The 70,383-nt window shown below is 50.4% G+C and overlaps 1 protein-coding gene and 1 long non-coding RNA gene across 6 annotated transcripts; one reads left to right on the top strand and one right to left on the bottom strand.

The window, feature by feature from the left end:
• The first annotated feature begins 31,502 nt into the window (after positions 1-31,502).
• TRIM62 (tripartite motif containing 62) lies at positions 31,503-60,429 on the top strand. Of its 4 annotated transcripts, none has more exons than XM_059377168.1 (6): positions 31,503-31,605; positions 32,147-32,580; positions 43,728-43,823; positions 48,156-48,412; positions 49,195-49,310; positions 58,206-60,429. In XM_059377168.1, the coding sequence occupies exons 2-6, from the start codon at positions 32,173-32,175 to the stop codon at positions 58,754-58,756; spliced, it is 1,428 nt and encodes a 475-aa protein (XP_059233151.1). In that variant the 5' UTR covers positions 31,503-31,605; positions 32,147-32,172; the 3' UTR covers positions 58,757-60,429. The 4 variants fall into 4 exon arrangements, with proteins under 4 accessions (XP_059233151.1, XP_059233153.1, XP_059233152.1 ...); XM_059377170.1 differs by having other exon boundaries at positions 31,504-31,605; positions 32,169-32,580; XM_059377169.1 differs by having other exon boundaries at positions 31,504-31,605; positions 32,112-32,580.
• Positions 40,237-66,982, bottom strand: LOC132002152 (uncharacterized). 2 transcript variants are annotated; one of them, XR_009399758.1, is made up of 7 exons: positions 66,901-66,982; positions 56,173-56,298; positions 55,617-55,839; positions 53,934-53,996; positions 53,745-53,822; positions 40,536-40,639; positions 40,237-40,365 (listed from the first exon to the last, which is right to left on the bottom strand). It is a non-coding gene; the product is annotated as an uncharacterized LOC132002152 (long non-coding RNA). The 2 variants fall into 2 exon arrangements; XR_009399759.1 differs by lacking the exon at positions 40,536-40,639.
• Positions 66,983-70,383: the final 3,401 nt, after the last annotated feature.

Raw genomic sequence — 70,383 nt, 5'->3', positions numbered from 1 at the left:
GTCTCTCGGGAAGACAGACATGAATCCAGGCAATAAAGTGTGAAAGGGCACGGGTAAGGGAAGTGCAGGGCACTGAAGGTGTGCAGCGGAAGGGTGAGCCAGCTTTAGTGATCAAGAAAGCCTCTGGGAGAATGTGACAGCCAGCCCAGTGCTTAAGGAGTGACAAGTCAGGCCAAAGGGAAATAGGTCCCGGGCAGATGGGCACAGCAGGGAGACTGAAGGAAGTTCAGTCTGACTAGAGCTTGGAGTCTGGTGGGGAGGAAGAGGGTAGAAGGACCAAGGATCCTGAAGGGCACTGAACGCTGCAACAATAAGTTTAGGTTTTATCCAATGGGCAATGGAAGCCAAGGTGCATAGCCTTGGACAAGTCACTTTACCTGACTGCACTTCAGTTTCCCTAGCCATAAACTGCGAGTAAAATAACCTACTAGAAGAGATGAAACAATGCATTTGTAGTAGGTACCTCACAAATGTTAGTTTCCAGTCTCTACCAACCCTCAAGTTAGGAGCCAAAATGTGGATTTGCAGCTGAACAACTAGACAAATGCCATGGGAGCCAGAGGCTCCCTGTATGCCAATCAGCAAGGAACAGAAACTCCAACTAAATATGATTTAATCCATAAAGGGTCAATTTTCAAACTTAACAATAGAGAGAAGTTCTACAGTTTGGAAATTCAGTGGCTCAATGATGTCTTCAAAGAGGTGTCAGCCTCCTTCCTGCATTGACAATGCCTTGCCTCGTAGTCACAATATGGATGCAGCAGGGCCTGCCATCATGCATAGACATGATAATATTTACTGAAGAAGGCATTTCCTCCTATGCACCTTTAATGATTTTATTTATTTATTTGTCAGAGAGAGAGAGAGAGAGAGAGCACTTGTGAGTGCACAAGCAAGCAGAGCGGTAGGCAGAAGCAGAGTGAGAAGTAAGCTCCCTGCCGAGCAAGGAGCCCAATGCGGGACTCTATCCCAGGACGCTGGGATCACGACCTGAGCTAAAGGAAGCAGCTTGACGGACTGAGCCACCCAGGCGTCCCACATCCTATGCATCTTCAAAGATCGAAAACTTTTAGTGAAAGCCTCCCTGTCAGACTTCCCCTCAGGTCCCATTGGCCAGGATTAAATCACATACTTTTCACTAAACCAATCCTGGCAAAGGGAATGTAATCATCCTGATTGGCTTAAGCCAGGGCTGAGAAGGGGCTTTTTCCGAATACTTGGCCTCAGTATGACAGGACCCAAATAAAATAACCCTTTCCAGCAAGGAAGAAAAGGAAAGAGACTTGGCCAGACCATTAGCATTATTTGTGACTCCAAGGATCTGGGCCCTAGCTCTGGGCAATAAGGATAATCTCATTTCCCTATCTGCTTGGATTCAGGTCCTAAGATTGTTCTATGACCCCTGAGATCAGGACAGACTGAGCCCAATGCCCTGTGCCTTAGAAACCGCCTCAGTAGGGCTGGGGGAACTGGGCTACATCCTGTGTCCCCTGGGTCCAGCTCAGTGCCTCCAGCAGGATCCATCGTTCACTTATCGATCCATGAATATTAATTGGTCACCGACTTTGTAGTGGGGACAAACAATGGGACTTGACATGGACCCTGCCGTCACAGAGCTTACCCCCTAACTGCAGAGCCAATGGGATAACCAGACAGGTGTGTGTGCACAGCAATACCCGTGATCGGTCGCAGACGGACTGGCATTGATGCCATGAGAGGACATAGCAGGGAAACTTGACCCAGGCAGGGAGGTGAAGGGCTTTGGACTTGGGTAGTGTCATTTTGAGCCCAGGCTCAGCCATTTACTGGCTGTGTGACTCTTCAAAGGCAATTTGCTTGACATCTCTATGCCCTGCTCTCATTGGAAACCAGCAAAAACAATGGTACCTGTCCCCTGGGATTGGTAGGATGACAAAATGAGAGAAGGTGGCCTTTTGGACCATCCTACAGTAGTTGAGAAACCTCTAGCTCTCCACAATCCAGCACAGCACAGCCGCTGAGGTTTCTGGCTGGAGCCAGAGTTCACTTGCTGGGAACCGGCTCCAGCTCCTTCTGGCTGTGGGACAATGAGCAATGGCATCCTCTCTTTGTGCCTTGGTTTCCCCATCTGCAAAATGGGGCCAATAACAAATAGAGTCGTGGTAAAGCTTAACTGCAAAGCTCTCAGCACAGGCCTGCCACAAATGTAAGCCCCAGAAATGTGAGTGAGCGCTGTTATTATTATCGGCTTGTTGTTTTGAAATGAAACATAAACACACACATGAAAATGTGGCTCGGGATCTTCAGGCTGGCGACTGCAGAGCCGTTCTTCTCTATGCTATTTCAATAATAAAGGTGTTTGTCATCGCAATACGTGTATGGCCAGGAATGTTAAAAGTCCCTGAGAGCCCCCGAGCTTGATGGCACCTAGATTTTCCTCCGGAGTACCAGCCTTCCCATTTCTATCCGTAACACACCTTGAGGAGCGACCATTGTTAGGATAAACAAAGCAAGACCCAGCCAGCCGCTGCAGCCTCCGCTTCCAGGCTGCTTTCTCCTTGCAGGACTGTCTAACCAATCGCAAGCAGCAGGATGCAAATTGCGTTGCCTAATTGATCCATCAAGCTCTGCACCGAGCTGGTTCTGAAAACCCGCGCTGTGGGAGGAATGCCTGCGCGTGCAAACACTTAGCACCGGGCCCAACGGACAGTAAGGGCTTGGGGAGCACTAGCGACTCTTTTTAATATCACGTATCCCCCTAGATGGCGGGAGCATGGGACTGTAAGTGGAGGGAGCCAACCCCCCTTCCCCCCGCTCTGCTTTCCCTTCCCTTTGTAAAACCACCGAGGCTTCTTTAGCTCGCGGTGCTAAGTTAGAACCACACCTACCTCCGGGGGAGGTGGGGAGGATTCCAGGAGTTAGCGCATGTGACACGCGCGGCTTGGCGTCTCCGTCTTCGGAGTGGTGCCTGGAAAGGCAGAAGCACTCCGCAGCCAATGTAGCACCCGCAAGAGGGGCGGCTAACGCTGAGCATCTAGCAGATTCACTTTCTAGATTTAATCCTGGCCACCTACCAGCCAGGGAGGCATTGATATCATTCCCATTTTACAGGTGGGGCACCTAAGGGCGTAGGTTAAACCTGATGCTTTCAGTTAGCCAGCAAATTTGAACCTTAGCTGCTCTGCTTGTCGGTTTTTTCCAAAGTCGGTGTTCATCTGGAGAGTCCGCAGAAGCACGGCTATCTGTAAACAAACAAACAAACAAACAAACAAACAAACAAAATAGCTAGTGCACAGGGCACCTGGGTGGCTCAGTCATTAAGCATCTGCCCTCCAGCTCAGGTTATGATCCCAGGGTTCTGGGATCGAGCCCTGCATCTGGCTCCCTTCTTAGCGGGAAGCCCGCTTCTTCCTCTCTCCCACTCCCCTTGCTTGTGTTCCCTCTCTTGCTGTCTCACTCTCTGTCAAATAAATAAATTAATAAATAATCTTTTAAACATTAAAAGAAAAAAAAAAAAAAGCTAGTGCACAGGAGAAAAGGCCAGCGGGAAAACACATTCTCTAGATGGGAGGAATATGAGTGGGGATTTTTTCCCCCCTGCTTTTTCATTGATCTGTGTCTTCTAAGTTTTCCATTGGCAACATGTATTACCTTGGCATTGGGGGAAAATAAACCAAATTAATGTTTTAAATAACTGTGGCAAGTGCCTAGATGGATGAGAAGCTGCACCAGGGATGCAGGTCAGCTCAGTAAACAGTTGCAGTGGTCAAGGGGGGAGAAGGTGAGGTCTGAATTAGGGTGTTGATGGGGTGGGGAGGGGGGAGCGGTATGGACAAGCACAGAAATGACTTTGTGACTGATTGACTGTGTGCGAAGGAGGATCCGTTCACTCCTTCATTCCACACATGACTGTTAAGGTACGGACCCATGTTGCTGGAGCTGTTCTGGGAACCAAGGTCAGTCCCCAACCTTGGAGAGCTTCCTTTCCACTGGGAAGAGACTGGATGATAAACTCACCAATGCCTGATGAGTTAGGTGTTAAGCGTTGGACAGAAAAGCAGAGCCAGATGAGGGGATAGAGAGCACCAGAGTTGGGTGGAGGGCGACTACAGAAGACCCCGTCCTTTGGAATCAGTAGAGCAGAGTTGGAAGGAAACGAGAGAAGCGAGCAAAACCACTCCTCGCACAGGAAAGAGCCGTCACAAAGACTTTGTGACAAGACATCCTGGGTGTCAAAGAAGAGCAAGGAGGCCAGGGGGGCTGCAGAGAGGGAGGGAGGGGAACCAGCAGTGGATGGGATTAGGGAGGCAAGGGGGCCAAAGAAAGTCGGCCACTGTCAGGACTTGGACTGTTGTTCTGAGTGAGATGGGAAGCCGCCAGAGGTTTCAAGCAACTGACAGGCTTGACCTTCATTTTAAAGGGATCGCTGAGGCTGCTGTGTGAGAGATAGATACAGGCAAAGTTGAAAGCAGGGGACCAGTTAGGAGGCCTTTGCAATAATCCGGCAGAGAGATGACAGTGGTTTCGGAGTAGAGTCACACTGAGCAGGATTCTGAATGTACTTTGAAAGGAGGAGTCAGCAAGAGGAGTCAAGAGTGAGTCCAAAATCTGTGGCCTGTGCCAGCAGAACAGAGTCGACGTTTACTGAGAAGGCGAAGGCCTCCTGGGAACCAGATTCGTGGAAGGCAACCAGGAGTGGAAGTGGGTCATGTTGGGTTCAAGATACCTTTCAGATGCCCATGTGGGTGTCCAGTAGGCAGGTAGGACATACTGGAAAGAAGTTCAGAGAAGAGGTCAGGGCCAAAGACAAAAATTAGGAGTCATCAGAATCCAGATGGTATTTTAAACCTAAGAAATGGATGAGAAGATCCAGGCGTGAGTACAGGAAGAAAAGAATGATACCTAGGTTTCTGGCTCTGGTTACTGGAAGGATGGTTTTCCTTCTTTGGCAATGGAGGACATGGGAGGAGGAGCTGGTTTCAAAGGGAAGGAGAAGTGTTTGCTTGTGGACACCAGATTTCAAGGTACTTTAGGACGTCACAGAGTGGCAGGGAGTGGCTTGGCAGGATGTTTGGTCTAGAGACCATAAGTTCAGAGAGAGGTCTGGGCAAGAGAGGGAGAGAAAGAAGACAGAGGGTAACTGAGCTTCCAGCAAATGTATGTAAAAGAAATGCAAATCTACACAAAGCTGAGCCCTTTTTCCAATTCCCAGAGTCGGGGCAAACAGGTGTCAATGCAGGTGTTCCAGGGATTAAACTAGGAATTTGAACCTGCAGGTGAAATCTTCAACCGTGTGTAATGTGAGGGAAACACCCTCAGAGAAGAATGGGGTGAAGGGGAAAAGAAAGTCAGCCTTCCCCAGTTCTGAGAACCATCTGTCTCTCCAGGGCACCTGGATGAAGGACTCCTACAACACCTGGGAGTACAGATGGAACAGAGATATTGGTTGTACAACTGGGGGTAGGAAGGTGACTCTGCTTATCTGTTTCTGCACAACAAGCCACTCCTAACTGGTAATATAAAACAACATTTTTATTATGCTAATGTCTTCTGGGGGCCAGGAATTTGGACAGGGCACAAAGAAGTGGTTTGTATCTGCTCTACGATGTCTGAGGCCTTAAGAAGGGAGACTATGAGCTGGAGACTGGAATCATCTGGAGGCTCCTTTTCTCACATTTCTGGCTCCTGGTCTTGAATGGCTGAAGGCCAGGTTTAACTGCAAGTGTCCCCTGTCCCACTTCTATGTGGCCTTTCGGTATGACTTGGCCTTCTTAACAGCACTGAGTGAGAACACAGTCCTGAGAACAGACCCAAGAACCTGTGTCTAGAGAAAGCCAGGCAGAAGCTGCTAAAAAGCCCAGACTCAGAAGTCACATATTGTCACATACTGTCTCTTCCAACATACACTGTTGGTCAAAGCGGTCAAAGCAATTCAGATTCAAGGGCTGGGGACCTAGACCCAGCTTTCCATAGTAGCACTTTTAAAATCATTTGCAGCCATTTTTAAGTAAGTTTTAGTAATATATAGTTTACATATCACCTGATTCACTCATTTAAAATATATAATTGAATACTTTTTAGTATTTTCACGAAATTGTGCAACCTGTCACCATACTCAATTTTAGAACATTTTCATCATCCTGAAAAGAAATGCTGTATCCTTATTTATTTATTTATTTATTTATCTAAAAAATTTTATTTTTTATTTATTTGACAGAGATCACAAGTAGGCAGAGAGGCAGGCACAGAGAGGAAGAAGCAGGCTCTTTGCAAAGCAGAGAGTCTGATGCGGGGCTCGATCCCAGGACCTTGGGATCATGACACGAGCTGAAGGCAGAGACTTTAACCCACTGAGCCACCCAGGCACCCCATCCTGTATCCTTTTTAAAAAAGATTTTATTCATTTATTTATTTAACAGAGAGCGAGAGATCACAAGCAGGCAGAGAGGCAGACAGAGAGAGAGAGGGAAGCAGGCTCCCCACTGAGCAGAGAGCCCGATGTGGAGCTTGATCCCGGGACCCAAAGATCATGACCTCAGCCAAAGGCAGAGTCTTAACCCACTGAGCAACCCAGGCACCCCAAAACCCCTAGCTGTCACTGTCCCCGCCCCTCCATCCAGCCCCTGAAAAATACCCATCTACTTTCAGTCTCCATAGATTTGATTTCTCTGCACGTTTCATATAAATGCAATCATGTATGTAGTCTTTTGTGATTAGTTTCTTTTACTTAGCATCATGTTCTCCAGGTTCATCCATGCCGAAGCCCGTGTCAGAACTTCATTTCTTTTTATGACCAAATCATAATTAAATTACATGGATGTGCCGTATTTTGTTTATTCATTCACCAGTGGATGGACCTTTAGGTTGTTTCTACCTTTTAACTCTTGAGTGTAATGCTGCTGTGAACATTCACGGACAAGCTTTGCAGCTGATTTTTTAAACCACCATTGATCCACGGACAGGACACCCAGGGATAGTGGGCCCCCAACGGGATCTTAACATGTCCTAGCTCTACTACCTTCAGGATATTACCCAACATTGCTGAGCTTCCTCTGCAAAATAGAATGATAAAATACTCCTGAATACGTAAGGTCACATGAGCTCAAGGAGGTGAAGTGACTTTCAGAATGATATCTGACAGATGCTATGTAAAAGGGACTTCGGGTCGGCCACCCAACCATGCCCCTTTTCTCAGGAACAGAACCCTAATTTTGGTCAAGCATGAAGAAACCATCTGTCTCATGGGTCTGGACCCCTTCCACAATACCAGACAAATCAGTCTAAGCTAAGCCAATCACGGTAATCCATCGTCCTCTCCTATAAATGTTCTTGAAATGGCCTAGTGACACAGTCCTGGTGAATGAGACAGGAAGGAGGTCTGCTGGGAGTACTGCAGAAAGTGAGTTTCTTCGCCCTTAAACAAGAGATGCAGAAAAAGCAGCTCTCCCTCTTTAGCAACATATTGTCACGTCTTCTTGTGAAAATGTACAGCAATCAGCCTGCAGAGTGTGATAAATGTGAAAATGGAAAGCAAATAGATGTCAGCGGTGAGCTACCACTGGAGATGCCCTCACTCTGGATGACTCCTTATGTGAGATAATAAATATCCTTATTCTTTAAGTCACTTGTGGTTGGGTTTCCTGTAACTTGCAGCTGAAAACATCCATACTTAAACATATATCAGATTCTATCTATCTACCTCCCATCTACTTTCAGAGAGAATTAGACTATTTTTAAAAGAAAAGACAGAGGAAAAAATGAGAATGAGGTTAAACAAGGGAATTGATGAATGAAGGGGGACTTCTGTCTCTGACATCATGGGGTATTAAGTACCCTTAATAGCCTTCCTGGTAAAAACAGCTAGAGTTGGGCACCTTGGTGGCTTGGTCAATTGGGCAACTGCCTTCAGCTCAAGTCATAATTCTGGAGTCCCGGGATTGAGTCCCACTCAACGGGGAGTCTGCTTCTCTCTCTAAACCTCCCCCTTCTCATACTCTATCTCTCTCTCTAAAATAAATAAAATCTTCTTTTAAAAAAAAAAAAAACGAGCTAGCGTTAGTTTAAATAAGTAGTCTTAATTGAATCAATCTGCTTAAATTTATGTAAGTTAAGGGAGACCAAAAAAATTTTAAAACACAATCATAAATAAATAAAGGATATGATATGTTAGAAGGTAGCAATGTATAATGAAAAATAATTTGGGAAAGGAGTACTTGGGTGACTCAGTCAGCTAAGCAACTGACTGCTGATTTCAGCTCAGGTCATGACCTCAGGGTCATGAGATCAAGCCATGCATAGGACTTTGTGCAGGGCATGGGGCCTGCTTAAGATTTCTCTCCCCCCTCCCTCTGTCCATACCGCCCCCCACCACTTCCACTTGCTCTCTCTCTTGAAAAATAAAATTAATTAATAAATTAATTAAAAGCTTTGTAAAAAAATAATTTAGGGAAGAGAGCTCAAAAGTGAATACAATTTGGGACACCTGGGTGGCTCAGTGGTTTAAAGCCTCTGCCTTTGGCTCAGGTCATGATCCCAGGGTCCTGGGATCGAGCCCCACATTGGGCTCTCTGCTCAGCAGGGAGCCTGCTTCCCCCTCTCTCTCTGCCTGCCTCTCTGCTTATTTGTGATCTCTGTCTGTCAAATAAATAAATAAAATATATTTTTTTTAAGAAATGGATACAATTTTAAATAGGATGTTCAAGGTAGGCCTCACTGAAATGGTGACATTTGAGAAAAGACTTGAAAGCGATGAGGGAAATAGCTATATGAATATTTAAGAGAAAAATGAATCAAGTATAGGAAACAGCCAGTGCAAGGAGTCAGTATGTCTGGAATGTATAAGGAATGACAGAGCAGATGACTGGAACTAAATAAGTGAAGGGAAGAGTAGAGGATGAGGTAAAGGATACAGTAAAAGATACAAAATTCTAGATTGGCAGTTTTTTCTTTCAGCGATTTGAGATTATCGTTCATCCCATTGTCTTCTAGTCTCCATGGTTTCTGTGTAGAAGTTGCTCCCAGCCCTACTGTATATTTTATGAAGATAAAATATCTTTACCCCACAACCCTGCCACCACTGGCTGCTTTTAAGATTTTCTCTCTGTCTTTCATTTTCAGAAGTTTAGCTATTATATATCCGAGTCTGGTTTTCTTTGTATTCACTCTGTCTAAGGTTCATAGTGCTTCAGACATCCATGACTTGATGTCTTTCTTTGGTTTTGGAAATTCTCAACTGTCTTCTTTTTGAGTATTGCATCTGTCCTACTTTCTCTTTCCTTTCACCCTGAGATTCTCATTACATTTAATTTGGACATTTTCACCTTGTTTCATTTGTCTCTTATATTCTTTTTTGTATTTTTTCATCCTTTAGTTTCCCCTAACTTTGGTATGGATGTTTTCTTTTGGCTTATTTCCAGTCCACTAAGTCTCTCTTCAATTGCATCTAATCTGCTATCAAACTCATCTACTGAGTTCTTAATTTTAAGTCTCGTGTTTTTAATTTATAGAATTACTTTTTGATAATTTCTTAGTTTCCAGTTCTCTGCCAAAATTCTTGATGTTTTCATTTAATTTGTTGATCATGTTGATCACTACTATTGAAAACTCTGCTAATGCCGATAGAAGGGTCCCTGTGGGTCTCTTTCTACTGTCTATGTTTTCTCTTATTTATTTATTTTTGGGGCACCAGTTCTTGTCTCTGTGCATGTTTGCTAACTTTTGATTAAATTTTGATATTGTGTAAGAGAAATTAGAGAAAATTTGAGGCTCTGGCTCATGTTCTCTCCCTCAAGAAAAGATATACTTTTACTTTTGATGGATAGTAGAAACCAATCACTTTAATGCAGTCAGAGATTGAGCTGGTTTTCTGTGTTTAAGATGGCTAGACTATTTACGATTCACTCAAAATTACAAACAATGAAAAGTTCTGTGAAGGGGGTAAACAGAATGAGAGAAGAAGAAAGAATACTTCAGGTTGGAAATGAGCGGTGGATGCTCTCTGGGGTAGAGTGTTCAAGGAAGACCTCTGTGCGAGATGACACTTGAGACCTGACATGAATGATGAGAAACAAAGAGCCATGGGAAGGTATAGTTTCTTCCAGACAGAGCAAGCAGTAAATGCCAGTGCCCTAAGGGAGAAATGAGCTTGGCAGCTTTGTGGAATAGAAAGAGGACAGAATGACATTACAAGGTTGCTAAGAGTCAGGTCTTATAAGCCCTGGTAAGGGTATAAATTTCATTGCAAGTGCAGCAGAAAATTATTGAAGAATTTTACATAAGAGAGTGACATGGTCTGGTTCAGATTTTTGAAAAATTATTCTGGCTGCTATGAGAGTAAATATTTAAGGGGGGGGCAAGAATCAAACTACAGAGACCATTGGTAAGACTATATGTAGAAATCCAGGTGAGCAATGGTAATGGCCTGGACCAAGGTGGCAGGTGAAAATGAGGAAAAATCGATGGATATGAGATATATTTTGGAGGTAAGACTGACAGGACTTTTTGCTGGCTACGTATGGGGTGAGGAGGGCTTGAACAATTGGGTGGACGGTGGAGCTATGTATCAAGATGGAGAATATAGAAAGGCATAGGTTTGAGAGATAAAAATTGAGTTCTACTTTGAAGCCATTTATATACTATGCAAGTGGCATTGATTTTGTCTTTTGGTTGCAAATATCAAACTGGCTTAAGCAAAAATGGGAAACTATTGGTAGGCTCTCTTCAGAAATACAGGTTCAGGGACAGCTGGATCCAGGTACTCTGTCATCAGAACATACACACTTCACTACCTCTCTCTCTCTCTCTCTCTTCCTTCGCCTCTTCCTTCTCCTTCTTTGCTGGATGACTTAAGCCTGGTATGACTGCAGCCATGACCTCCTTACCAAGAAATTGTCTACCACAGGAAGAAAGGCAGCAATCATCATACAGCCACTGCTCCTACCACTACCGTTTTGTTCTTGCTCTCATGCTGGGTGAGATTATCTACTTACCTTTTTACCCCTCTAGAACAGCCCAGACACCCCTGAAGGGTAAGCTTCAGATCTTACCCCCTCTAGACCCCTAGTTTAGTGAAATGAAGAATGAATTAACTTTGGAGTCACAATCCCAGACGGACTTTGGGATTCCACCAGTCTCTGACCTTTGGAAGCAGTGTGGCATTGGGCAAATCACTTAACTACTCTGAGACTGATTTTTCCTCATCTAGAAACTAGTGATTAAAAATATATCATTGGGTGGGTTCTGAGGATTAAATAAGATCTTGAAGAGACATACTTGGTATAGCTTTGGTACTCCATGTTTTGATAAATGAAGCTATTCTGAAGACTATAGCACCCCCCCCCATTAGATCTCGAAGAAACGGGTGGGGAGGTGTGAAGCTGGAGAGCAGCCTGACAGTAGGGTGGCAGGGGGCAGCCCTGCCTGACACGTGCTGTAGGGCTTCCTTGACCAGCCCCACCCCAAACCTGGCCTCAGCCCAAGCCTGCCGGGGTGGGGGGCCCTGCCCAGTGTTCCCACCCACAGCCAGGACGGGCCCTGGCCTGTACCCCACTCCTCTGCCTGCGGCTGGGGTTTACCAAAGCCACATACATTCCTGAGGGATTGATAATATTCTGCAAGCCGCGCCCACCACCCACTGCCTGCTTCAGACTGGATAAGATAAGGGGGGGCCCGGGCCTTCGCCTTCCACACAGTAGGGGCTGGCTGCCGCAAACCCACCCCCTCAAATATGCATGCCCCTGTCCCTTTCTCACAGAACCCTATAGCAACAGAGCTTTAAGGAACCCCAAAGAGTTCCCAGCACGTGGGGACTTCAGCTGACCCTGGCTCTGCCACTTTGGTGGGGTCCCTACCCCATTCCCACCAAGCACCCACCGGCTTCATTCCTTTCCTCCCCGTAAGACCCACAAATTTTAAACCATGCTCAGAATCCTCTGGCATTAGGGAAACCATGCCTAGGGTGACCTAGCGGTAGATGAACATCCCTGTCACCCTTCTTCACCTTGGTTAGAACTCCCAGGCCTCTGGGTGCCTGGGATGCTGGGTGGAAACCCACTGGTCTTGCTGGGTGCAGGACACAGGACATGGTCCAACCATGACCGGGGGTGGGGCATGGAGAAGAGGGAGGGGAGTTCTTCGCCTCTGGGGGGCAAGCACAGGACTCCCTGACTCCTCAGTGCGACCTGGGATGAGTGGTGTAACTTCTCTGAGCTTCTTATGACCTCAGCTGTAAGATGGAGATGGACAATAGGGGAGTGAGGATTATAAAGAAGAACGCTTGTAAAGAGTTTAACAGGAGGCTGGCCAGAGAGAAAGCGGTCAATAAAGGAGCTCTTACTGCTGTCGTCCGTAATAGAGACAGGAATAAAAAGTCTGTAATCCTGCCTTAGCCCCGGGACCAGGTTGGCTATGGAAGAAAAATCAGAGATACACCCACCCGCCCCCCACTTGTGGAGCCCCAGGACCCCTTCCCTCTTACCTACACACCTCGTCTCCCCGCAAAGCTCACAGCCTGGGAGCCTGGGTCCAGCCCTCTCCTTCTGCTTCCCGTCTGTCTGTCCGTCTGTCTGCTGCTGTAGATGATTCATCCTGCCCCCAGGCCATTGTCATGCCCATCAGAAATGCATTTTTCTGGTTTCCCCTTCTGAGCGTGGCGCCTCCTGGGCTTTACCTTGCTCCTTAGCCTAAAGGAGGGGTAGGAGCCCTGAGTGGAAAATCAGTCTTCCCCTCTTTGCCCCTCTCCAGACCTGGAACCTAGGGGGACCTGGGAGGCAAGAGGGAAGATCAGAGAGGAAGAAAGGAAGGAGACAGTTCCCTCTTTGGGCCTGAATTAGGTCTGGAGCAGTTCTGATCCTTGGGGCGGGGATGGACCTAGTATTTGGTGGGTGGGGGCGGGGGTCAGGGAGGAACGGAGAGGTCAGGCTAGAGCCACGATTTCCCACTGCTGGGAGGGTTCTGGAAGTCTCTAGCATCTCAAACTCAGCCCAACATGAGCAGGACTTCTGCACCTCCCCTGGCTGCCTACGAAGTCCCTCCGGGGAGAAAACCTAGCCAGCGCATCTCATTAGTTGCCAGGCACCAGCCCTTTCAGCATGGTTCTTGCTGGTCCCTCCCACACACGGGTCCTTCCTCACCCCCTGGTGTGGGTCCTCATCAGCGACCCCCACACAGCCAGCCCAAAGGGGATCTTCCTTAGTCACAGCGTTGGTCAAGCGTGGGGACAAGCCCGGGAAGGAGCAAACCCAGCCATGACAGCAGGAACCAGTGCTTCTCTCTGGTCAGCCAATGAGTGAGTGGAGGACAGGGCTTAGGGGGTGGGTTAACGATCCCTGAGCTCCCAACTACAGTGGACTACATCATCCTCGGTTCACCTCTCCTTCACCATGCCCTGTGAAGGTGGGTATCGGTGGACCCATTTTACAGATGAGGAAACTGAGAGTTCGGGAGAGCATGGCGGTTGCACCCAGCTTTGCAGACTGAGTTGGATATCAAATTCTATTCTGGCTCTGTTCTTCTTCACTGTTCAGCTGTCTCTAGAGACTAGGGGGAAATCATTCTGTGTTGGGGAGCCTGAATCAGTGAACCAAGTAGTTTCCTGAGAATCTGAGAAGCTCTCTTGAAGGGTCTTTGTAGGGTGTAGTGTGGGTGTGTGTCCAGCTCTCCGCAGGCCTGTGTTGGGCTGGAATGCGAATCTTGCCCACTGCTGCCCTCCGCTGACCAGAGGCAGAACTGCTCCTGTCTCTTGGGACTCTAATTTCACAAGAGACCGGGTTGTCCAACTCTAGGGACCCTGAGAAACCAGATGGTCTGAGGTTAAATCCCTAATATACAAAGAGCTCTTAAAAAGCAATAAGCAGCAGGCAAACGTACCCAAAAGGTAAGTAGACACAGGATATAAACAGGCCATTTCACAAAATATCCAAATGGTCAATAAGCAGATAATCTCATTAAAAAAAAAAAAAAAAAGAAATGAAAATAAAAACAACGAGATGACATGCTCGCCTTTCAGATTAGAAATTGCAAAAGCACTCTATTAGCAAGAGTGTTGAGATGTTGGCACTCATATTGTTGGTAGAAGTGAGAACTGGGTGCTCCTGGGTGGCTCAGTGGGTTAAGCCTCTGCCTTCGGCTCAGGTCATGATCTCAGGATTCTGGGATCAAGCCCCACATCGGGCTCTCTGTGAAGCAGGGAGCCTGCTTCCCCCTCTCGCTCTGCCTGCTGCTCTGCCTACTTGTGGTCTCTTTGTCAAATCAAAAAATAAAATCTTAAAAAAAAAAAAAAGAAGTGAGAACTGGTCCTAACTTTTCAGAGGATAGTTGTCTGTATAAAACATTTTAATATTCACATTTTTGACCCAGCAATTTCATATCTGGAAATTTATCCTAAAATTGCAAAAGGATAGAGGTTTAAAGATGCTCACTGCTGCAGTATTTACAGTTCTTTCATTTATAGAGGAAAATAGGGAGCCGCTGAGTATACGACGGTAGCAAGGGTTTGGTCATGTGGCTGGGGACCACATTTACCCATTTATGTAAATGGTACATTTTTATGTGAGTATGTAATCAAAATTAAGATTTTTTAAAATAACGAAGTAAATATTTTTTTACATAGATCTTCACAACATATTACTGGGTGAAAAACTTAGATTACAACGCAGTTAAAATACTATGATCCCATTTACACAAAATGTGAGGGTGTCTAAAGTGTGTGTGTGTGTGTGTGTGTGTGTGTGTGTGTGATCATAGGGAGTTACGGCAAAGACTCCTGCCCAAATCCTAATGGTGGCTACCTTTGTATAATAGGATTAACCTGGAATTTCACTTTCTCCTTTACACTTCTCAACTGTTTAATTTTTAATAATAAGCCCATATTATTTCTATAATGAGAACAATAAAGCTTTTTTCACTTCGAGAGAAGAAAGCAATCAGAGGTTCCTGCTTTCCCAGGTGATGGAGCCTACTGGTGAGGATGCAGCGATGTGCTGGTGGGTTGGGAGGTTAAGGGGGACACTAGGAGCTTGGCTGGATCTGCTGATCCATTGAGAAGAGTTGTCCGGTGCTAGTCCTGAACCAGCAGAGACAAGAGGGGTGGGCAGGAACTGCTCGTCTAACACCTCACTTTGAGGCAGGAGGGATAGAGCGGGCGGTGGCTCAGAGAGGGCTAGGGACTCGGCCTAGGTTACACAGCGAGCCAGTGCTGCGTCAGGCACCAGAACCCAGGCCTTCCAACCCGAGTCTAGGGCTCTTTCCTCGCTGCTGGCACTTCATAAGGTGGACCTGAAGATCAGAAGTGAGGTCACTTTGGGGGCCCCCAGGTGGCTCAGTCCTTAAGCATCTGCCATCGGCTCAGGTCATGATCCCAAGGTCCTGGGATCGAGCCCGCGTCGGGCTCCCTGCTCAGTGAAGATTCTGCTTCTCCCTCTCCCTTTCCGTGTGCATGAGCTCTCTCTCCTCTTGCTCTCAAATGAATAAATAAAATCTTTATTTAAAAAAAAAAAAGTGAGGTCACTTAAATAGTATGTTTCCACAGGCATGGTATTACCACCGATTTGCTGTGAGAACAGGTCTCTCTGACTCCGTTTCCTCATCTCCTAGCCAGGAAGTCCCAGCGTTGTCACAGACCTTCACTGACGCTCCCCAGAAAGCTGAGATGCGGGGGAAAGGGGGTGGCCTCCTCTCCATGACCACATGCCTCCCCTCAGCCCTCCTCTCCCTGCCTCCAGTACTGACGCAGTGACCCATTCTCTACACAGTCCACAGAGATGCACCCAAAACGCCACTCCCACCCTGTCACCTCTGCTTGGAAAAGCTTTCTTTGGTTCTCCACTGCCCTCATTCAAGGCCCTCAGTGACGCGGCCCCGAACTATCATCCCTACCCTCCAGTCCCCTGCTGGGGTCACGTCCCATATGCTGACCTTTGCTCATGCAACCCCCTCTGTCTATTATAACATCCCTGCCCTTCTCTAGGAGGGTACCTCTGCTCATTCTTTAAAATGATCTTAAATAAGTGTCCCCCTCCTCCAGGAAGCCTCCCTTGATTCCCCTTGGAATTTTTAAGGTGCTGCATTCGACTATTGTTGCATGCTTCCCCATGACTTCAATTACCACATGCTTTTTCTTCGCTTCATTTTTCTTATTTCACATCTTCTTTGGGGCTGATTTTTTTTTTTTTAACAAATGCATTTCCACAAATCCCTTTCCTTTGTTCCCTCAGCTAGCATGTTAACTATGCGTAACACACACTTAAAAATCAAGAGTCGAATAAAAATCCCTCACCTTCTTTCTTCCAACCAATACCAAATCAAATGTTTTCATCCTATCTCATAATTATTATCATTATTAGAAGAACCGCTACTTATTTAGATTCACTAACAATTTGCCAGTTTCTTTGTTCACTCTCACCTCTTGCTTCTCACATTTCGCTTCTGGGATTTTTTTTCTAGCACCTCTATTGAGGTGTAATTGTCATATAATAAACTGCACCTATTTAAAGTGAGCAGTTTTGAAAAGTTTGGGCATACAGATGCACCCATGAAATCATCACCACCTTCAAGACAATGAGCATCACCCTCAGAAGTTTCCTGGTGATTCACAATTTCTCCCTCCCTCCGCTCCCTGCCCCACCCCCTGCTCAGGCAACCACCAATCTGCTTTCTGTGGCTCTGGATTAGTTTCATTTTCTAGAATCTTCCATGAAGGGAAGCACACAGTATGTGCTATTTTTTTGTCTGTCTTCTTTCACTCAGCACAATTATTTGAAGATTTATCATGTGGTTGCATGCATAGTTTATTCTTCTTATTGCTGAGAAGTACTCCATTGTGTGGATGTCTCACCTTTCATATACCCATTTACCTGCCAACTGGGGACATTTGAGTTATTTCCAGTTTGGGCTGTATTATAAATAAAGCAGGAATGAATGTGTGCGTGCAAATTTGTATACGGCAGATGCTTTCTTTTCTCTCGAGCATCTGGGAGTGGAATGGCTGCGTTGTACAGTGGGTGTATGTTTAACTTTACAAACTGCTTAACTGTTTTTCCAAAATGGTTATACGCTTGACATTTCCACCAGCAACGTGAGGGAGATTTTTTTGCTCCCCCATCCTTGCCAACACTTGGCAGGGTCTTAGTCATACCGTGGGTCCATAGGAGTATCTTCCTGTGGTTTTCATTTGTTTTAATGATGACTAATAAGGTCAAACATCTTTTTATTTGCTTATTTGTCATCCACCTATCTACTTGGGGGAAGGGTCTGTGCAAATCTTTTGCCCATTTGTGGGGGAGGAGAGCCATGTGTTTTCTTATTACTGAGTTTTCAGGGTTCTTTATTTCTTCTGGATATATGTGATTTGCAAATATTTTCTGCCACTTGTCTTTCTATTTTTGTAATAGCATCTTTCAAAGAATAGATCTCTCTTAATTTTTATGAAATACATAATTTATCTATTTTTCTCTTGTGCATTTTATCCAACTTTTTTTTTTCTCATTTCTGCAGTGTATCCAAGAAATCTTTGCTTAACCCAAAGCCAGCAAAGAATTTCTTCTATGCTTTCTCCTGAACGTTTTATAGTTCTCCGTTGTACATTTAAGCCTATGATTCACTTCAGGTCCTATCTTTGGTTTTGTGTTGTGCCTATGGATATCTAATTGCTCTAGTACTGTATCTTGAAAAGATTATCCTTTCTCAACTGAATCACTTTCACATTTTTTCAAAGATCAGTCAGCTAAGTGTGGATCTATTTCTGGAATCTCTATTCTGTCCATTGATCTGTCTCTCTTGCAGCCAATGCCAAACTCTCCTGTTTCCTGGAGATCTATCCTAAGTCTTAAAGTCAAGTAGTAGAAGTCCTTCAAATTTCCTCTTTTTTTTTTTCAAGTTGTTTTCGCCATTTTAGAACCTCTGCATTTTTTAATACATTTTAGAATTAGCTTGTCAGTTTCTATACACACACACACACACACACACACACACACACAAGCCCACTGGGGGTCTTCATTAAGATTCTGTCAAATCCGTGGATGAATTTTGGGAGAATTGACCTCATAACAACATTGATCCTCTAATCTAAGAACACTGTGTATCTTCCCATTTCATTAGGTCCTTCTTTCATTTCTCTAAGCAAGGCTCCATAACTTTCAAAGCACAGGTCTTACACATCTTCTGTCTGATTTATCCCTATTACTTCATACATTTTATGCTAATGCAAATGATGCTTCGAGTTTCTGATGATGATCCTTTGTCAGTATAAAGAAATAATCTAATCAGTGCCCCAAGAATTGTGTTTTCCACTCTGGCTGGTGGGAATGGCATCATTCATGGCTACATGTGAACTCTGAGAATATTTCCCTCTAATCCTTCTGGGAGGCGATTTCCCAGCTTTGGATCATATCCTCTTGTGCATGCGCTGATCAGTACCCACTACTGTATGGCTCTCTCCTCTGGTACTTTGTCCTGCAAACTTTTACTTCTTCGGCCTGCTTGGACTCCAGCTGCCTCCTTATTTTAGGAAGGCCTCTGGGTCTGCCTAGGTTCCCCCTCCATAGGAGGGTACATCTGGGTCTTGTTATTCCAGCTCAGCTGACAGAGGTCTTTCCCTTCCGAGTTTGATTTTCTTCCTGCCAAAGCTCATCCTTCATAAACTGTTTGAACAAAAGTCCAAGGTCAGATTGCTTTCTCTCTCAGTCCATGAGTATCTGAGAATCTCTCCATTTCACATTCACCTTAAAGGCGGGTTAGCCGAAGGTAGGATTCTAATTGTTTTTCTGATCCTTCTAAAGCTATTATTCCATTGGCATCTACTGGGGGCTGATGACAAACTGGCTTCAGGGAGAATGTCATTCATTTGTAGATAATCCGTTTCCTCCTCTTTCCTTTGCTCCTCGGTAGCTTTGCAGACTTTTTTCTTTATTGTGTTTTAATTTCTCTGCAACCCGGGAATGGAATTGTTAAATCTTCCTCAGAGCTCAGTGTTTTTCAGTTTAGGGGCTCATTTTTCTCCAAGTAAAAAAAAAAATTCTCCATCATGAGTTCTTCAGATGCTGTTTCTTTCCTATTTTCCCTTCTGGAACTACTCTCAGATAAATGTCAGAACCTCTCATTTCCCCCATCCTGACTTATAATTTATCTTTCATAGCTTCCCTTCCTCTCTTGTATTAGCTGACATTTACTGAGCCCTTACTATGGGCCATAAGAACTATAACTTGTTGATAAGAACTATATTCATTTAACCCTAATAGCAGGCATGAGGTAGGGACTGAGGTCCTTTCCTTTTATTGACGAGAGAATAGAGACACAGAGAGCTTTACAAACGTGCCTGAGACCTCACACCTGGTACGCAGCCGAGCTAAAACTTCATCCAGGTGGGCGGTTTCAGAGCCTGAGCCCTCCGCTCATATTCTGCACCATCCATCCATCCTGCTTCCATCCTTCTCTCTGCTTCCTGGGCTGCATTCTGGGTGGTTCCTTCAGATCCATTTGACTTGACTGATTTCCTCTCCAGCCTGCATCTCGCCTACTTTTCAATACACGGGTTGTGTTTCAGGCAGTTCATTTCTACTCGGTTTGTAAGGGCCTATTTAGCCAGAGCGATTCCATCTTGGATTAAACAATCATTTTGTTGTTTAAGCAGTAAAAATTAAACTATCCCAGCCCCCCTTCCCCCCCAGAGGACTTACTTAAAAACAAGTCCCAGAAACCAGTCCCAGGTAACAAAGCCCAAATACAAGGGTGGGTCAGGCCAGGTGGAGACATCCAATCAGTGGGGGGGGGGGGGGGGGTGCATATACTGTCTCCCTAGCTACCAAGGAGTATGGGTCCCGCCTTTTGGACACCAGTTCTGACCAAGGTGATAGGCTAGTTCAAATGTCTACTATAGGGTAAATTGTAATTCAATTGGTCACTTATGAGTGACCTAGCATGGCTGTGTAGCTTTCTCTGTGTGTAACAATCTCATTGGCCCCACCTGTGCGTGGCCAGGCCCAACCATGTGACTTTGCCCTTAAAGGCTAGTCTGTGGGGCAGAGAGGGGTCCCACTTTCTGTAAGACGCAAGGCCCTGGCCGGTTGGTTTGATTCTTGATGCTTGGCGTGGAATAAAGCTTTGCTTGACCTTCGTTTTGCATCAGTCTCGCTCCTTTAATCATGGACCTTTCAGGTTTGCCTCTTCTGCCATCCATCTCCTCTTCCTGGTCTTCAGTGTATCTTTTTGAAGTATACTTTCCGATTGTTCTAGGACCAAAGCTTTATGGCCCGTGCATCACTCACATCTCCCTTCGATACAAACTTGCCCCTTGGCCACAAAGGGTGCAGCTCACTGACAACCTTGGGCTTCATGCCTTCCGGGTTGACCTCAGCTCAATCTTCCTTGACAGACCCCAAGCAGTGACTGAGGATGAATGGGGCGCTGGAGTCTTGGCATTTCTTTTTTCCTTTCTTTCAAGATTTACTTATTTATTTGAGAGAGAGTGTAAATGTGGGGAAAGGAGAGGGAAAGAAGCAGACTCTCTGCTGAGCACAGAGCCCCACACGGGGTTCGAGCTCATGACCCCAAGATCATGACCTGAGCTGAGCCGAAATCAAGAGTCCAACATTTGACTGACTGAGCCAGCCAGGCGCCCCTCTTGCCACTTCTTCTCAACCTGGAACTCTTCTACGGGCCACAGTTTGCTTTGTCATTGCCCTTTGGGTCAGCCAAGACTTTGTCAGACCTGCATCTCAGCTGAGCTTCTGCCTGCCCACCCCTTCCTCCTCTGCAGGCACCACCCCTCAACGAACCCCTTGCACTCCCAGCTCCACCCCTACTTTGACATCCTGCCTCACTAATAAGGCGTGGGAATTCCCCGAGCTGTTTCGTCTTCTGACCTTGTCTCCTGGAAGTCTCTCTCTTCTCATACTTTGTAATGTTTTGCTCGTGGGAGTTGTTTTCTATGGAAGTCCCCTGCGCCCCAGATCGCGGAGAAGTGCCATGGGGAGCTTGGCAAGAAGCGCCATTCGTTTAACGAGTCCCACTGACAAATGTTATTTCCATTTCTTGGCAGGGTTTCCCCCAGTTATCACCACCCCCATTGCATCATTAATGCAAACTGAGTCCTTGCACCAACATCAGTGCCGGCTGGGGGCTGCACTTACTCCCAGGTGATTCTTCCCACCTACAGATTTTGCACTCAGGTAGCTATATAAGTATGGTTTGCTGTTAGAGTTTATCCATCATTTCCATTTAGAGTGGGAGCTGAAAGGGGCTTCTGTCCTCACTGGAGTACGTGTGCTTGCTGGAAGAAGCCCAAGAACCCACATTAAGGACATATATTCTGTTAATGCTATTTCCATGTGATTGGTTTCCTTGGACATCCTACCTATTTTTTTTTTAACTTTTTATTTTGAAATACGTGGAGATCCTCAGGAAGCTGCTGGGAAGTCGCCCGTCCCCTTGTCACTTTCTCCCAGCCGGGCCCGAGTCTGTATTGTCAGCAAGGAGGTTGTTGCAGGGGGGCCAGCTCCCTATCATTCCCCCTGGACCTTTCCTGCCAACTGTTAGCATCTGCCCCTAAGCAGAGACTCGCACCCCAGCTCCCCCACCGCCCAGCCCACGTGGGTTATATGTTTTGTACCATTGTCTGGGGTTCCCCTGCTGGGATAAGCAAGCTCCAAGAACCAGCTCAGTAGCTAGCGGGGCTTCACAGTATGCTCTTCTCAGATGCTTTGCTCTCAGTCTCCCACTTCCCACTTCTCTCTCACTATGGATGCTTCTCCAAATAAGCAAATTTAGCTCGAGTCCTTGTCTCGAGGTCTCCTGAGCTAGGACGGCTTGTACCAGAAGTGGTGTTCGAAAGCAGGTCCTTAGGACAAAATTCTAGAACTGAATCACTTGCCAGTCCATGGCATTAAGACCCCTGTTGTTGGTAGACCTGGACATGTAGAAGCCCCATTACAAGAAGTCTCACTTGTGGTGACTTGGAGGCTGGGCTTCCAGGGTAAGGGGATATAATGGTTTATACAGTCTCCCCAGCACTTCGGAGGAGTGGGGGCAACGGGAATTAAAAGAACTGGTAGAGTTTGCTGGTTGATAAGTCCCACGGATGTGATGAAAGAAGAAAATGATAAGCTCAGACAAGCCAGCTACTACCAGTCTAGGGCATGGTGTAAAAGCCAGAAAACCTCTGTGACCGAAGTGTCACCTCAGGCAGACAACGGTCAAAAGCATACTTGCCCTTTTCAAGACCTGCTCTCACATTCTCTAGTGACTTCTAGACCAATCACTAGGATCAGGGGTCAGCATGGCACCACTCTCCCTGGAGAAATGGGATTTTTATGAAAAGAACCACAGGATCTGGCTAACAGGTGCCAAGAGAGATCCAGAGAACATGCCTGGGAATGGATATGGGGGTGTTAACCTGGGAGGGGAAAGGGAATCTAGGGTTGCGTTGGGGAAGACTTTGTTGATACAGATGCATGCCCTGGGCCTCTGGATCTGTCCTCCCGGGAGAGACTCCTGGAGCTGGGACAGCTCCCTGAAACTTCGGCGGAGGAAAAAAAAAAAAAGATCAGAGTCCAATCAGGAGACAGAAACCACAGCACTAATTTAAATAGAGTGAGTGGAATGTATAGTATCCAGAAGTAGGTGTAATGTTATTAACCAGATAAGTGAAAACGTAAACAGAGAAACACTAAGTTATCACAAAGGTAGCAATGACGGAGCAGATGCCATGCCTAGGGCTGGTGGAATAAGGTAAGAGGGTAAGGTTGCCAAAACTGAAAAGTTTCGAGGAGGGCTTCCAAGAAACCAAAGCTCAGACCTCAGAGGAGGGGCACCAGAGCGTTGGGAAAACCCACATACTGGATTCAGCTGCTGCTAAAGGAAGGCACCACCGATGGACCGCAGGGCAAAGCAGCTTTGCCGGGGGTGGGGGGGGTGGTGGTGGGAGGGGGATGTCTCTGCAGAAACAGGACACCCCGGGGAAGCCAAGGGGAAGAGTGTATCCCTCCTGCCTGCTTCGGTCTTTTGTCAGCTCCCTCTTGCACTCCTTACGGGCAAGACCTAACCAGAGCAACTGGTGATCCTAAGATGTGATTTTCTGAGTCCCGGCTCCAGCACTAAACAACAGGCAATGGAAGGGTGGCTTTGGTGCTAAGAGGCCCTAGCTCAACAGGTGACAGAAAGAACAGCTACAACGAACAATGTAGAAATGCGTGAACTGCTAGAACCGGAGAAGTAGCAGGATGGTCCATGGAGGTGGTGGCCGCTAGAAGAAACGTATTATCAAAAACCAAAGGACCCTCCAGCTGAGTCTGTTCCCAGTCTGCTCCTTTCACTGAAGTGGTAAGAAAGGAGCTGTGAAAGTGGTGTTGGCGTCCCGGAACAGCTCAGGGGTGCTGGTTCTTTCGAAGCTAAATGGACAGTAGGGGAGTCTGCTCGGGGAATGGACTTCTCGGTGTGTGTTCATTGTGATGACGGGATTTCAGAGGCAAGGTGGATGGAAAGTCTACCCAGGGACCCTTCCCCACACGGATCTGAGGGCTAGCTCTTAGCATTCCAAAGGGTGAGATCAATGGACAACCAACTATGGCATTATTGACCCATGTAATCAAAGCATATTGAGAGCATGGGATCCGAAGTCTGATGTGAGCCATCACAATGGAAAATTGCTATCTCTCACCCATTTCCAATGCTGAAGCTCGTCCTTAGACCAAGGACCCATTGTTTTCAGGAAAGACTTGGTTGTTTTGGGAAAGGACCATATAATGCCAAGTAAGTATGTGCAGAACTGATTTCCCTACTCTTTCCCCAAAGGGCCCTATGGCCATTTATCCAAAGTAACTGTATACCAGGGAGTGAAGAATACCCAGATGTTTCTATGGTTTAAGGATACAGGGTCTGGGATGACACTAATACCAGGACCCCCAAAATGCCACTGTGGCCCTTCTGTTAAAATAGGGATTTGAAAACAAGAGGACCAATCGAGTCTTGGCTGAAGCCCATCTCACAGTGGATCCTTTGGGTCTGCAGACCCTCCTGTGATCATTTCCCCATCCCTGAAAATTGGGGAGAATACACCTAGTAGCTGGTAGAAACCTCACATTGGTTTCTTGATCTGTACAGAAAAGTCTATAATGGTAGGAAGGTCAAGTGGAAACATCTGAAGTTACATATATAGCCCCAGACAAGATAGTTAATGTGCACTCTGTGGTTAAATGGCATTGCCCTCAAAGGTTTAAAGAACAAAGGAGTAGCAGTCCCCATGGTATTTCCATTTAATTCAGACCTACCACCACAAAAATAAAAAATTAAAACAAAACCAGCAAATCATGGTGGGTGATGGTGGACTACCATAGACTCCACGGTAGACTCCAATTGTAGTTTTCATGCCAGATGTGCAAACTTTACTAAAATAGACCAAGGTAAATTCCAGCACTTGGCATGAAGCAACTGTCCTGGCAAATGCCTTTTCCTTCCCCACCCCAGTCATTTTCAGGAAGGAAGATCAGAAAAAATTTGCATTCACTTGGAATGACAGCAGCACACGGTCAAGGCTGTGCCCCGGGGCTATCTTAACTCTCCTACTCAGTCACAATATACTTACTACCTGTCCTTCCTCAGAGCCTCATACTGGTTCTGGGAAGTACTATGTTGATGAGATCATATTAATCAGATGTGGGAGAAGAGGAAGTGGTGAATCTCCTGGATGCCTTCTAAGATACATGTGCAAGAGGGTGGAAAATACCAAGATAAAGGGATCAGATACAACAGTAGAAGTTTTAGTGGGTCAGAGATCTAGGACATGTGGAGACATGCCCTTCAAAGTAACAGACAAGTAATTGTACCTTGTATGTCTTACCACCAATAAAGAGGCACTCGGTGGACCTCTGGATTTGGGGGACAACATTTATCTCCTTTGGGAATACTGCTCCAAACCATTTATCGGATGTCATGCTGATAGAAGCATTCATAACTAGGGAAGGACACATTAGGAGCCTTCCGCAAGCCCTGTAGGAGGCTTCAGCGCAGACCTCTAGGAATCTGGAGTGAGAATATGCTTTCTTCAGTATCTGAAAACCAACACCTGGCATGCTACTGGGTTTTTGTTGTTTTTTTATTTTTTTTTTTTAGATTTATTTATTTATTTGAGAGAGAGAGAGAGCCCAAGCAGGGGTACAGGGCAGAGGGAAAGACAGAAGCAGACTCCCTGTTGAGCAGGGTTCCTCTCCCACAATGCAGGGTTCAATCCCAGGACTCTGAGCTCCTGACCTGAACCAAAGGCAGATGCCCATTCGACTGAGCCACCCAGGCGCCCCTGCTACTGGGTTCTAACAGAGACTGAGCAGTGACTGTGGGAGACCCACTGACCATGTGGCCGGAGCACCCCATTGTAAGTTGCCAGCGGTCAGAGCACTATGTCATAAAGTCAGACGATTGCAACAGCAAGCCGTCATGGGATGGAACTGGAACATTCAAGACCAGGCCTGAGCAGGCCTGGAAGTCACAGACGGATCGCACAAGCAGACCATACGGTCTGGTCACCATATTCTCGCTGGAGCCTCTCCCTCCGCTCACGGCTGTACCTCCTGGGGGATTGCTTATGGCCAGCTGTGGAGGAGGAGAAAGCTTGGGTCTGCTTTATGGACAGGTTAGCACAATAGACTGGTAGGAGACAAAAACGAAAGGAACTTTCCCCCGCACTGCAGCCCCGCTCAGGCAGACCCTGCAGGAGAGTGCAAAGGGGAGATTGCCCCAGGCGGCAAAACTTCAAGCAGTGCGTTGACTTGCTTCCAAAGGGGGAGTGGCCTGAGAAAAGGACTCCAGGCAGCGGTGAACAGTTTGGCTGATTCATCAGGAAACGACAAAGGGCAACACTGAAAAACTGAAATTCAGGAAGTCTGAGGAAGAGTGTTGTGTATTGACCTCTGAGAGAAGATACAAAACGTGTGGGGATCTCTCAGTTCAATGTCTCCCCGAGAATGCCCGTTGTAGACAAGCCACTGAACCACCAGGTAGGTACGATGATTCGTGTATGATCGAACTGAGTGATCGTCTCACATCCTCCACCTCAAAGCATGCGCAATGGATCTGTGAACAGAGAGGCCACGCCAGCAAGGATGGAAGCCATGCCCGGTCCAGCAGCCCCGGCTCTCCTGCACTAAAGCAGATCCAGGTGTTACTGCTACTAAGTGGCCCACCTGTTATAGCAAGACTGATGGGAGCTCTCGATGGTGGTACCATGCCTCAAGGAGAGCACACAGTCACAGGCTGTCAGGTTCCTTACAATGAACCCAGCCATCACAGAATGGCCACGATTCTTCGGTGACGTCATGAGATTTATATAGCTCGCCTTCCGCGTCCCCAACGTCATGGCTAGCATTATGCTCTGAGGGCTCCCAGAGTGCCTAATTTATCGTCATGGGGTTCCCCCCTCATGACCATGGCAGAAGTGGGCACATGACCATATTATTCCCTGGTCCCACCGTGTACCATTACCCACCAGAAGCAGCCATACTAAAAGATGTTGGAATAATCACTCGAAGGCATAGCTAAGGCATCAGCTTGAAGAGAGCATTCATGTGCTACCTGCCTGAAGATATATTTCTATACCTTGAGCCAACAGCTATTGTATATACGTTATATCCTGTCTCCGTGGGATATACAGGTCTGGGAACAAAGGAAGTGGCTCTCAGTGTCCTGCTTGGTGAATTTGTGCTTTCTACTTAGGTTCTGCTAGACTATAAAGATCGTAGTCTTCAGAGGGTAGGGGGAGAACACTGCTACCAGAGGGCACAGTGGATCTTCAGCTGCCCTCTGTGCTGGCTGGCTTAACAGTGCAGCCTTAGGGCATGGCTTCCCCTTCCCTGAATCACTTGCCCACTCAGTCGTGTTGCTTATACTTCCCAAATTAAACTATTTTCTCTCTGTTCTTTATCTCAAGATCAGCTCTTAGAATAACCTATGCTAAGACACATGTAACTCAAGGACCACATTTTGATTAGCAATGGTTTAGAGAGTGAACTCATTTTTTTTTTAATCTCCCTCTCTCTCTCTCTCTGCACCCTCCTCCCTTGTGTGTGTGCGTGCACACAAGCATGTATAATGTGAAAAGGTCTATAAGGATAGAAACAAGTATTAACAATAGTTCTTTCTGGGTGGTGCAATCATGAATATTTCAAGTTTCCTTTTAATTTTTTTTTTCTGTATTTTGTTTTTCTGCCACAGTGACTGTGTATATTAGCAGCTCTCTTTAATTGGCAATTAGGAGATTATTAGTGACTCCAGTGAGTGGCAGGGAGCAGAGCCAGCCTGCCGGGGTTGATGAGCCGCAGGGAGGGTGAGCAGGGCACGCTTTTCAAAAGGCGGGGGTAGGGAGAGGCAAGAAATGAGGGGGGAGCCAGAGGAGAGGGGCTGTTTGCAGAAGCGTGAGCATACTCGCAGGCTGAGGGAAAGGAGCCAATGCTGAGAGAGGAGACACAAAGACAGTGGAGAGGGGGACCACCGAAGGACATGGGTCCCAGAGGAGGTCTGAGGGGATTAGACCAGGGCCCAGGTGGAGGAATTCATTCTGGGCAGAAGGCACACTTCACCCTCGGGCTCCCGGAAAGGAAGTGAGGATGGATAAAGTTATAAATGCGTTGACTTCCTCCATTTGTTTATATTACACTCTGCCTCATTTCACAAAGGACTTGAGGTCTTTCTATAGCGAAGTTGATAGGTTGACTGGGGACTGGAAGTTAAGAAGTCCCCCTGAGAAGGGGGGGTGTCTCCTTTCTTCATGGAGTGGGAGGCAAGTCCCCCACAGAGAAAAGAACAGGGGTGTGTCCATGGGGCTTGAGGAGACAGGCAAAGGTTTGGGAATGCAGAGGGACAGAGACCATTGGATGGATCTGGCCCAGCTCTAAGCTGCCCACGGCGCAATCTTCTCCAGCGGCTCAGGGTGGGGAAGCCTCGGCCTCCTCCTTGGTCTGATGCCAGGCGAGTCATTCACCTTCCAAACTACAGGGTCCTGATCTGCACATGGCGAGAAAAACAGCAAGTCTGGAGGGTGGTCGTGTGGATTAAGTAAAAACATGTCACGAAGCACCTAGCACAGTGCCTGGTACACAGGACAGGCTTAGTACTCCTTCCTGCCCCTCCCCTTCAGAGCAAACCTGAGCCCGTGGACCCTGGATGGAGAGGGACACGGCCGTGGGTACCTTGTAGTAGTGGATGCAGTTGGATACAACAGCAATTTTAAATACAGTCCACGTGTTACTCACAGCAGCTGTGTTCTATAGAGTTGCCACAAAGACTGAAATAGGGAATCCTGAATCACTGCCTCTTGAAGAAATACAGCGTTCCTGTGAGCCTCTGGCCACACTTTCATCAACCAATCAATACATAACCTTGTTTTACGTGAGTTTCTGTTTAAAGACACCTTAGCTAATATATATTGTTGATTCATCAGCATTAAACTTGGCCAAGAGCACCATAAGTCACGCCAAGAACACCATAAGTCACGCTCATCGACCTCACGGGTTTTCTCCCCGAGGCTCATCCCAACCCCCCTGCGCTCAGAAACTGGACCGCTCTTCCATTCTTCCCTCGGGGGCCCGTTTAAACAGCAACATCACCAGCAAAAAGCCCCCAAACAAGAAAAATGTGGCACTGAATAGACCTTGAAAAAGACACTTGTTTATGGTATGACACTTGTTTACAAAAGCGTTGTCTCGTTGGACCTCAGCTGGGAACATGTACATCAGTCGACTCTAAATCTTCATGACTCCGTGCAGGCATGGGTCCCTGGGCGACTGCAGAAGTTCCTCAAGGATCGATTTGGGGTTACAATCGATTTACAAGTAGCTGAAGGGCGCCTGGGTGGCTCAGTGGGTTAAGCATCACACTCTTGGTTTCGGTTCAGGTCCATGATCTCAGGATTGTGATTTCAAGCCCCACGTCTGGCTCTAAACTGGGTGGGGAGCCTGCGTAAGCTTCTCTCTTTTCCTCTCCCTCTACACCTCTCCCCTCCCCCTCTCTAAAGAGAAAACAACTTTTTCAAGTAGGTGCATTTGCAAATACGGAATCCATGAATAATGACATCTGACTGTATTTTTTCTGATTATAAAATTAAATAATGTAAAAGATGCAGTCCCCTCCATAATCCTAGATACACACTCAGATAAACACTGTCGGAACGGCTATAGAGTTCTGCAGATCTCTGCTAGGCAGAGAATGCCTGTGTGCATATGTGCGACTGTGTGTCTGTGTCCGAGTGTCTGTGTGTGTGTGTGTTTTCCATCCAATAAGATCTCTTGGATAGTTTTCAAAAAAAAAAAATCCTGAAGTTATATTTTAGAGTATGGATGGAAGCAGTCGGGATGCAGTGTGGTCAGGACCTCCCAGTCTCATTTCAGACCCCTTGACCGCATCAAGTTGGGGAAGCAATGATCCAGAAAGAGCAATGGCTTGCCAAACTTAACTATCACCCGCAGTCTGAGTGCATGTCGTGTTCAGCATTTAACTGAGATGGTGTAAGTAAGGTCAGCCAAAGGACCGAGACTAAAAGCAGAAAACACAGCAAAAGGTCAAGAGACTGACTTACAGCCAGAGAAAACCATAGTCCATACGCTTGAGAAGGGGCTGGGGCTACAGAACAAGGGGAGCCCAGCTATTTGAAAGGATTCAGACAATAGCATAGCAGTAACGGAGCTTCTAAAAACAGCCGTGGGATGGCATGGGGCACGCCAAGCTGCTGCAAGAAAGAGACCCAAAATACAGTGGCTTACCGAAAATGGACGTTTATTTCTCTTTCTCTAGTCTGCATGATTCCACTCCATGTCGTCATTCAGAGCTCAGGTCCCCTCCTTATCTTTGCTCTGTCAGCCCCTTTGAAGCATTATTGAAGCTTGGTCCCTGCCACATCTGTGTTCCAGCTTGAGGGAAGAGGAAATGGAGCATGGCAGAGCAAAAGCCCCATGCCTTAAGGACTGTTTCTATTTACGTTCTATTAGAAGGGACTTAGTCACAAAGCCACATTCAGTAACAAGAGCACCTAGGAAGTGTGGTCTCCAGCAGACCGGCCACTTGGCCGGCTACTCTACTGCTAAAGAATGGGAGGATAGAGGACAGGTTGAACAAACGAAGCCCGTCCATCCATCATCGTGCCTTTTTCCATTTCGCTTCAAATCCTTAAATAATTTAGACCTTCCTCTCCTTACACAAAAAAATATATTGGGGACGCAAATCGGTGTGTTATTTGGGATTCTTTTGGTTGCCAAGTGACAGCACAGTGCTGCTATTAAACTTGCTTAAGCAATAAGGTGGGCCATGTCATATATCCAAATTCTGGGCTCTGCGTCAAAGCACCAGCCCTTTTTCCCTACGACTCATGCCTCAGTCATGTGCTGGCAGCTTCCTAAGATTGGGAGCAAGTTAGCTGCTGCAGTTCCAACCATCACCACCAAACACATCCCAATCAGGAAAGGGGCCAGAGTTTGGGAAAGGGAAGAGATCTTTAGCAGAAGTTGCTTCCCCACCAGAGGCTTGACCTCTGTTTTTTTTTCAGGCCAAACCTGTATCACGTGACAAAGCCCAAACTCTCACTGGCAAGAAGAATGCATCCACCACCATGGACTTGAACCAAAAGGGACTTGAACTCCTAGAACTCCACCATGGACTTGAACTCCTAGACTGGGCTGGGGTCAACATTCTGTTGGTCACATGGGGAAGGGACCCGCCTGAACAAAATCAGGCTCTGACTGCAAGGAAAAGTGGAAGAATGGTTGTGGCATGAGTTACCAACTTGTTTCTGGAGATCACGGTGGCAAGGGGACCACGTGATGATGTGAAGGGGACATAAACAGCAGAGAAGTGAACTTTGAACTGTTTCTTAAATTGTACCTCAAAAAAGTCTAACTCCAGTGAAGACATGTCTGGAGAAGGCAGAAACTAGGGAGACACGTTCAATGTCTCTGACAACAGTGATCTAAGTCTCTCTTCCTAGGTCTACAGCTTTGCTGCTGTTACTCAGTACACAGTTTAATGTGTACCAAGCACTGCCCATATGCAGACATATCAGAAAGGATTCCTGCCTTTACCTTGCTGATGGTATAATGAGCATCTCCCTGACTCCCTAAAACCCACACCAGACCAAGTCATTTTTCCGCTAGAAAGCCCAGTGCCTCCAGGAAATCCTTTACCGTGACCCACAATACCCTCCTCTCCAAGCCTTCCCCACCCCACCCCCGACAGTACAGAACTACTTGCACTTCCCTCAAAGTGCCCTCCCCTTTCACGCCTCTGTGCTTCTGCACCGGCTTCACGTCGATCATCCAGAAAGATGCTCCTTGTTTACTTGTTATCCTCTTAAATGAGCTGTCCTCACCCGCCGCAGGGATCCTAAGCGAGACGCTCATGTTGTTCTGTGTGCAGATCCTGAAGGAACAGCTGGGGCTTCGGTCCCCGGGGAGTACGGGAACGGTGGGGGCAGCGAGGGGGTCCGCAGGCTGGAGGCCTGGCCCCGCCTCTCCTCTCCCCCGCCCGCCGCAGGGGCGGAGTCGCCTGGGCCCGGCCCGCGGGGGCGGGGAGGGAGTCACTGTAGCTGAGAGCTTGCGCTCGGCTGGTTCCGGGTTGAGAGGCTGCGCTCGGACCGGAGCAGTGGCCGCTGAGCCGGCAGGGGTAAGGGGCCACGCCGGGCGGGGTCTTGGAGCCGAGATTAGGCAGCCGAGCTGCTCGCGCCCCTCCTCTCCTCTGCCACGCACGTCCGCGGCGCAGCTCCGCTTGGCTTTCCCCTTCCCCAGAATTCCCCATCCCCAGCTTCTCCCCCTCCCCCCACTGCACCCATCCCGGGATTTCAGCTCCCCTAAGGCCTCCGCCCCCCTCCTGGATCCTCTTCTCCCAGTACCCATCCCTTAAGACTGTCCCTTCCTCTAGAAGCTCCTTGCCAGGAGCCCCTTCCCTCTGACACCAGGGCCCCCTACCTCCAGCCCCCATCGCTTCGAGTCACCCACTACCTAGAGACCACCTTCCTGGACTCGCATCCCGGCTAGTCTCTGCCCTGCACCTCTACCTCGCGTTCCCCCCTCCCCCCCCGGCTAGCCCCCCCCCCCTTCCTTCTGTAGCTCCTACTCCTGCCTCTCCCCGTCTGCTCCCTGAACACATCTTTCGGTTGCGGCCCCCAACAGCGCCGCGCTCGCTCAGCCTCCCCCCTGAATCTCAGGGCCCCCTCTCGCCGCCCCCAGCGCCATGGCGTGCAGCCTCAAGGACGAGCTGCTCTGCTCCATCTGTCTGAGCATCTACCAGGACCCGGTGAGCCTGGGCTGCGAGCACTACTTCTGCCGCCGCTGCATCACAGAGCACTGGGTGAGGCAGGAGGCGCAGGGCGCCCGCGACTGCCCCGAGTGCCGGCGCACGTTCGCCGAGCCCGCGCTCGCGCCCAGCCTCAAGCTAGCCAACATCGTGGAGCGCTACAGCGCCTTCCCGCTGGACGCCATCCTCAACGCGCGCCGCGCCGCGCGACCCTGCCAGGCGCACGACAAGGTCAAGCTCTTCTGCCTCACGGACCGCGCGCTGCTCTGCTTCTTCTGCGATGAGCCCGCGCTGCATGAGCAGCACCAGGTCACCGGCATCGACGATGCCTTCGAGGAGTTGCAGGTGAGCTGCTGGGCCGGCCGGGGGCGGGGCCGGGGGCGGGGTCAGAGCTGAACCGTGGGCTGGGCCAAGTCCGAATTGCCACGGGGCGGGGCCGCCGGCAGGGTCAGGGCCCTATCAGAATTCGTACGGGACAGGGACGGGGCGGGGCCTACGGCCCTCCGCACCTGGCGGATCCGAGACGGACCCGAAGTAGGGGTGGGTCCTTGGGGAGGGGCCCGCCATGGAGTGACACGGCCGGCACCAGTGAGATCAGAGATGACCCAGGTACGGGCTTGGGGCAGGGTTGGGGACAGGCACGAATCAGAGCTGGAGGGCCACTGTCTGGGGTCAGGGGCCTGGACCTGAAGGCAGGGTCCACAAATAAACGGTTCAGGACAGAGTTGCGTCAAAACACTGATGGGAAGGGGAACACAATCAGGGCTACACAGGGGGCGGGGCCGCCGTCGGGGAATAGGTCAGGACTGGAGTCGCTGACGGGCAGGCTTGGGGCCGATGGGGCGGGACTCCATCTGGCGTGCATCGGGACCTAGGGAACTGTAGCAGGGCTAGATTTTGTGGGGGCAGGCCAGGGTGAAATCTGAGAGAGCCTAAGTTATGGCCATCCAAACTGCAGAGAGCGTGAGTTTGGTTGCCAAGGCCTAGGTAGGCCAGGGTATGTGACAGGTTAAAGGGAGGATCAAGTCCAGGTACCCTAAGAACTATTTGGGGTTTAAACCAGAGGAGAGGCCAGGATGACTGTGGGAACAGGACTTAAGATTCAAGATTTGGAGAATAAAGGCCCTGAGGTGAGGTGATTCAAGAAAAGGGAGGGGGTGGATCTCTGGGAGTCGCCAGAGGCTTTCGATGACCTCCTTGGCTCTGTTACCCTACTCAAGACCTTTGAAGACTAAATGAAACAGTATATGCAGGGTAACCTGAGCATAGTGAACCTAGGACTATAAATGATCTCCCTGAAACCTTCCCATCTTCACTGACCAACTCCTACTCAGTTCTCAAAGCCCTGCTCAAATGTCCTCTGGGTGTAAGCATCCCCAATCTGCCCTGGCCAAAAAAGAGGGAAGAAAAAAAAAAAAAGCATTAGAGCTGCATTTCCTCAAATATCCTCTGTTAATAAGTATGCTGTTCTAAAAAGTAGTATTCCAAGATCAGCTATATTGGGGAAATAAGAGTATATTCTCGATAGTCCCTTGGGGGATTCTGCATGTACATTTTACATATTAAAAGTTTGGAGAAATCTTGTGGCAAAGAGATCCGTTTAATGTGTTTACTAAAATGGCACCCAAGCTTATTTCAACGTGGAAGTCTAGAATCTTTTCCTCCACCTAAACCATTTCAATCCACCAGTCCTGTGTCTTTGGCCTGGGGATATCAATCTAGCACACAGTTCCCAAAGAGCAGAAACAGTCTCTGATTCATCGTATCTATAGCCCTAAAGCCTGGCATATCCGTGCTCCTCAGTAAAGTTTGAATAATGAATGAGTGAAGGACCAATTCTGGCCTGAGCTGGCCCAGACTGTGGAGCCTTTGGAAGCAGATTTTTCACTCATTTCTTGAATATGCAGTGGACTAATTTGGCACGTAGTGAGCTCCCTGGCCCTTGGGACTCTTAAGCAGGAGCTAAATAACTACTTTCCCTTATGTTGTAAGAGGTATCCTCCCCCCATCCCTGAGTCTCTGCGAGTCAGCCTGCACTTAGCAGATGCCTGTGGATGACCCATGGCCCAGGAGAAATGACCCCATGTTCACCATATCATATCTCCCTCCCTGCCCCTTTCATCCTCAAACCATGACTGACTCCTTCCCAGTCTGGCTTTTTGAGGATAGGGAGCAAGAACTGGGGGCTCTGGGAGCTTGCACAGGCTGGCATGGGCCTTCTATCCCCAGAGCATTTTGTGGCAAGCTCTGGTATCCCCATCTCTCTATTTGTGAAGTCACATAAACAGGGAGGGGAGAACCTTTGACATGGCTGGGTGCAGGCTGTGAGGCTTTGAAGGGACTCTGCTGCAACCATCTGTCCAACCTCTTCTTAATATAGATGACTGAGAGCTGGAGAGGTGAAATGACTCCCCCAAAGCCACACCAAGCGACTATGAGAGCACCAGGAAGCTCCACCTACCCCAGGCCATATCCCTCCTCTGCCACTTAGTCCCTCCCCTCCTCTCCCTGTCTGACCTTCTAGCTAGAGAGGCCTCTGCCTTCTGAGCCTGGGTTCCCCTGTCTGCAGACCGGGAAATCAGAATACTCAGTTCTTTGCAATCCATTCCACGTCCTAGGGGAATGCTGGAGGAATTAAATGTGTATTTTCTCTAAATGTTATTGACATGCTTCTACTCCTCGGTGAAAAGAACAAGATGGCCACCTACCTACCCTCTAGGGCAGTATCCTCCGGTCAGGTACTCTTGGGTTCCATACCTTCCCGTCTGTGTGACTCGCCAAGTCCCTTCATGGAAGCCTTGATGCTCTCTGGTCTGTAGGCTGGGGTCAAAATGGTTCTTTCCTACCAGGATTTCAGGAGACTGACCTGAGATGAACCTGCTGTTTGAGATGCTTGGCGCAGGGAAGGGGCTGGGTCAGCACGCACTCCCATCCCTTGTCCTTCTACCTGTGAGACCTCATGAGCCCAGCTGGGCGAATGCCCAGACCTGCCTCTCTTGCCTGAGAGGAGGCCTTGCTCTGGCGCCTCCTCTGGGCTTGGCAAGAAGGTGGCAGAGAAACATGCCTTCTGCACTCAAGAGGGGAGCTCCTAGGAGAGCTTCAAGCCACTCCCCACCCCACCTGCCTCTCTTTCCTTGTGGGGTAACATAATCAACAGAGCAGGGCTCACTCACTATGTGTGCACTGGGAATGAGGCTGAGCCTGCCCGGCACTGCCCCCCCTTCTCTCCTGGCTGCTGGTGGTTCTGTCCCCAGGGCTGCGAGAGCCTGGGCTTGGGCCCGTCTCTGGGAGAAGAACAGACTCAGAGCTGGCAGAGCCTTGGAGATCTTCTGGTTCAACCCTCACTTGACAGGTGGCGCGCAATGGCAGAGGAGGACAAAGCGGACCTTGCCCCAGGCCCGAGGCCCTGGGAGGGCTGTGCCTGGGCTCAGCTGGAGTCTCCTCCCTTCCCACCTAGCGCTTGGCCTGCAGCTTTTAGATTTATTATAAATCCTGAAGGCAGCAGAGCAGAAAGGTGAAGAACTCCCACTTCGTACCGGGCAGCTTCAATCCCAGTGCTGCCACTTCTTGGCGATGTGGCCTTAGAAGAGTCACTTCCGTCTCTGAGCTTCGAGTCCCTCACTGACAGCAGTGGGGGTGGATGAAATAAGATGATATTTGCAAGAACTCAGTACCGCACTCCGCACCTAGTAAGCACTCAGTAAATGACAGTTCTAGAATGATATCATACTGTACCCTATTGACATTGGTGTACAAGGCAGTCTTGTGCATTCTAGAATGTTTAGGAGTATCCTTGGCCCCTAAAAACTAACCAGCAGCATTTCCCACCACCCCCTCTCACTCCCCCACCCTCCCATCCCACTAAGCTGTGACAACCCAAAACATCTCCAGTCTTCATCTCATGTCCCCTGGGGTCAGAGTCACCCCTGGTTGAGACCCTTGTCCTAAAGAAGCTCTAAACAGCTTTCTAAGCTCAGCTTAATTATCACCTTCTCCGGGAAGCTTTCCCTGGCCTGCCAGGCGGAATTGCTTTGAACTTGATTCCAATACTGGGGTCAGATCCTGGCATCATCACTGATGAGCTGTGTGTCCTTGGTCAGGTCACTTCACTACACCAAGCCTCCACCTGCTTATCTATAACATGGGGATAATATGACCTCCCTGGGAAGGATGTTCTAAGGGTCAGGGTTATGGTATCAAAAGTGCCTGATAACTGTGCCCGGCACTGAGTCGCACACAATGTTTAAGTATCCTTATTGTTTCTGACTCTAAAATTAACATAATCAACAGAGCTACATAAGTTAAAAGTACTCCCCATCATAATCTCACCCCATAGAAAGACATGGTTAGAATTGCTTCTAGATTTTCCTAAAAATTTTAGAATTTTTGTGTACAGATGTGTGTGCATGTGTGTGTGCTTTCATGCCTTTCCCCGCCACACACCCACCTTTCTTTTTCACTGCTGAGCACTGGACCACAGAGCCAAAGGGAGGGAGGGAGCCCCCTCTCAGAAGTTTGGGGCTTCTCAGTCAATACCTACTGGGCCCTGGCGCTTTGCCTGGGACTAGACTAAGCACTTTCCTTGTATTACCTCATTTAATCTTCATAAAACCCTGTCAAGTGGTCCTGTCATTTGCTCCTTTTCCAGGCAAAGAAAGAGGCTCAGAGGAATGGAGTGCCTGGTTTGGTCACCCGGCTGGGAGATGCCAGGGGCAGGATCAGAGGCCAGTCAGACTGAGCCACTCCCCGCTTCCTTGCTGCCTCTGAGGCCCAGGTGGTTGGCCCCTACGTCCCCCCACCCCCCATGCTGCCTGTCTTTATATTTCAAGTACTCAACACAGGGTCAGGCCAAGGACACCTTCTGTGCTACCTGATGCTCCGAGGGCAGGTGGCTGGATGTCTTCTTGGTCAGACATGCAGCCGGCTCTCTGGCCTGAGACCTCAGCTTCCAGGCCTCCAGAGAAGGGATCATGCTCATTCCCACCCACCCCCTCCGGGCCTCACGTGACCCCTGGAACCTTTCCCAAGGCCTCTGTCCTGGGGGGGGGAGATGGTACTACACTGGCCTTGGGTGGGAGCCCTGCCAAGCTGGGCGTGGTGACCCAGAGACACCGAGACAGCCATGTGGGGAAAGAATGGGGTGAGGGGGCTGGGTTCAGATCCCACCTCTAGCTTCTTCCGGCTGAGCAGAAGGCACTGCCTCCTCTCACCCTTTCCCCGTGTGGGAGAGACAAGTAACAACAAGACTAGCCACTTGATGTGTAAAGAGGGAGAGAGACTTGCTGCCTCTCCAAATGGAGAGCAGTCGCGGAGCCGCCTTATTTGGTGCCACGGACAGGGAAGCAGCCAGGGTTTTTTGTTTTCCAAGGAAGCACCCTCTGCTGTTACTTCTCCCAGCAGAGGACAGGATGTCTGTGCCAACAGCAGCCTCCATGGAGGCGAGGCTGGCGGGGAGTCAAGCTCGGGGCTGGCTCTTGGCATTTCCACTTCCCGCCTCACAGGTGTCCGTGGCTGCCAGGAATGTTCATCCAGGACACCTTAGCTAAGCACCAGCCATGGCGTAGGAACTTGAATTTGGGTGGCCTCGGGATGTTTATTTCATAGAAAGTGTAGGATCAGGTAGGCAGTGACAACAACAGAAAGAAGAACAACTGTAAGGAAACACTAGGCAGTGAGCTAGGTGCTGTTCCGGGCAGTAAATCCCCTCTCCTTTCCCAGTTCCTTGCCTGGGACTCGCACCAGCACCATTTCACAGAGGAAGACAGCGAGGCTGAGAGGTTCTGTAACTTGCCCCGGATGGAGTGGGTGTGGGATGATGCCAGAGAGGGAAGACATTGTGGACACAAGGACACAAGGAGCTAACAGAGCCTCAACCCCCATCGCCCGGGTGCAGGGGCAAGGGCAGTGGCAGGGACAGCGCTTTGGTGGGGACGCTCACTGAATCCTCACGGCACCCCTGAAAGGTGGGGCACCTTGCTCTGTGTTACATGTGAGGAAACTGAGGCTCAGAATCTGTACCCACTGCCATGGCACCAGGAAGTGTTGCTAGAACTGAAACTCAGGCTGTCAGCCGAGCGACAGGCATGGAGATGAGCGGGTGGGTAGTTGTGGCTGGAGGGGAGGGCATCTGGGTTCAGGCAGGAATGGGAGAGTGAGGTTGCCCCGGCTGAGAAAGGGCCTTGAACACCCCCCCACCCCATCCCAAGGAGCTTGGATTTGTTCCTAGAGATGCTGGGGAGCCAAGGACAGGTTTGAGACCTGGGCCAGGCCAGGTCTGCATGATGGGCAATGGGCAGCTGGAAGTCTGGGAGAGTCTGGGGGCCAGGGGAGCAGCCAGGAGGCCTTTCGAGAGATTGCTGGTGGTCCAGGAGGGGTGGGGCTCAAAGAGAGAGAGGACATGCAAGTGTTCAGGCCTGTTGGGGGAGCAGGAGCATCAGGGGTTCTGGGCGTGGGAGAGGGATGGAGAGGAAGAATGTGGGGCAAGTTCAGCTTGCCATGTTGAGACTTCTGGCGTCCTTGGGTCAGAGTAGGAGAGAGAGCAGTACAGGTGCACAGAGAAGGGGAGGTGGCCTTATTTAGTCCCAGCCCAACCCCAAGGGTGGCTCTGATGCCCATTTTACAGATGAGGCTCCTCCAAGAGGTGAGCCCTGAGAGGGGAAGAGGTGATCTGCCCACGGTCATAAAGCTGGGATTCGAACCCAGGTTTTTCTGAGGCCAGAATTCACCCTATCTCCAATGGGTAGCACTGCTTGGTGACAGGGTTGAGAAGGGGCCCTGAAGCCTTCAGGAGACGGTTTCCTGCAGCAGCTTTGGCCCATAGGATGGGAGAGGGGTGGCCCCACAGGAGGGGCAGTCTGACCTTGGGAGTGTGAGAGACCTGGCTCTCTGTCCTCCCCCAAGGCTGCTGCCCTGGTCTGGGCCTCTCCAAACCTGCAGGGGAGCCCCAGAGCCTGTCAGCTGACATTTGCATAATTGTCTGCTCAGGTCTGCTCCCTCTTCAAAGGGAGGCCTACAGAGCTGTGGCCCCGCCTTCCGAGGGACTCCCCTCCCCCTGATAGGCTCCTGCTCTGATGGGGCCATCAGAGTCCAGCCCCCCATGAGGACCTTCAAGGCCTCCTCCACCTCCTGCTCTCACCCCAGCTAGCCCCACCGGCCCTTCCAGCTTGACTCCACCCACCTGCCCAGACCTGGCTCCCCTCACCCCCAGCCACCCCCCACTTCCTGCACACACCAGGTGTGCCCCTGCCCAACTAGTCTCTCCACCTGGGATGCTCTGACCCCACCCAGGATCCCTGAAGGACTCCTTCCAGTGCATCCTCCAGCCATCTTCCCCGGGCTTTCCATCAGGAATGATGTCTCTCCCGGAAGCCTCAACCGGTTCTGACTCCCTGTTTCACATGTCATTGAGATGATGATGATGACCATGACAGCAGCCAAGAGTGACTGAGTGTCACTCTGGGCATCATGTCAGGTCGCAAATTAAGTCATTGGATCCTCACAACCACAGACCCAACACTGCTATTAGCTGCTCTTTACAGATTTGGAAATGGAGCTGTGTGACCTTGGGCCAGCTGTCTGATCTCTCTGAGCCTCTATTTCCCCCTCCCTGAGATGGCTGTGAGAATTGCGTGACACGCACCTGTGAACCCAGATGCCGCCACTGCCCTTCCTCTTCACCAGCTCTGCCGCTCAGAGCTTCCTGTTTCGTGTCTCACTTCTGCCGGCACCATGTTTTCCAGTTGGTTCTCCTTTGTCAAGCCATGTGGCCACCGGCCAGTCAGTCCCTTTCGGTGGACCTCAGTTTCCTGTTAGGTCCGGAGGGTTTGACCACACGGTTCCTGGGGCTCTGCATCTGTGCTGTCTGAGACACTGGCCACCCGTCCTGTGTGGCTCTTGACCAATTCAGACGCGTAACCCAGCACCTCGGGGCCACTGAGGAACAGAGTTTCAGTTTTATTTCATTTCAAAGCATATTAACCCTAGTAGCCGCATGTGGCTGGTGGCTGCTGCCTTGAACAGTGCAGGTCTGGACCAAGAGACAGGGCTGGAGAAGAAGTTTGGGGCCAGAGGTAAAGGCCTTGAGTGCCACACTCAAGCTTCGTGGCCGTCTTCTCAGATACCATGGAGATCCTGCCATGGGGCACAGGGAAAAAGCATGGACAGATCTGTCCTAGAGACAAGACACTCTACTTGGAGAGCACAGGGGCAGAGGGGAGCCTAGGGTCACAGTCCAGAAAACCAGGGCTGAAAACTTTACCAGGGGCAGTGGGTGTAGACAGGAGACAACCGGCGAGACAAACCTGATGACTGATTGCCCTCGTGGGTGGGCAGCGTCAGGAGTGACTCCCAGAGTTCTCGCTTGGATGGCAGTAGGGGTAAGGGTGGCCCTCGCTGAGATGGGGACCTGGGAAAAGCAGCAAGTGTTGTGTCCCCTAACCCGATTCCAGCATTCCCTGTCATGTCAACACATGTGTCCCTGTGTTCCTCCCCAGCTCAACTCATGTACACCCCTCCTGAAGCATCCCTCTGCCTGTTGCTGATGCAGCACCGTGTGGACCCAAGGAGACCTCTGCATATGTCCATGGAATGGGCAAAGGAAGGTTCTGTGTCTCCCAGGGCCCAAGAGGAAGAGGCAGGCCTTCTCCCCATGTTTCTCGTTCCTTGGCCCTGGAAGCAGGGAGGGATTTGTCCGGGCCTCTTGAGTGTCCTCAGTGCTGTGAGGAACTCTGCCTCCGGGGTCGTTTTCTCAGAGACTCTGAGGAGCCATCTGGGGGGCTGAGTCTTATGTGAACCTGTGAGGACACCAGGAGGGACGACTGTCACACTCAGCTCATCCCTCAGCCAGGTCCCAAGCTGGGTAGCCCCAGGGCCATCAGGGGGAGCCTGACGAGCAGTCGATTTGTACTCTTCGGGGGAATGACATTTGTCTGCTCCAACAACTCAGATGCACATGAATCTGTTAGGAATGACTGTTGGCTGTCAGTATCAGACACCTGGCCGGGCAGCCATGAGGAGATGATGTGTCTTTCTCTCCCCGGTACAGCAGGCCTGTAGGAAAGGCCCCCAGGCAGTGGTGTGCTGGAGCCGGCTCACTCCAGTTCCAGCCAGCTGACTGTGCCAGGTATCCCCAGCTCCTGACCTCACGGGCATCGCTTGATAATCAGCTCTGGTGGGAGCATTTACACCACAGAAATTGGCAAATGCCAATAATCAGGGCTTCTCTCTCTCTCTCTTTTTTTTTTCTTGAGGGCCAGCTTCCTAGCTCATCAGTGAGTCACAATCCATCATCAGGGACCCAGTCTCCTGCCTCCTCCTACCCCTCTGGCTTCAGCTTGTGCCTCCCATCTTTATAGCTGCCTCATGGCCCCGAGGCACTCGCCGAGGTGGTAGCCATCCTGTCTGTGGGAGCTCTCTGCTCTCACAGCACAAGCCGTCCCCAGTGTCCCATCTAACTCCTGTTTCCGAGGCCAGCCCCTCCCTGCCCTGCTGCCATGTCATCTTAGGTGACAGCTCAGGGAAGAGGAGCCTTCCCTGTCCACCCTCCCCCAAACTCACCCCCATCCCACACCGCTTTATTTTCTCTAGAGCACAGGCTGGAGCTGTGACTTTCTTTGCTCATTCTCTCCCTTCCCCACCACCCTGGACAGTTCCTGTGGCCATGGACTGTCTGTCTCGCTCTCTGCTGTATCCCCAGAGCCTCAGTGGTGCCTGGTACATACTTACTTAGTAAATATTTGTTGCATGGCTAAGGGATAGTAAGCAAAGATAATTTCTGCATGCTTCCCTTAGCATGTCATCATGACCATCTTCCCATGTTGCTGCCTCGTCTGTAAAATTAGTTGGACCAGATGTTTTCCAAGGGTCCTCCCTGCCCTGATGAGCTGGGTGAGTAGGAGGGAGGTAGGGGTGAACAGGTAAGTCAGCTTCTTGGCATCTCTCACAGCCCAGGCTGACTGGAAAACCCAGGTCCTGCCCAGAGGCTGTTTCCGCAGAAATTCATCCACAAAGCAAACCTCCTTGAGCCCCATCTTAGTGTCAGGCTGTTGACAGGTATGGGGGTTAGAGATCAGGGAATGGTAAGGGCCCATCCCCATAGGACTCATGGGTTCATGGGGGATGGGAAGGTGGGACACTAGGGACAGACAGGAGCAGTAGTTACAATGAGCCAAGCACCCAATTCGTGCAGACAGTGGGCCCTGTCACCGGGGTACCCACCTCAACACCACATTCATTCATTTGACAAATATTCATTGAGGCCCTACTGTGTGCTGAGCACTATTCTAAACACTGGGGATCCAACAGTGAACAAGCCAGACAAGACCCCCGCCCTTGTGATAGTCACTGTCTAGTGGAGGCCATGAGCCGGAAACACACTGTCTAACAAGCGAGCAAAAGCGTCTTGGACAGCAGAAGGTGCTAGGAAGACCTCGAAACAGGATGTGGGACTGAGGGTGTCGATGAAGCCGTACGTGAGCGAGACCTCCCTGACCAGGTGGCACTGGAGCTGATAGGTTAATGACACCAAGGAATCATTGGGAGAAAATCTGAGTGGAGTGCACTGGCCAGAGGAAGCAGCAAGGGCAAAATCATGAGGGTGAGACCAGCCCATGACGGAGCAACGGGAAGAAGGCCACTTTGGCTGCAGGGGAGTAAGGGCAGGAGGATGGTGGAGACAGGTGTGGGAGGCTGAGGTGCAACATTGAAGTAGGCACCCCAAAACTCAGGGGTGGAGGTGGGTAATACTTAATGCAATTTTTAAAAATCAATATTAAAACAGAACAAAAAGAAAACCCATGATGAACAAAATATCAAATTTTTTAAATCAAAACAAAATTGATAGCAGAGTCATACTGAGCCCTACTGGAACCCGAGGGAAAGGAAAAATCAGTAATACTAATCGTGGCCATATTCTATCTGTTGTATATAGTGGATGTTTGTCGCTGTCTGTCATGGGTGTCACCACTGCAGAAGATATGTCACCTGACGTCAAAATCATGGTGCAATTATGGTTTTACTCTTACTTGCTTGGCTGCATGCTTTTGGGCCAGTTTCACAAACTCTCTGTACCAATTTTTCCGATGGAAAACGGAGGTAATAATAGTGCCTTCCTCTGTGTTACTGAGATATTAAATGACACCATCCAAGCAAAGGCCTGAGAACAGCGCCAAGCCCACCCGACGCACGAGTCCTAGCGGAGCACAGTGCTATATGGCCTCGGTACCCTTCCGAGGATTCCAAACCAGGAGTCTCCGCCAGCAAATCAGGCGGGGGAAGAAAGTCATGTGGAGGCGGGTCGGACAGGGAGACCACAAGCATCTAGGATGGCTAGAGAGGAGGGTGTTGCAAAACTCCCGATGAAAGATGGAAAAATGAAAGCAGCCGGTATATCTGGGAAACTTGGGGTTGTTGAACTGTGCGGGGAGGGTGGTCTTGGGGGAGGTCGCGGGAGAGCGGCGGCGGTCTGACCGCATCTAGGCCTTGTGTTGTTCCAGAGGGAGCTGAAAGAGCAGCTTCAGGCCCTTCAGGACAGCGAGCGGGAGCACACCGAGGCACTGCAGCTGCTCAAGCGACAGTTGGCTGAGACCAAGGTGAGCCCGGCCTGGGTGGGGGCGGGGCCAGGGCGGGGCGGGGCCTGCTGGGGGCGGGGTGTCGAGGGGCGAGGCCCTCTGGGAAGAGGGGCGGGGTCTTAAGGTGCCAAACTTATTATGAGGGACAGAGCTGGGATGGGGATGCGGGTGGACCGGAGTCTGGGGCTTCCCTGAAGGTAAATGTGACAGGACCCACTCCTAGGATTGAGGGCAAGGATTTGGGCTGGTTCTTGGGTTTAAGGATGGGGCCCTTTCTCCCTTCCTGCCCCGGGTGGAAGGTGAGGTGGGACCCGGGAGCAATCCGGAGGAGCCAACCTGAGCCTGTTCCCCTCGGAGCCCTCCCAATGATTTGTGGCCCAGGCTTGGTATCACTCTCTTAAACGCGGATGGTGGGGTTATGGACTCTACTGCAAAGTAAGGCCAATCCCTATAGTCTCTGGCTGCAATGGTTTGAAAAGAAACCTGGACCTGAGAGGGAGGCCCTGGATTCTGATCCAGTCACTACTTCGCTGTGTGACTTTGGGTAGACCATACTTTCCTGGCCCCCAGTCTCCCCATCTATACACCAGAGACCCTGCCAGGCTCCTTCCAGCCCTAAAGTTCTGGATTCCAGGGCCTCCCTCTGAGTTCCCCCACCGATGTCTCACCAACTGGACAAGGCTTGCTTTGATTTCTGCCCTTTCTGGGACCACGAACTGGGGACCCCAGCCCAGCTGCTAAGCTCTGCGGTAATTTCAGTCTGGCCCCACTCACTAGCAGAGGTGCAGCTGCCAGCAGTAGCTGAACTAGAGCCTTAGGAATGCTCCGGACCTCTGAGGTCACCCGGGGGCCTGGAGAGGCCATTGCAGATCCAGATATGTGCCCCAGCTTGGTCTCCAACCCGTGTGGGGTCTCAAGGAGATCATGACAAACATTTCTTTAGAGAACATTCTGGAATGCCTGTGGGCAGGACCCTCAGCAGGCAATAGATGAGAAACAGAAGACGCTAGCCTATTTGCCTGGCACAGCCTCAGTTTCTCCATCTGCCTGGTGATTCTGCACCCTCGGGGGAAGAGAAGCAAATGAAATTCTCTATTTGAATGAAAGCAGAATATTATGGTCTAGTTTTTTCCCTAGCGTTCTCTTCTTTCCACTCCCCATTGTTTTTCTCCACTGACCTTTTTCTCCCCTGCTTTCCTGTCCATCTGTCTACCTCTGGGGGGTCCTGTGGGGCCACCTCCCCCTCTAGTTCCCCCATCCCCACTTCCTGTCTGGACTGGGGTGTTTATACAAGAAATGCCTATGGATGCTTTGGAGGTCATATTTCACCTGGTGCCTGACTCGGCTTTCCTGCAGCGCCTGCCCCTCCAATGGCCCGGCCCGAGGGCCTGTCTGATCTCCCTCCCTGGGCCCAATGTTTTCCTTGGTCGGGCCTGACCAAGTGATGCATTCTTGGCAGGGTGTTTCTCTGAAGCAGCCCCAGTTCCTCTGAGCCCTCTGTATTCCCAGGGATGTGGTGGGCTGGGGTAGGGGCTGCTTTCCCAGCCACAGCACCAAAGGGATTGGGGGCTGGGTGGAGGAGGGGATGGCTCTGCCCTAGAAAAAACTAGAATAAATGGGGCATGCCAGTTGAGCTGAACCTCTTTCTCTGGGCTGGTAATTGCGTTTCCTGTTCATTGTCTCACTGAAACTGAACCCCACAGAATGTCACCTCTGTGACAACCGGACTCCCCAGAAGCTAGCACAGTGCCTCCATACAATAAATATTATAGAACAGATGAGTGTGTGTATGGTGTGAGGGGGACTCCTTCAGAAGTAGGAATGTTATCTTCATTTTATTGGCAAGGAAACTGAGGCACAGAGAGGTTGAGGAACTAGCCTAAGGTCCCATAGTGAGTGAGTGGTTCATTGGGAGCTTACTGTCTAATTTTGTCAGAACCTAATGCATATCCTAGCCCTGTGCTGGGAGGTCCGCAGCCAGATCTGTGGCTCTGTGGCCAGCAAGACAAGTAGGTTGGGAAGACCTTTCAGGAACATACTTAAAGCACCCAGGATTGGCTGTCACTTTTGAGCTACCCTCTCCCTGCCTCTGCCCTTTTTCCTACTCATTCTCTTTTGTCCTGGAGACACTAGGCCCCCATCCTAAAAAGAAGATGGAGTCTGCACTCCATTTTGGCAAGACTCTTCCCTTCTTCACCTCACAAGCAGATTCTGACTATCAGCTTTGTGCCTAGCCCTGGGATGGGCATAGGAAGTGCATGGCTGGGAAAGATGTCATTCTTACCCCTGGGGATTGTCCGCTAGCTGGAGTCACATAAAATGTGAGACTGTGTACTAGGAGTATTTCCAAAATGCTCTGGAGACATTTAACTATTTCACTGCCTAAAAAAGTGAGGGAGGCTGTCACAGAGGAGGTAGCTTTCAAGCTGGGCCTTGCAGATTGAGTAGGAGTTTGCCTGTCCAATAAAGAGTGTGTGGGTGTGGGTGGGGGTGGGGGTCCATTCTAGGCAGTGGAATTGCAGCACAATGGCACTAGAGAAGTAAGCTGGGATCAGATTGAGGACTTAGAATGCCGGGCTAAGGAATTTAGTGTTTTACTAGTTATCGAGAAGCCCAGAAAGATTCCTAAAGAGCATTGGCTTTGACCCACTTTGCACATTAGAAGGGTCACTGTGGCCATGAGTTTGTTGCCAAAGACACAGAGTTGACCAAGAGAGTTAGATGGCCTGTGGGAGCCCAGGAGTCTGCTTGAGGCAGGTGGAAAGATGAATGTGGAGCTCAGGAGATGTGCAAGGCCACGGATGAGGTTCCGGGAACCATCCTCAAAGCAGTGGAGGTAGACCATCCAGGAGGGTGGAGGGTGCGTAGGTGAGAACGGAAGGAGCTGGCCCAGAGGGAGCAGCCACCAAGGTGGGAAGCAAACCAGAACATGCAGCCAGCAGAGGGTGGCCAGGGCGCCAGACACTGCTATGGAGGGGCTGAGAAGGAGCGGGAAGGGGTGGCTGTGGGATCTGGGAGTCCTTGGGGGGGCAGAGGCAGATGGTTGTAGGGAGGGTAGGCCCCATCTTCTCCACGTGAGCTGCACAGAAGCCTCAGGTTTCGGGGAGGGGCTCAGGGAGGCCACAGGCAGCCTTGCTGTTCATCCCCAGCCTCCCCTCCGCCCCCTTTGTCTGCCTGGCGCTCTGGGTGGGCATGCGCAGGGAGGCTGGCCCACTGCCAGCAGTTCTTCCTGCTGCCGCGACAGGAGGGAACTGGCCCTAATTGAGCCTTTGTCAAGCCTCCCACAGAGCCCCGGGCACAGAACACAGCGGGGTCTCTGACTCTGTGAACTCCCAGCCAGAATCCCACAAAGTGAAATTGCAGAGGCAGGTCCCGCACTGGCACTACAGCCTGGCCACACTTCTGTACCCCGTGTTGTCCTGCCATGTGCTGCTTCTCCCCCACCCCCGCCGTTGACTTGTAGCCTGTCCTACAGGCCCCAGCTCAGAAGCCATCTCTCAATCATTAGGCTCTTTCTCTGAACCTCAAACAAGGCCGTGCACTTGGTGAACATGCCCCCACTCGATCTTCCCAGACCCCTGCGCTGTGATTGTGTCGTTCCTCTCACAGATAAGAAGATAGGCTCAGAGACATTAGGCAACTGAGGTTGGCCCAGCTAGAGACCCAGAGCTAAGATTCTCACCCGGGCTGTTGCGCACCGAAGCCTGTGTCCATCCCCACACAAGCCCCTCCTGGGCCTGGCAGTGCCCACGGGAGCAGAGAAGTGGGCAAGTCCAGGCTTGCCTCCTGTGATCATGACTTTAACCTCCTGGTCCAGTTTCTTGGCTAGGAGCTCACAAGGGTAGCTGGACAGGGCGGGTGACCACCCAAGTTTGCCCTTGTGATATCTGTGATCTCCTTGTCTTCTTGGCTTGAGCCCCATGAGTGATTTTTTTTTTTTTTTTAACAAATAAAGACCTCACTGTATCCTAGACTGACTTCAGCCTCTTCTCCCCGCCCACCACCTCTCCCCCAGCTTCTCTGTCCCTCCCACCCCCAAGCCAGAAAGCTGGGCATCATCCTCACACCTTTCTCTCCCAAATCTCTCCTGCCAGCCCACCTGGCATGGGGAGGCTGCCCCCAGATGTCTTTCAGGCCTCTGCCGCTCCACTAGTGCAAGCCTCAGTGAGTGGAAGGGGCACGTGGAATCCTGTGCTGTCCCTGGCTCTGCCGGCCCTATCCTGCCACCGCGGCTTTTCGGCTTTTCCACCACCCTTTCCACTCCCCGCGGCAAGGCTGTCCGCTTCCACCTCTCTCCCAGGAGTCATCCCCTTCCACTCCCCCTGGCCTCACCCCTGATGCCTGTCCCCACAGTCTTCCACCAAAAGCTTGCGGACCACCATCGGGGAGGCATTTGAGCGGCTGCACCGGCTGCTGCGGGAGCGGCAGAAGGCGATGCTGGAGGAGCTGGAGGCCGACACGGCGCGCACGCTGACAGACATCGAGCAGAAAGTCCAGCGTTACAGCCAGCAGCTGCGCAAGGTGCAGGAGGGGGCCCAGATCCTGCAGGAGCGGCTGGCCGAGACTGACCGCCACACCTTCCTGGCCGGGGTGGCCTCACTGTCTGAGCGGTAAGGGCCCCGCCGGCAGCCACCTTCCCCGGACAGGTAGTGGGGAGGTGGGCCCCGAGGCACAGGGGCTGGTTAGCAGAGAACTCATTCATTCCCGTCTTCATCAGAGGGGTACGGGACATCGGCTCTGTGCCAGAGCCTGGGCCAAAAAGGTTTTCTGTGTTTATATTGTTATTTATGTAATAAGCAGAATCATATAGAGTATTACTTATAGAGCAACATTATTTATATTACAAATACATGTTCTGTTGGTTATAATATTGATATTATAGGTAATACATAGTATTTATATTATTATAATCCTATAAGCTCCCTTGGAGATAGCGACAGCTGCCACCCCCATTTCACACATGTGGGAACAGGCACAGAGAAGCTAGATCACTTGGTCTAGTATATGGCAGAGCCAGGATTCAAATGCACATCTCTCTGGTCTCATAGCCCCTTTTTATAATGATAACACTTCGTTATTAGTCTGTTGATGATCAATCCTGATAGCTAATATCATGTATTCGGTGTTGACCGTGAACCAAGCACTGTGGTAAGCATTTTACATACATTACGCCGTATTCTACTCGCAACAATCCTGGAAGGCAGGTGCTATCTTGGTACCCATTTTAAAGATGAAATAACTGAGGCTAAACAGGCACTTGACTCTGACGCTGGCAGACCTGATATACATGACCTTGCCCTTTGTCAGTTGCCCTGAAGGAGGCTGTAGGGTCCCCAGGGTTGGGACCAAAATCCAGCCCCCAAAGCAGCCTGTTCTCTTGTTTTCCTTCCAGGCTTAAAGGGAAAATCCATGAGACCAATCTGACTTACGAAGACTTCCCGACCTCCAAGTACACGGGCCCCCTGCAATACACCATCTGGAAGTCTCTGTTCCAGGATATCCACCCAGGTAAGGCCCTTCCTGCCAGCCCCAGAGAGCACCCAGGAAGAGGTAAGGGTTAGCACGGCAGGAGTGAGGGGATACGTCCCAGCCTGGCCACCCACTCTGAACATAGCATGGGGGCAAGGCAGAGGGAGGAGAAGAATTTCTTGCTGAGCACCTGCTCTGTACCAGGGCCTGTGCTCGGTACCCGCACTATCACTCAGCTCAGTGAATCCTCATATGGCCATTATGAGGCCATTAATATATCCATTCTCCAGATGAAGAGACTGAGGCTTTGGGAGTTGATTTATCCATCCTACGGCACATATCACACAACGCACTCTTCTAGGTACTGGAGACATAGCAGTGAGAAAAACAGGCAAATTCCCTGCCCTTGTGGATCTTATATCATAGGGAGAGAGAAAGTGAAAGTAAATAAGTAAAATCCATAGTTCATTAGAGAAGGATAAAAGATAAGGAAGGGAGCTAGGGGATTTTAGGTCAGATAATAAGTAGAAGGTCCAGTTAGAAGTCCTCACCAGGGAGGAAGCATAGAAATAAAGCCCTGAAGGAAGAAGGAGAGTGATCATGCAGTTTTCTGAGGGAAGAGTGTTCCTGACAGTGGGGATAGCAAGTGCAAAGGCCCTGAGGCAGGAGTAGCCTGGCATATTCAAGGAACGAGGAGGCTGGCGTGGCTAGAGTGGAAGGGAGTAAAGGTGAGGAGGTCAGGGAGGTGGCAGCAGCCAGACCCTGAGGGCCTGAGGGCCAGTGTGAGAACTTCAGACTTCCTGCTGAGTGAGGTGGGAACCCCTGGAGGGCTTGGGGACATGCAGTGGGATGTGCTTAAGTTCCTTGAGGCTCCCTCTTACTCCCAGGTTGAGAATAGACTAAAGGGGGTGAAGAGTGGAGGTCGGGAGACTGGTTAGGAGATTTCCACCATACTCTAGGCCAGCGGTGGTGGCTTGGAGCAGGGTAACTGCAGTGGAGGTGGAGAGAAGTGATCAGATTTGGGATCTACTTTGAAGGGAGAGCCAATAGGATTTGCCAATGAATCCGATCTCGGGTATGAGAGAAAAAAGACAAGGGAACTACAATGCTGCAGGCCAAGCTTCCTGGAAGGACAGAGCTATAAGCACGTGATGTTTGCCATATGGATGAGATGTCTAAGCGCCGGTGCCAGAAGGCATCTGGAATGACAAGTACTATATAGGACAAGGGTCAGCGCCGGCGATATCGGCGTGTGGACAGTACTTAATGAGCCTGGATGACATCACCTAGGAAGTGAAAGAAGAGAGACAGAGCTACTCTCAACTCTGAAGCTCCAGGGCACTCCCAGATCATAGGGACAGGAGGGAGACCCAGCCAACGGGACCAGGAAGGAGCAGCCAGAGAAGGGGGTGGGGGTGGAATCCCAGGTTTGTCCTGGAAGCCAAGTGGGGAGAGCGGCTGATGGCAGCAAAGGCCACTAGGCCAGGTGGGAGAACCCCGAACTGACTGTTGTCCAGCAGCATGGGGGTTTTTTGGAGCCGCAGGGACATAAGCTGGATAGGAGGCCATCCAAGGGCGAGTGGGAGGAGAGAGCGAGTGGAGACTCAGTGGAGACGATGCTTTCTATTTCTAAGTCAGGCATTTGATTTAAGGGACGGACAGAGAAGGTGGCAGAGGCTGTTGAAGGGGAAAGAAGTAATGGCCTCTTTGTGGGTGACGGGAAAGACCCAGCGGAAGGAGGGCAGAGCTGAGGGGGAAGGGCCAAGAGAGTGGCCGGGGAGATGTCCAGGAGCGGGGTGGATGGTGGGGGGTTCTGCCGCCGCCTCTGCTGGGAGCCCAGACAGCTCATCTTCGGGAGCCCAGAGGAGGGGGAATGAATGGGCAGTGGTGGAAGCTTGAGAGGTCTCTCTTCTGATGGCCTCCCCTTTCCCACTGAGGGAGGAAGCAAGGTTGCCGCCCGCGATGAAGAGAGGGGGGAGGAGGTAATGGGAGGTTTGCAGAGAGAGGAGAAGGTTTTAACAGGCTTCTAGTGGAGGGAGTCGACCCTGGGACCCAAAATCATATAACCTACAAAGGCACCATGTCCTTTCAAGGTGAGACAAGGATATGAAGGGGAATTCTCTCGAAGAGGTAGGCAGTATTACTGTCCTCATCTTTTTCAGTTGAGGAAAGAGAATTGTTAAGACCTTGTCCGTGAACACAACCCAGAAGTGTTACAGTCCAGATTCGCCTTCAGACCTGCCAGAGCCCAGAGCCTGTGCCCTTACCTTCTAAGCCAGCCAGGCATCCTCTGGCCTCACACCAACCCAGGAAGCCTGGGTGGGAGACGGAGGCTCAGAGAGGCTCGCTGATTTCCCATGGTCACATGAATCCCGTGCTGGGTTCATTCTTTTGACCTACAGACACTGAAAGTGCCTCCAGGCATTTTCAGGGGTCAGGAGATACAGATGGGCAAAGAGACCCTCCCAGACCCCACAGCCCAGTGGGATAAGCTATGACAAGCAACTCATGCAGTTCTGTGGAAACCCCAAGGGGAAACAGAAGGTTCTGGTGGGGCCAGGAGAAGGACTGAGCTGATGATGTTTGAACTGAGCACTGAAGGCTGAGGCTTTGGCCATACAGGGAAAGGTGGGGCCTGGTGGGGCCTCCAGACTGTCCCTGGTGTGGAACTGCACCGGCAAAGGCAGTGGGGAGGGCAGGAGCATGAATGATCCCAGGATGTTCGTGATGGGCCCTTCCAGGGAAGGATGGAGAAGGCCGAAGAGCCTGAGAGCTTGAATGCTGGACAGAGATGGGGAGCCCCCATAAGTGACTGAAGGCCATATCTGATATATCATTTCTAATTCCCCAGAAGCGAAGGGACAGTGCCTAGTACTCGTAAATCTGGATCTGTACCCTCGTTGCCAAAAGGGGCAGTAGTCTGGGGAAGGGCCCAGCAGACTAGGTGGGACTCTGGGCTGTCTTCTTGGGGGGTACTCCTAGCCTCCTTGGGTGCTCCTAGACTCGGAGGGACCTCCACCTGGTGACCCAGCAGGGGAAGGGCCACATGTGGGCGAAGCAGAATAACTCAAGGAGGAAACAAGCCCATCCCCAGCGGCTGACCCAGGGACGCCTTTGGGCAGATGGTCTCAGGAGCTCTCTTTGTCCTGGCTGCCACCTGCTGCATCCTTGTCACAGCTCAGAGAGGCACTCCTGGCACCTCAGCCTGACGGTCAAGGCCCTACAAGACCTAGGCCCTGCCGTTCTCACATCCTCCCCCCTCACACCCCCATAATATTCAGCAACATTGATCCGTCTCTGCCTAAAACCCTCTCTACAAACCTCGGTCTTTGATGACTAACTTCTCCCCTTCACATCCAGTTTATAAACACCTCCTCTGAGAAGCCTTCCTTGATTTCTTCAGGTCGCCCTGGGCTTTCCTGGTCTCACTGTTTTGTCAATGTCTGTGTAGCTGTCTGTCTCACTAGATCATGAGCTCTGAGGGGTCAGGGCTGGATCTAATTCATCACTCTATATCCCTAGAAGCCCACACAGGAAATGTTTGTTGATAAGTAGATAAAGAAATGAATGAGCCCTAGGCTCAGTTCTGCTACTAGAATAGTGCCATAAAGTAGGTACTCAGTAAATATTTTTGAATGGAACTTGCCACACATCCTTGAAAAAGTCACTTTCTCCTGAGTCTCAGTTTCCTCCTCTAAGAAATCAGGATGCTAGTCCCTTCTCAACCCCCTCACAAGTGAGCACACGGATGGGGGAACTTACTGGTTGCCCCAGCCTTTGAGGCTGGATAATTCCTTGTTATAGAGGGCTGTCCTGCGCATGGTGGGTTGGCTAGCAGCATTCCTCGTCTCTGCTCAACAAAAGGCCCCCCTCCCCAGTTTTGACAACCCAGAATGTCTCCAGACATTACCAGATGAACCCTGCGAGGCAAATAGCCCCAGTTGAGAACCACTGATCCAGAGAAAACTATGGAAGAGGGGCTGAGGGAGCGGTAGTGTGTGCCCTGAGTATCCAGCCAAGGACAGAGGTCCCTGGGGAATTCAGAGAACAGTGACCTGCTTAGCCAGTCCCCTTCCTTTGTCCGTAGGCCCTGTGAAGTCACTCTGGTTCCTCTGGCAGCACCAAGGCCCTTTTTGTCCAGATGGGAGGGACAGACACCCCCAGGGACCTAGCCCCTGGATTCTAGCAGCTTCCTGCCTCTCCTGCTTCCAGCTCAGGCTTCCTACTGGGTCACCTGAGAACTCCATTTAGCACTGGTCACTCCCCTTGCTTTGGAACCTCCAGTCTCTACCACCACCCACCTCCTGTCCCACCCTTCAGCTGACATTAGAAACCCTCCCCCAACCGCCAGGTCTGATTGTTCCAACTCCCCAACACAAACTTCCTCCCCAGCCAGAGCAGAGGACACCAGACGCTGCCTTCTGTGCTTCTGCCACCTCCCTCCCCTGGGCCTCACTCCTTCCCCCTGCTCACCTCAGTCCAGTCATTTCGTCACCACCTAGCTGTGTGCCCCAGGGCAGATCATTGCCTTCTCTGAGCCAGTTTTCTCCTCTGTAAAACAGGGATGGGGCAGATGTGATTGATCTCCCAGGGTAGGTATAAAAATGAAATAAAATTATCTAGTTGTGATAATAATCCTGGAACTCAGTAAGTATGTGATACCTGTTTATTACGATGGTGATCGGGTCTCATCGGATGGTTCCTCAGTCTTGCTGAGCAGGCTTTCTGGGGCCACATAAAGGAAAGAACATGGTGTGAAAAGAGCTTAGCTCAAGTTCCAACTGTACTTGCACCCTGAGGGATAGCTCACACAGGCCGGTTAACTCTGAGAAGTGTCCTTGGAGCCTCAGTTTCCTCTTCTGACAAATGGTACCATGATTTGCTCTTCTGGGGCTGCCGCAGCATTCCAGCAAGCTAGTGGGTATGAGTGTGTTTCTCGAATGCTGGCACGATGCCCTGGAGGGTCTAAGTAGGTGGGAAGCCCGAGGTGGCAGATTTTGTAAAGGCCTGAGGAAAGAGCCATCCTGTCGGGCTTCTGAAGGGTCGAGCCACTGTCCTTGGGAACAGAGGGACATCAGTCACCCACTGCCAAGCCATGGTGCTGGACTAGGAGGTTTCTCTGCTCCCTGGGCCATGGAGTGGGGGGGAGGAGTGGACGATGGCCAGCAGACATTTCCTAGGGCCTCCACAGTCCATGTCCCTCCCTCAATGCCTTTGAACGTTGAGGTCTCAGTCTTAAATTGACAGGAAAAACACCCAGAGACCAGACGGGCTGCTTCAACACCTGCTTTCTGTTTTTCTAAAACAGTGTCTCGGGAGGTAGAAAAGATCTCTGACCTATAACATAGTGAGCCCCAGGGGACTGTGGTCTGGCAGCTCTCCCAAGGATAAAGGATGGGTGGAGGGATTGCCATTCCCCATCCAGGGACTGACATCTCAGACGGAAAAGGAGTTGCCATGGCCCCTTCTGGGTCTCTCTCTGGTCTGAAGGCTGTTACTCCTGCCAGACCTAGCCTCACAGAAGATGGGATGGAGTCCTGGGGAGACAGAACCTCTGTTTATGATGAAATGGGAGACCCTGGAGGTGAGCCCCAGCCTACCCTTTGGGGGTGTCAAAGCCTATTAAGAAGCAGGCCACACCCTGTGCCTAATAAGAATTCTGGGCTCTACCCCTAGCCCTGCCCCTGGGAGGTTAGGCCCAGCACCCAGTTACCGGGCCCCTCCCCCAGTTCCGCCTCTGCTGCCAGCACTGCCCAATGAACAGCAGACCCTGCCCCAAGCCCACCCAATGAGTGGCGGCCCACCTCTTACTCTGTGCCCTGGGGCTTCAAAGCAGTGAGGGTCCACACCCGAGCTGGCACTCAGTGCAGTCAGGATATCCTCTGAATTCCTGCCTCATCCCTATGGCCCAATCTCAGAGCCCCTGAGAGCCCACTTGGCTGCCTCTTCCAGCGCCTTCTGCACTCATTGGTGGCCGTGGAAGTGACCATGTGGCCCTCCATGAGGCTTAAGAATCTGGGGCTGAGCCCTCCGGCCCCTGTGCTGGTATGGGGCTCCAACCCCCGTCCCCCTGCTCAGGCCCTGGTCCCTTGGCCCCACGCGGTACTTTCTGCCTGTTGCAGGCCTCCTCAGGCATCCTGAGCTCCACAGGTCTCCACGTGGCACTCAGGATGGCGGCTGCCCACACCTTGGCTTTGTGCCTGCTCTGCCCCTCTGCTACAGACGCCTGAGTGTGACCCACATTCCACAGCCTGTAGGAGTGGCCCATCTGTGTCTAATTAGATTCTTCTTGCTTCCTTAGCCTCCCCCTCACACACACTTCCTACACCTCCCTCCTGCTCTCACCTCCTGAGGCCACTGTGGGGATTCCCACATTCCACGTGGGCAAGAGCTTCGGATTCCCACAGGCTGCACTGTGACCCTCGGAAGACAGGGTAGAACATTCAGCCACTGATTCAGTGTCTTCCTTCTTGGAGCTCCCCCTCTTCAGTGTCCCTGGATGGAGAGTTCTGTTTCCATTGACCCCCCTGTTCCCAGGGCTGATGGTTTCCGTTCAGCCCTCAGAGATCTAAGAACAGGAAAGGAGACTGTAACATGCAAAATGAAATTGACTCCTACCAGAGCCGTGGAGGGAGCCTGATAGAACTCAAGGGTGAGCTTTGCTGGTGGCCGTGTGCACGGGAGCACGGTTCAGAAACCGCCTCTTGGTCCCTGTTGGGGACAGTTGCCACCACTGAAGTGCTTCATTTCTGCGCACGCGTGAAGCCAACAGAGGTGACAGAAATAGGGGGTAATGCTTCAGCCAGGTGGAATCCTGGTTCTGACCCCCACCCCCACCACCCTCCCCCCAGATAAGGGAAGCCCCAGAGAGCAGCGTGAAGAAATCCTTTGCTCCCAGCACCTGGGGCAAGATTCCTTCTCTTCACTCTTCTCGGCCTCTGTCTTGCTCTGGCCTAGAAATGGTCATCCAAGCTCAGGCAGGCCACTTCCAGGTTCTCGCATCTTCTGGCTGAGCATCCCCTCCCTTCTGGAGGAGAGAGTAAACAGAGACTCTGAGCACCAGACCTGCTAAGCCAGTGTGACCAGCCCAGAGCAGGGTGACCCAGCCTGTGCTGCCTGCCTGAGAGCAACACAAACAGAGTCAGTTTGATTGGGTGAGCCTTTCTGGAAACCTTCACTATGCCTGGCTCTGTGCTGGGCACCAGGCACACTAAGGAGAACCTAGTTGGGTGGTACATAGCCCTTGCCCTCTTGGTGCAAAGAGGGTGTAAGATGTGGGCACAGGAGACCGTACCCCTTATAGAATCAGGAGAGGACATGAAGTTAAGGAATCTCTGAAGAAAGAGCGAGCCCACCTGCTGGGCCACTAAGACAGCTTCCCAGAGGATGGGCCCTGGAGTGGGGAGCCTCACGCAGGGGTGACGACAAGAGGCAGGGAGGAGGCAGTGGAGGACAGTCTGAGTGGAGGCTTTGGGGCTGAGCGGGGTGGGGTGGCGTGCGCCAGGGAGGCTGCAGGAGAGGGCTGGGGCTGGGTTGCACATGGCCTTGATTAGTCTTGATTCTGCCACTAGGTGCTGGGTGACCTCAGATTAGTCCCCTCTCCTCTCTGGGTCTTATTTTTCCCATCTATCAAATGGAACAGTTGGCTCAGAATTAATGGTTTACAGCTTTTTCAGACCTGTCACCTACCTTTCCTAACAAATAATTTGTAATGTCTCAAAGATAATATAACCTTTTCACAATTTATATATGTGTATAATATATAAATTATAATATATGTAAATTTTTTAAAGATTTATTTATTTATTTATTTATTTGACAGAGAGAGATCACAAGTAGGCAGAGAGGCAGACAGAGAGAGGAGAGGAGGAAGCAGGCTCCCCGCTGAGCAGAGAGCCCCATGCGGGACTCGATCCCAGGACCCTGAGATAAGGACCTGAGCCGAAGGCAGCGGCTTAACCCACTAAGGCACCCAGGCGCCCTGTAAATTTTTATATATAATATATAAATATATATTAAATGTATCTATACTTGAAATGGTATATCCATAATCTGATGATGATATAAAGAAAAAATACAAGGAAATTCCTTGTAAGAAAATATTGCACGTGTCCTCTCTAGGGGCTCACTATAGCCACACTGGAAAACATAATGAAGTAGTCAGGTGCTCCTACCAGAGGTGCAACACCATTTTGCCTCAAATGTGGTCTGAAACAGGTAGATTCTGTGAGTCAGTGGCATTCTTCTTAGAGATGTATTGTCCCAAAAAGTGAACAATTCTCAATGAAGTTCTAAGCAACGTAAATGCAGTCTCCCCTCAGTTTCCATGGTAGTAGTGTTCTAAAATACTCAGTATATTAAAACTGTACAAAAATTACATCCTGTTCATACATAAAATGGAGTTAAGTTGTAATTTTAGGTCTTTGTAAAAAAGTTTTTCAACCACATGAATGTCTGGTTGGGCATCTGAAAACATACGGGTGGCAAGAGGGCCGTGGGAATGCCCTGTGCCTTTCATTCAGGGCGTTTGGACGCATGGATTGCATCTACTGAGAAACCCACACACTCCCAAGCATGTCCTTGTCCCCACCAGGGTGACTGCCAAGACCTGGATAATCTGACACTCTGAAGTTCTGTAATTCTGGGTTTCATTATAGTTTACCCAACAGACTTTTGCAGGGGGCCCCCTGTGTTCCTTGCCCCAGGCAGGCACAGCTCCTGATCCTCTGCAGCCAGGGTTAAATCTGGAAGGACCTTGGCGGTCACCCTTCCATTTGACAGAGGAGGGAGCTGAGGACCAGAGAGGGTAGGCTAGCCTTCAGCAACACACAGCTTCCTGGGGACCAACCAGAAGCCAACCCCCAGGTAGGGCAGTAGAGTGGGTCCACAGCCTTCTCTCCACTCACCTCCTCTCCCCTCTTCCGCCCCCTGCAGTGCCCGCCGCCCTGACCCTGGACCCGGGCACTGCCCACCAGCGCCTGATCCTGTCTGACGACTGCACCATCGTGGCCTACGGCAACCTGCACCCGCAGCCGCTGCAGGACTCGCCGAAGCGCTTCGACGTGGAGGTGTCGGTGCTGGGCTCTGAGGCCTTCAGCAGCGGCGTGCACTACTGGGAGGTGGTGGTGGCGGAGAAGACCCAGTGGGTGATCGGGCTGGCCCACGAGGCAGCCAGCCGCAAAGGCAGCATCCAGATCCAGCCCAGCCGCGGCTTCTACTGCATCGTCATGCACGATGGCAACCAGTACAGCGCCTGCACCGAGCCCTGGACCCGGCTCAACGTCCGCGACAAGCTGGACAAGGTGGGCGTGTTCCTGGACTACGATCAAGGCCTGCTCATCTTCTACAACGCCGACGACATGTCCTGGCTCTACACCTTCCGCGAGAAGTTCCCGGGCAAGCTCTGCTCCTACTTCAGCCCTGGGCAGAGCCACGCCAATGGCAAGAACGTGCAGCCCTTGAGGATCAATACTGTGCGCATCTAGGGCGGCGGAGGGAGCGCCCAGGTGCCACCCGCGCCACAGCCACCCGCAAGAGCACCCCACAGGGGATGGGAGAGGCCTGGATTCCGGTCCTGCATGGCCACGGTGAGGTCTCAGGCTGCTTGTTTACCCTTCGACCTCCATGTTCCATGATTCCTAAACTCTGTCGGCATTGATGTCCTGTAGTTCTGACCTTGATGGAGAGGCAGCTTTGGTCCAAGGATGTGACGTGGCTTCTCCTCAGGGAAGCCCCTGCCCAGTCCTCATCCCCATCCTCTGGGGGCAGGGGCCCACCTCCCTCTGTCTCCCTCCTGCCCACACGCCCTGATCTCAGGATGTGTCAGTGTTGCCAGTGGTTGGCAGCTGGAAAGATACACAGGAACCCTTTTATGCTCCCCACGTCAGAGACTTGCCCCTCATTGAACTATGGGCCATGTTACCCTTGACTCCAGCCCACAGTGGACACAAGCAGTAGCTGATCCTAAGGTGTCCGAGAACCACGTCTTCTACCTCCAGACCAAGAGCTTTGTGGTTCCTGTTTTTCCCACTGCCCTGCAGGTAGAGATGATGCTGTGGCCTTTGCGAGGTACCTGTCATTGGCCCACATGTTACATGTGCCACCACCTTCCAGCCCACGGGTAGAAAAGCAGGATGACGGCACGTCCAGGGGCCAAGGCGGAGACCAGTAGCCTAAAGGCAGCTGCAGGACAAGCATCACTGGGTGATGGAGGTCCCCAGAAGCTTGGCTAAGGGTCCAAGCGGGCCTCTGGGACCAGGCTAGGGTACAGGGAGCAGTGTCTCCGTCAGGACCTGAGCACTGGGACAAGCTGTTGGCTGGGACCTCCCATCAGGCTTGGCATCTCTCTCCGTTCAGATCCTGTGCGGCTAACAAGAGCTTCTTTGGTAGTTTAATGAGACAGGATTTATGACCACATCCCGGATGGCTTTCCAGAATCATTGGAAAGACTGGAGGAGCAGACTCTGCTGGTTTTCCAGAAGTAATTCCCAGCCGCCAAATTCATCATGCCTGTCCTGATCAAAAACGCTGCTCCATCTGCTGTAAGCCACTGAATCAGGAGGACGCAGACCGCAAAGCGGTGCTCCCTCCGCTGCTGACCATGCCAGCAAAGGGACGTCCTGGGGCCCGCCTCTCTCCCACTCAATTTAATTCCCAAATCCCAATCTGGATGAGAGGCACTGCTGGGGAAACACAAACACAAAGCCAAGACTTTGGCTGCATGGGTGTTTGGGAAATAGATCCTTCTTTCCTGGCCCAACCACATTAAAAGGACACAAAAGAAACAGAGAGGGGTTCACCTCCGGGTCTTGGCTTTAAAGCAGCAGAGCCTCAGCTGTCCTGCTCCCTGGCTCTGGCCCTGCCCAAGGGTGGCCAGAATATCTCAAGCCTCAGCTTTGCTTTCTCATCCTGAGCCTAGATTTGGAGCTTGTGGGGTCCATGACCACACTCATCCCAAAGGAGCCAGACTGGCTGAACTTGGGGGAGGGCTCCCCTCACAACTGCTGCCCATTGGCGTCCCTCTCAGGCAGGAGGAATCCTCAACCTCCCCCCACCTCTACATCTACCAGAATCTGGGCCACCCCCAGCAGTATTTTTATTTTAAATATTGCCCATTTTGTGAGTTATGATGAATTTGTATTAAATTAAAGTTACAGAATGTCAGTGGTCAGTTCCATTCACTTTGAAAAAGGCCCAGGCAATATACATATATTAACATGTCTAATCCACAAAGCAACCCTATTGGGTATGTAATATTATGCCCATTTTACAGAAGTAGAAAATGAGGTTCAGAGAGAAGATGTGACATGCCCACAGCCCCCTGTCCCATGCCGGTAAGGGGCAAAGCTCAGATTAGACCTAAGTTCTAAAGCCAGCACTTACATCACAACTTACTAGTCAGGGAAGGCAGGCAGTCTGCCTGGAGGAGGAGTTAGTGATAGTCTTGGGAGCAAAGGGGAGCTTATGAGACAGTGTCAGGTCTCCTGAATTCCACAAACCTGGGCTTAAACCCAAGCTCCATTACTGTATGACTTTAGAGAAATGACTTAACCTCTCTGCGCCTTGGCTTTTATGGAAACTGAGGATAACACCCATCTCGTGATTTATTGGTAAGCTGCAAAGTGCAGTGCACTTAGGGAAGTTCTGCCTCTCACTCCAGCTGCCTCCCAGAGTTAGTGCCCTAAGGAATCTGACCCTCAGGAGTCTATCTTCCTCCTTAGGTTTCCTGTGGAGTATGGGAGCATCTTGGTCGGTGATGTCTGCAGGTCTGCTGTAGAGAAGGAGGTCTATCCTACTTCTGACTGGCCAGGAGTCAGGCAGGGGCCTGAATATGGACAGATGAGCTGTGGACACTGTAGGTGGCAAGGCTCTGGGGCCCCACAGCTGCACAGTGCAGCAACCCGGGAATCAGGAGTCCTGAGCCTCATCTTAGTTCTGCGCTGACCCTTTCTGTACCCTGAAGCCCCTCTCCTCAGTCTCCTTATCTGCAAATGAGAGAGGTCACACTGGATGCCCCCTGAGGCCTCAGAGGTATCTTCACTTATACCTGGATCTAGGGAGAGCAGAGAGGGAGCCACAACAGTCATTGAATTTTGGGGGGTTCTAGATGGAGGGGCATGAACAAAGATTGGAGAAATTAGCAGAGGGAAAGGTCTCCGATGGGTTGATGGAGAGCACCCAGTTTTGGGGGGAGGTGATTTTGAGACTAGAGTATCCCCAACCGATCCCTCAAATCTCTGTGGCTCCCTCAAAGCCATGCCCCTCCATCTTTGCTCAGTGTATCTGTCTTCTGGGGGGAGAAACGCCCCCTCCACAGTCCTTCCTACCCCTCTCCGACTCAGCCTTGGTGCAAGGTCCAAGGAGTGCTGGCCATATCCCAGTCTTCCCTTCAGAATTCCTGAATGAAAGAATCTGGGGTTGTCTGGCTGATCCCAGGAATCCCCCACTTAACACAGACAAGCAGAGAGAGGAGGCAAAGGCATCCCAGTCTTGGGGAAGAAGGAGGGATCAGTGAAGGTCTTACCCAGAGCACGAGAGAAATGTATCCCTATTTGGATCCCAGTTTGTGGTCAGCAGACAAAGGACTGATACTTAACTAACACCAAGACAAGCCCATGAGGTTGGTATCATTTTCTCAGTGTTTGAGTGGAGAAACATCACCTCCCAGGGGACCCACAGCCAGTACTCAATAGGGCAGGAAATCAGAGCCAGGCCCATCCAAAGCTAAAGTCAAACTCGTCACTGGACCTCCCTCAGAATGTTTCTCAACTTTGAGGACCACCCCTTCAGTGACAGGCAGCAGACACTTGAACTGGATCCCCCTGGGACTCAGAATGGGACTTTAACCCTTGCTCCACACCATTGTGCATTTGTGCAATTGTGGGTCAAATCTCAGCTTCGAGCCAAGACTCCTGTGTCTCTCAGAGTCAGAGTAGACTCAAGAAGTTACTATGTGACCCTAAGTAGGTACCTGTCTCTCCCTGGGCCTCAGTGTCCCTCCCCATCTCTTTTGGGGGAGGAGCTAGAGACCCAGTTAATTGATTGCCCAGGTTCTGGCTCTGATTATCCAGGATTCTCTAAGTCTAATGTGGAATTTGTCCTGCTCAGAACATAACAAGGCCATTAGCTCTGGATATTTCTCTCTGGGGTGGCAGCAGGAATAGAAAACAACAGAGATAAGGCCTGGCAGCGCAGAGCTCAGCTGGAGAGGTCATCTCCGGAGGCTGACTGCTCACACCTGGGCAGTATTCCTGGCTTCCTCTCATTCTGTCTGGGTCTTGAGCTGTTCACCATCCCCGAACACCCCACCAGGAGGTCAGTTGCAAAGGGTCATGTCACAGGCTTAAATGAAGGGGGTTGAAGAGGAGTGGGTTTGGTGGAGTGGTGGGTGCTGGCCAAGGTGCTGAATCATAATTGCCCACCTGGGCGTGGTTATTTCTCCTCCCTCGGGGGTGCCCATGATTCTCCTCTGTGTCTCCAGGAATCCTGAACCACCCCTGAAGATGGTATGATGGGAAGCAGAACAGAAACAGAGACAGAAAAAGAGAGATGCAGGCAGGAGACAAAGCCTCCAAAAATTTTGGAGGAGGGGAGACTTTTATTTTGAAATGTGTTCATTTTCCTTTGTTTTTTCCTTGTATCTGAATGAAATATCTGTGTGTGTGTGTTTACCCTGTGTACAGAATAGAACAGTCTTCTATTTTCTTTCAAAAAATTGATAGTTCTGTTAGATTTATGACTATTTCAAAATGCCCCCTCCCCACAGGCCCTAGGAATTAGATGAAATATGGGAAGGATTGACACTTGGGATGAGAGGCCCAGGGGCTTCCTACTCTGATGTCACAACAAGGCAGACCTTTCAAGAGGCTGAAGCCAGGGGCACAATGCCCAGGTCCCAGTGAATTCCCAGAAACTGTGGACCTGGGTATGATCGAATCTGAATGTTGGTGGGGCCTGAGGTTCAGAGAGGGTTGATTCCTAGTTTAAGGGCACACAGCACATGACAGAGCCAAGACCCAAGCCCAGATGTTCTGGTTCCCAGTCAGTACACAGAGAAGGGAGAATGGTCAGCTAAGAGGGCCTTGTCCAGGCAAGGAAAAGGAACTGAGAAGACCAGCTGGAAGGGGCCAGGAGCAGGGCTGAGGAGGGAGGCATTCAAGAAGGATCAAGAAGGATCCCACCCCCACTGACTGTTTTAGACCCTCAGAGTCAGTTGCTGTGCTTCTCAGAAAAGAGGAGAGAACAAAGGGGTCATAAGGTTGGAAAATCCTCTCTGGGATGGAGACAGCCCAACTGAGCTGCCAGTCAGCATCACAGGACAACTGCTGAGAGACCACTGGCTTCAACCATGTCATTTTATAGAGAAGAACACTGTGACCAATGAGAAGACACCAGCCTGTGGACCATAGCCAGGCCCAACCTAGGTCTCCCGCCTCCCAGTCATTGGCTCTTTTCATGCAACCTTTAATCTCCCCCCAGTGGATTCTGGTGCCTCCTCCCACTCCTTAGGAACCTGGAGCCTGAGCAGAAAAAAAGGCGAGTGTCCAGGGCCCCCACAGCCCCAGACACAAGGAGCCGACCCAAACTACCAGATCTATGAACCAGGAATGAAGTCCTGGGGCCCAGCAGTCTGCTCTTGGCACGGGAGAAGGGAGATACGGATAAGGACCCCAGGAGGTCCCAGAAAAAGTAGGATAGGCTGGACACATGGTATGTGTGCTTATCAAAGGTGTGGGTTTGAGGTTTGAGACCTGGGAGAACCTTGCTAAATCTGGAGTGGGTCCTGGCTCCATCCCTGACACTCCAGTGACCCTCGAGCTCCCTTCATCTCCACCTTCAGGGTGTCCCTTCCTCACTGGTTCCGCAAGAGGGATGGGTGGCCCTGAGCAATGGGGTGACTCCTGGTTCTAAGGTTCTAGCAGGAGGTAGCCTTGTGGAGTTTGCCCAACATTGCTCACCCCCTCCACCCTCCCCCTTCCTCTGTCACATTCCTGCAATGTCCTCCTCTGTCCCTTTCCTTCCTCCATCAAAACACACCCTCCTGTGTTCCTCAGGGTAAGTGGCTTATGGCCTGAGATGCCGTCCTCTTCCCAACCTATGCATATTCATAACAGGAGCCATTTCTGAAAGAGTGACCAGTGGTGGGACTTCAGGCATCACAGCAAGTAGGTAGGTGGAAGTTTATAAGGGTATAGGAAGAAGGAAGGGTCTTCTTATGACCATTCAGGCAGCACAAGAGCAGTTGTTAACTATGTGGGCACAGACCCAGCTAGACATGGCGGTGGCTCCCGTGCACCTGGCCAATGCAATTGTTGCTCTGGCCCAACCTTCAGCCCTCATTCCCCCTCACCAACACCCTGTCACAATGTAGATTTTCTTTTTTTTTTTTTTTTTAAGATTTTATTTATTTATTTGACAGAGAGATCACAACTCGGCAGAGAGGCAGGCAGAGAGAGAGAGAGGGAAGCAGGCTCCCTGCTGAGCAGAGAGCCCGATGTGGGTCTCGATCCCAGGACCCTGAGACCATGACCTGAGCCGAAGGCAGCGGCTTAATCCACTGAGCCACCCAGGCACCCCACAATGTAGATTTTCTGTTTCGAGGGGCTACCTGTAGAGGAGGCAAAGACTGCATATGATAGAAGAATTCCAAATGGAGCATGGTAAGCATATTCGGGTCCTTAACTCCTCTGCTTTGGTAATACTTGTCTGCCTGCCTAGAAAGCCCTTGTCTTCCTTTCTCTCCCTGTTGATATCCTGTTTGCCCACCCTTCATGTCCCACTCAGGGTGCAGCTGTCCCAGTCTTTCAGACCCAGCAGAACTCAAAGCTCTGGACCCCTGCAGCACAGTGGGTCTCCCACTGCCACGAACATCTTGAGGCAGGGATCACATTTCCCAGTTCTGCCCATTGGAAACTGAGCCCCCAGAGTGAGCCCACTGGCCACCCCATCCTCTTCAGCCAGATTCTGCGCAGGGAGAACGGGAAAGAGCAAGCGAAGACTAGGAATGTTGCTTGATTATTTGCCCTTTTAATTTCTGCTCATTGTTTAAAAATTCAAATAAATGGGGCGCCTGGGAGGCTCGGTGGGTTAAGCCGCTGCCTTCGGCTTGGGTGGTGATCTCGGGGTCCTGGGATCGAGTCCCACATCTGGCTCTCTGCTCAGCGGGGAGCCCGCTTCTCTCTCTCTCTCTCTCTCTCTGCCTGCCTCTCTGCCTACTTGTGATCTCTTTCTGTCAAATAAATAAATAAAATCTTTTAAAAAATTCAAATAAATGTAAGAATGTAAAGCAGAAAACTCCTTCATCTGTCTCCCAGAAGTCAACAGCTGTTAACAGTTTGGTTCAGGCCCTTCCAGACATTTTTGTTTATGTATAAACAAAGATAGAGTTTTCTTTTACGAAAACATGACCAGTCTTCATATTTCTATGTGTTCTGTGGAATAAATTCCTACAAATGGAATTGTTGGTAAAAGACTTGCTCACTTAAAGTATGTTGCTTTCCTGAGTAAATTTTTTTCTTATAACGTGCTTATTATAGAAAATTGAGAGGGCACCTGAGTGGCTCAGTGGGTTAGGCCACTACCTTAGGCTCAGGTCATGATTCCAGAGTCCTGGAGTCGAGTCCCACATTGGTCTTCCAGCTTTTTTTTTTTTTTTTTTTAAGAGCTTATTTATTTATTTGACAGACAGAGATCACAAGTAGGCAGAGAGGCAGGCAGGCGTTTGGGAAGCAGGCTCCCTGCTGAGCAGAGCCTGATACGGGGCTCAATCCCAGGACACACAGATCATGACCTGAGCCAAAGGCAGAGGCTTAACCCACTGAGCCACTCAGGTGTCCCTTGGGCTCCCAGCTTGGCAGGAAGTCTGCTTCTCCCTCTGACCTTTTCCCCTCTCATGCTCTCTCTCTCTCTCTCACTCTCTCTCAAATAAATAAATAAACTCTTTCTTTAAAAAAGAAGAAGAAAATTGAGAAAATACAGTTGAGACACACAAAGTGAAAATCATCTGTCCACCACTGTTCAGAGATAACCACTGATAGTTCCTTGGTGATAACATTTACAGTCTTTGTGTTCCCGTGTGAGTGTGTTAATTTACAAAAGTCAGAACACAATCTCTTTTTGCTCCATAGCCTATTTTTTCCCACTTAATAGTAGATTGTGTTCATTTTCCCATGTCACGCAATAGTCTTCTACAGCATCAGTTTGACACCATAAGGGTTGTTTGATCTCAGAGCCCCTGGAAGCTTGCTTTTCCTAACCCCCCTTCTGAGTAGGGAGCCTGCTGCAGCAGCTGCTCCAGGATCTAACCTTGGTCTGTCCCCCTGCCTGTCAGAAAGGGAAGGCCCTGGGAAGGCCTTGAGTACCTACCATCTCCATTCCTCCTGAGCTGAGGCCCCGACACCTCACTGATGGGCACAGAGCCCGCCTGCAACTTTCTCCAGGTGGTGCAGTAAGTAGAAATGGTGCCCACTGGTGTAGTAAGTAGAGCCCGGCCCCTTTTTTCTGCCACTTTCTTGAACACCAGGCACCTCTGATCATGGGGCGTGGAGGGCCAGGGTGGTCCTGATTTTGAGACAGAAGAGGGCTTCGGGGCTCCAGGGGTGGGAGGGAGTTGACGAAAAATGCTCCTTACCCTTGGGCTTCACTTCAGCCAGCTTTCCCTCAGACTTATGAGACCGAGGAAGGAACAGCCACAAGTCCATGCCACGGGTGGTGGGGAAGGAGCTGAGCTACTTGAACATTTTCCGGTTCCCAAAACAAATACCCAGCTTCCTGCCCAGGCCCCACGTTCTGCCCCAGGAATTTTCCAGCCAAATACCAAGGACTTGAGTGTGATCTTGGGCAAGACCCTCCTCCACTCCGAAGAGGTCTATGTCCTCGCCACATACCATGTGGTTCCTCACTCACCTACCCACTCTGGAATTCTATAACTAAATATGAAGCCATGTTTCCAAATGTTCTCTTTTCTCTCCAAGTCCCTGCACACCTTATGATGTATTGAACCTAACCAGGCCTTGTTTGAGGCAGCATTAACAAAATAATTATTGAAAGTATTCATCTCAGTTCATCCTTAGTACCAGCCTGAGAGGAGGTACTACTTTTGTCCCCATTTTACAAATAAGAACACTAAGTCTAGAGAGTTAAGATGATGTTCTAATTAAACAGTAGAGTTCAGATTTGAACTCAAGGCTGTGTGACTCCCAATCCCATACTCCTTATTATCTTGCCATTCCCATACCACCCTGTGATATATGAGGGATCAACTTCCCTTGCTCTAGCTGGGGAAACTGAGGCCAGAGAAGAGAGATGAATTCCTCAAGGTCATACAGAAAGTTCATGGCAGAACTGGGTGAATCCAGGCTTTGTGCCTCCCAGCTTACCTTCATCTCCTGCCCAGTACTGGCTAATTTTCAAAGAGGAAAATTGATGAACAGACACAGCCTTTGAGCTGGAGTCAAATGCCCAGAACTGAATGGGGGTGGGGTGGTCAGGTGGGGAAGGTCATGTTTATTCAGCCCAGCCTGGGTCCATCCTCCCTGAGCTCAGTCCAGAGAAGTGTTGACTTTGAGCAAGTCTTTGAGGGAGAAAAGATGACATTACCTGTGGAGTGGGGGAGGGCTGGGCCAGAGGGTCACCCTGCAACCTTCTCCATTCTCCTCCAAAATAGCCCCACTTTGCTCTCCACTCTCTCTCATTCAATCACTCACCCAAAAAAAAAAAAAAATATATATATATATATATATATAAAGTGCCTACTATGTGCTACCACCAAGATAAGCAATGACAGGTGCATCCCAGGTCTCTATCCAAGAGTTGACGGTGACCAGGCAGTCACAGCGCATGTACAGAGGCGAGGCTAGAGAAGAGGCAGCAGGAGAAAGTTCTGCTGAAGCTGAGGCCTGCAGGATGAGTCAGAGCTAGGCAGAGTGTTCCAGGAAGAGGAAACAGCATGTGCAAGGGTTAGGGGGCCAGAAATGGGATTATGGGGCTGAGGGTTGAATGTGACACAGACAGCAGAGCGATGCAACTGGAGAGGAAAGCAGGGCTGGGCCACACCATGCTGTGAGACATCTGAGGGCACTGTGGAGCCATGACAAGGTTTTAAGCAGGTCAGGGGTGAGGTCATATATGAACAGGAAAGAGCAAAACTGGAGGCAGTGAAGGCTGGTAAGGCTGTAGCACAGGGTAGAGAGAAAGACAGAAGAAGGGAGAAGTTTCCTGGGAGCACTGGGGGCTGTTTTGGAGTCCTATTGCTCAGCCTCACTCCCTTATGTCAAGAGCCCCAGAGAGGACAGGTAGAGCAAGCTGGAAGGTCCCACATTCTTCCTCACACCAGTACAACCCGTAGAATGTGATTCCTGCTGTCTCCCACAAGCCAGCCTCTGCATCTCAGCCTCTCCATCTGGTAGAGGGGAATATCACAGGCAGTTTGCCAGGTTGGATTAGACAACGCATAGAAAGCATCTGGTGTTATTAACATCACTTCTTTCACTTAGAGTCCACAAACATGGACCAAGTACCATGAACTTCTAAGTGCCAACCACTGGTTGGTGTGTGTGGGGGGGCTATTGGCTACTTGCCCAAAGTCACTCAATCTCTGGCTCCAAGACTGTTCTTGCCTATACCATGCCTCCTCCAGACCTGGGATCCCAACCTTGTGTGGGCACAGTTACTGAGGGCAGGGGCATAGCTTTGATGCTTCAGTCTCTTTGGCCAGATGCTGGTGGCTTACAAGCTGTAGTGATCATCATTCCCACCCTGTTGTCCTTGTCCACTCTGCTGATCATCAGCTGCATATTATGGAAGACGTGTTGCAAGTGGTCTCAGGTCCCCTACCCCAGCCCACAATCCCCATCGGGAGCCCAGGTAAGCCACTCAAGACTGAAAGACTGGAAAGCTTCCATTCTGTTTTATTCTCAGTCTCCTTGTGCACAACAAGGAGAAAAAAGCCTTATCATGTGTGTATTGTCCAAATGTGTGACATGTGACCCTTAAGTCAGGAGAAGAAACCCCTTTACTCTCTTGAGGTAATAAGCAATAATGTATGAGCTAGATAAAGCCACACAGAGGTCACAGCCATGTTGTGTGGCCTCACAGTCTCTGCACCCTTGTCCAGGTTCTGTTGGACATTACTCACAAACTCTTGGCTCAAGGAAGCCCATTCTGCAGCCCCTATAACTGTCGCTCTGGGTGACTGTGAGACCTAGGTTGCCCTTGGCCACACACTGCCCCCTATCTCCCTGAAAATCTCCCTATCCTGACCTGGTGGGACCTCCACAGGGAACCTCACCAAGGAACAGGAAGTCCTGCTCCAGGAACCGGATGAGAGCATGTAGTTTCACTCCAGCTGGGCTGGGGCTTATCACATTGCCCAAGGCTTGCTGTACTTAGAATTTTCCACCTGTCATCTTATTTTTTTTAAGATTTTATTTATTTATTTGACAGAGAGAGAGAAAGCACAGGCAGGGGGAGTGGGAGAGAGTGAAGTAGGCTCCCTCACTGAGCAGGGAACCTGATGGAGGTCTTGATCCCAGGACCTTGGGATCATGGTCTGAAGGCGGATGCTTAGCCAACGGAGCTACCCAGGCATCCCACCACTTGTCATATCTTAAAACACCTCTGCTTTCCTGAGGTCATGGAGTTTCTGCTTGTTACATGGTTCTTCTGGAGAACATGTCCCTAAGCCCGTGACAGGCAAGTCTTGGATGGCAGGGAAATTGCCAGGACTCTGAATCCCTGCCCAGCCTGGAGCCTCCCCTCTACCTTACCCACTGCCTGATCTCTAGATTCTGAGGGGCAACAAAGGGAGGAAGCAGGTATCATATAGCTAACACAAAAGCCCAGAATTCTCACTAGTGCCCTAAGATCTCAGACATCTGTTCTTTCTGCCCAGCACAGGTTCACGGCTTCTTTCCACCCATTCAATGATAACCAAGTGTGTTGGGTGTTGTGTTCATATGGACAAATGAGACCCAGACAAGTGATCTGGTCTTGGAGCAGAATAAAAATAATGAGAAGTGCTTGGATGGGGTACAGGAGTTTTTAGAAGCATAGAGAAGAGAGACAATTAACCAGGAAGGGAAGGAGAGTTGAGATTTCCAAGAAGTGGCATCTT

The sequence above is a fragment of the Mustela nigripes genome, chromosome 14, assembly GCF_022355385.1.
Source record: "Mustela nigripes isolate SB6536 chromosome 14, MUSNIG.SB6536, whole genome shotgun sequence".
In the NCBI taxonomy this organism is placed as follows: domain Eukaryota; kingdom Metazoa; phylum Chordata; class Mammalia; order Carnivora; family Mustelidae; genus Mustela; species Mustela nigripes.
Note: the sequence above shows the minus strand (reverse complement) of the source record. Positions and strands in the feature narration are given on the sequence as shown.

Excerpts from the sequence above, each read along its gene's own strand:
- TRIM62 (XM_059377168.1), top strand. The coding sequence starts at position 32,173 with ATGGCGTGCAGCCTCAAGGACGAGCTGCTCTGCTCCATCTGTCTGAGC. Across the intron at positions 43,824-48,155 it reads GACAGTTGGCTGAGACCAAG|TCTTCCACCAAAAGCTTGCG; the intron begins GTGAGCCCGGCC and ends CTGTCCCCACAG. Across the intron at positions 49,311-58,205 it reads GTTCCAGGATATCCACCCAG|TGCCCGCCGCCCTGACCCTG; the intron begins GTAAGGCCCTTC and ends CGCCCCCTGCAG.